This window comes from Lepidochelys kempii, chromosome 4 (genome assembly GCF_965140265.1).
Source record: "Lepidochelys kempii isolate rLepKem1 chromosome 4, rLepKem1.hap2, whole genome shotgun sequence".
NCBI classification, from domain to species: Eukaryota; Metazoa; Chordata; order Testudines; family Cheloniidae; genus Lepidochelys; species Lepidochelys kempii.
In genome coordinates, this window is record NC_133259.1 from 113,641,335 (window position 1) to 113,713,423 (window position 72,089).

Here is a 72,089-nt window from a genome sequence, read left to right on the forward strand (position 1 = left end):
AGCAGGAGAGCGGGGCTGGGAGGGGGAACCTTTTGTAGTGATAATCAAGGTGGGCCATTTCCAGCAGTTGACAAGAACAGTAGGAGGGGAAATAAAATAAGGGGAAATAGTTTTACTTTGTGTAAGGACACATCCACTCCCAGTCTTTATTCAAGCCTAAATTAATTGTATCCGGTTTGCAAATTAATTTCAATTCAGCAGTCTCTCATTGGAGTCTATTTTTGAAGTTTTTTTGTCTAGTTTCTTTCTTCCTCGGCTGGTCACAGTTGAAAAGGACCACCCCACTATGAAAGCATGCCAAGCTTACTGTGTTTGTGAAACCCTGAGTTGACCCTGAGTGTGTCAGACTCTGTGTCTTTTAAGACCCACTATTTATATCTGACTTCTTTGTTCTCCTCTTTGGGGATTTTCCACTCTCCAAATCCCACACCTTCAGACAAACATGGTTGGACTGGTTTCCCTAGTCTTCAGGCATCCAATTGTCCCAAGTCACTTCCTCTTGACTGGGAGTCATCAATGTTAACAACTCTCCATTTTCAGCCCTGATTCACCACACTTTAGAATTTTAGTCCAACACAGAAGTAAAAAGATAACAGAGAAAGCAACAAGCCCACCTTCAAAATGGAATCTGCAGTCTAATAGAGAAACATAGTCTCCAATACCAAACAGAATGCATACGCTGTACATAGGTTCCCCAAATCACCTAAGGGGGTACAAGAGATATTGGAGTACAGATACCCTAAACAGGGTTTCAAATTTCATTGCACCACAACCCCCTTCTGACAACCAAAATTACTACACAACCCCGGGCAGGGGGACCAAAGGCCAAGCCCCACCATCCCAGGCATGGGGACCAAAGCCAAAGCCCCGCTGCCTTGGTGGGGGGGAGGCAAAGCTTGAGGGCTTCAGCCCTGGGCAGACTTTGGCTTCAGCCCTGAGCCCCAGCAAGTCTGCCAGCCCTGGCAACCCCATTAAAATGGGGTCATGACCCACAGTTTGAGAACCACTCCCCTAGAAGGACAAAGGAGTTTGCCAGCCAACTTTCTGCTAGCAGATATCAGAGAGGAGCCAAGGAAAGCAGGTAGAAGGAAGGAAGTGCTATGGCAATGCAGTCAAGGGCAGAAGCTATTAGCCATGGATATTTATTAAAAAAATCTTCATACATATACCTCAGTATAGCTGATGTCAGCTAGTATACAGTGAAACCCTCTTTGAAAGATGGTGCTATGTTCTTTCCTAATGGAACCGACAAAGCAAATAAACAGATACATAAATATAATATTTAACAGTATTAAACACCCACAGTAAAATAAGTATCTGTTGAAAGGATCGAGTCCTTCAATAGATTTGAAGTGCTTATGTTAATATTTCATTTGCAGAAAGTGCTGAAGATCCTTTTAAATCGCTGCCAATCGGACAGTTAAAGATATGTTCTTCTAAAGATTAAATGCACTAAAGGTAAGTAGACATCCCATAGTTACAGCACCAACCTGACTGTTGAAGGGATGTTGTTCTAAAGAGTAAATGCCCTAAAGATAAGTAGACATCCCATAGTTACAGCTCTGTGAAATAAACAATATTATTCTGTTCGACTTGTGTGAATGAATATCAGAGATGAAAGTTAATTTGGCCTTTAAGTAATCTGGTGTCAAATCATTTAAAGGTTTATAAATTATAGTGTCAAGATGTTGCTCATGCCCTCCCGCAAAAAGTAACCAATGTAACCCGTCATACTTTTTACAATACTGTTAATGAAAGTTATTTTCCAGTGCTGTTCTTGCTGTTTGGCTGTAAAGACCATATAAAGGATTTAAAGGATTCTATGAAAGTCCTTGACAACATTATATCTTTTGTCCACATGATGTAGAACAAAAAACTTTACAGCTTTACTTGCAATGCCAGTCACACAATAGTGAATTCTTCATAAGGCAATTTCTGCTAAGTGTAATTTAGGTCATGCATGTATTAATGTTGTCAAGTGAGATACTAAGGTAGATGTAACATAGTCTGGGTTAAAACCAGCAACAAAGGTTTAAGGGAAGTAAAATTGAGGATCTGGGGGGATGGGATTCCCCCAGGTTGTGTATAAACTGATTATTAGTGACAGCTCACCATATCCCTTCCTCCAGAAAGGTTTGGTTAAGAAGATCCTGTCAATTATACTCCTTAAGTAGTTATTCCATCACTCCTATGGTTCCCTGAACTCCCTGCAGGGCCTTTTGAATAATTCAGTTCTGTCTGGGATGTATCATACCCTAGAGCATACACTGGAGTTAATGAGACTTAATAAGGAGGTGCCTGGATGAGAAATAAGTAGGACTTTCCAATTGAGAGACGTCCCAAGATTTTGGTTTATATGATCTGAACCTCCAAATAGTTTATAGCTTGCAGGTTCACATTTACAGCCTGTGGAAGTTCAAAGAAAAGGATATAGTTTCAAAGGACAAAGGGAGTAAGAGGAGCAGCAGTATAAACAAAGCAATTGTTGGCTTAGCAGGGCAACAGCCTTAATAATTTTGAGTCTACTTCCTTCTGGATCAAACAATCTGATATAACATTTATTTCTCCCTTGCTTGCTAGCTCTACTAAATTCTGTCTTCAGATGGATGTGGCTCCCATTGGGGTACAGTCAAGGGCAGGATTGGTCTCATAAAACTTCTGAATAAAGCTGTTCGAATAACGGATTTCTCAGTTTGCTGGCAGGTAAAAAGAAGATTAAAATAGTTTAGCTGAAATGAAATATTTTGTTTCCAAGCATTTTTAAAGAGCTACATTCACAAAAGAGTTAGAGAAAGGGATACCCTGTAACCTTTTTAGCCCAGTGGTTAGGGCATTCACTGGGATGGGGGAGACCCAGGCTCAAATTGCTGCTCTGGAATAGGTATTTGAACCCTGCTCTCCTCCAGTGAGTGCCCTAACCACCGGGATATAGGGCATGCAGCAGTGGTGGGAGGCTCTCTCAATTTCTCCTGTTGAAGCTGTTCCACTTTGGCGCAATGACTATTCAAGTATTTGAGAGAGAAAAAGTGCAAGAATTACTTAATCGCCTGGCAGTTAGGGCACTCAGCTGGGAGACCCACATCCAGTTCCCCTACTCCACTGAATGTTTGATTATTTATACAAGCTTCAAGAGGAGAGACTGAGAGCAACCCATACCAGAATACCCCATAGCTCAGTGGTTAGGACACTCAGCTGAGTTGGAGGAAACCTATGTCCAAATCTGTATTTGTTGGCAAATAAATTGTCAAAAAAAAATTGCCCAGCTCGACTGCTGATACAACCAGCAGTGGATGTAAAAAGAGTGCCAATGGCTCTTTGAGGCATCTATGTTTATTGAGCAGAAAGAGGGTCTAAGTAACAACTTTGTAAGAATACCTTTTTATTTATTATTATTAGGTAACAACTAGTGAAGTAAGAAAAGAATGAATTGTGAAAGAGAAACATTTATATATTGTATTGTATGAATAGCCTTCAAGGCAGTGCAGTGCACCATATCAAACCCTTTTAAAAAAAGAATCAGGTTGATATCCATTCTACTGACCCAGTGCAACCAAAGGTGCGATTCATACGGAGGACTTAGATGCCTAACTGCCATACTAGGAGCTTCAATCCAGGTGCCACTGGCATTCACAAAACCCCTGCCCAGCTGCCACCTAACCCTTTAGGTGCCTAAAATCCCTAGCAGCCTAAATTCCCTCCATTGAAATCCCCAAGGCACTTACATTTCAATGGCTGAGCATGCACACAACTGCCTAAGTCCTTACACTACCCAACAGATCAGCACCTAACTTGTTCATAAACCACACTGGGATTCACAAACCAGGCATTTTCCCACCTCTCGTGCCTTTGAGGCCTGATCTGGTAACCACGCACTGAGCATTTCTGATCCCCCACAAAGCAGTAGAAGGCGGCAGTGGTGCCTTTATAACCTTTAGACCCCGCAGGGGTAGAGTGGTCATGCAGAAAATCCAGGTTCAAATCCCTGCCTATCTGATATGGAGCAGGGATTTGAACACACATATCAAGAGAACTACTGTGCTATGTGCTACTCTGAAGCAAGTCTGTCCACTTGATGCCATTTTGCTTTGTAAAACTGATTTAATGTTCTGTGGAGCAGGGAGACTGAAACCTGAGTTGCCCCTCCCCCCCAGGTGTGTGTCCTAACCACCAGGTTATAGAGTCATTCTCATTGTACTCTGGCCCAATCACTATTCAGATATTTTATACAAAGTGGGTCAGCTTCAAAAGGAGAGATTGAGAGAGACCTACCCTAGTAAATCCCATAGACCAATGTTTAGGGCACTCACCTGATAGGAGGGAGACCCACATTCAAATTCCTGCTCTATATCAGGCAGAGAGGGGACTTGAACCTTAGTCCCCCACATCCTGGCTGAATGCTCTAACCACTGGGCTAAAGATTATAAGGAAACCCTCATTTCTCCTGAAAAAAGAATGTGCTGGTTTAGGCACCAAACTCCAGGAGAGGGTTCATGGCTGTGAATCCAAAATGGAGATAGGTGCTTCCCTGCAGCTCAGAGTTAGGTGACTCAATCCCTTTGAGGAATGGGGTTAAGCCACACCCTTCTCCTTATCACTTCCTATTGGCTATTTTAGGCAGCTCCCCACCTATCATGATGGCTTTTGTGGATCCCACTCTTAGGTACCTAATTCTCCTCATACGTTGTATAAGGAACCCGTGTGTCATATTCAGGATTGTGAATTCCACTTAATGGTGGCAGGATGCCAAAAAGTTAGGCACTGCAATTCCTTATGAATCCTATCCCATGTGAAACATACCCATTTTGGAGTTGTGTTAAAAACAGAAAACTCCGATCAGTTTCCTTGATAGATTCATTAAGGTTCAGTGACATCACAAGCACATTTGGATCATGTATTGAGCAAACTTATTGTATTTATGGTCTTTGCTTCAAAATCGTAATTTCACATGAGTTCAACATGGCAGCAGATGAAACTAAGCACTTACCATCTTGTTTTCACTTAAAGATTTGACCTGACACTCAAAGCAAAAATTGGGGGAGGTGGCTGCAAATGCACATGGATTGGAACCAAAGAAACCATCCTGTGAAAATATTCCCACACACAACCCTATGCAACCCTATGTTTATCTGAGAAACATTAAGTAGGCTGAGCCCAAGACGGCATTTGGCAGATTTTTTTTTCATTTATTTTTCGCTGAAAATTTTTAAAAAAAGCTCTGTTGGCTGAATTTGTAAACCACAAATAAGCCACTCTCTGTAAAACAAATTAGAATGGAGAGAATTTTACTGCTGCTAAACAAACAAGAACCCCCCCCCCCCCCCTTGGTTATTAGCATCTCAAGGAGATTACAGAATCCAAGTTTAAACATTAGATTGGGTGATAAAATGCTCTTTCTTCATAAATATTTAACCTTCTTCAGTACGACAGTAATTATAGCATGGAGCTGTCGCTGCATATTGCATTTAAAGGTCTGTCATGCCACCCATTCTAAATACTTTCTTTCAAAGATTTAGAATGCTAGGATAAAAAGAAAGAAAATTCCCCCAGGGTGGAGACTTGGAATAAAGTCTCAGACTCTAAAAAGGATGTTTTGGTTACTCTCTCTCGGGTTATGGGAGCTTCTGAGAGTTAGGCTGTGTTTGTTATGTCCTGTGTACACGAGCTGAGTTTCTCTGTTTATTTTGTTATTTGCTGTTTCTTTATTTAGGGGTGTTGGTTCCCCTCCTTTTTATTGGGGGTCCCTCCATGGGGTCTACTTCAGATGGGTTTAGCAGTTTGACCCACAAACATGGGGTTCAGTGTGGCCTGCTATCTCCTGCACTGTGGAGAATGTGTTGGTGAATGTAGGTAAGGTGGCTGTGCTAATATAAAATCTGCCTCTGAAAACATGAAATGTTTCCTGTGTGGTGACCCTGGTCATTTGAGGTGCGCCTGCCCAGGCACTGCCAGCTGAGGGGTCCTTGGTAAGAATGTGCAACCCCAGGATAGTGTGGAGGAGGCTGGGACATCAAGGATCTGACAGTGAAGATGCAGGCTCTTACTCCCTCCTTCACTATAGCTGGTCTGCCATTGTCCGGGGAGCAGCTCCCGCAGAGGATTCCTCTATTGTGGCCCCATCACTTGTGCCTCGACAGAAGTGAGTCCGGGAGGCTGAGGAGCATCTGCCTGCAAAGGAAGCAGAAACAGGGTGAAGAACAAACCAATGAGATGGATTTATGCTGGACTACTTCTAAAAGGGCTCAGATTTTGGCAGCTGCTGGCAGTGGCTGAGGATGGAGCTGTGTGCCCGGTAAAGGAGGATAGCATTGCTCTGGGCGGTAGCTCCATGCCTGGACATCCCAGTAGGGTACTGTCTTCCCCTGGCATGATGAGTTCTCAACCCTGATCCTGGATGCTGTAGTGATGATGCTGGGTGCCAGCCTGGGGCTGCGCTGCCTACCACTCCTGGGAAAATAGATATCCCAGCTGATGCTCCCACTGAATTTCTGTCCATGAATAAGGAGAATGTTCCAGTGGTGGCTCAATGTTATTCTGTGCTGGTGGAGCCTGAGGGAGATGAAGAGGAGAAGGATTATTTCTCTGACTCATCCCTGGTTCCTGACATCCCAACCAGTCAGCTATATAGGAAGGGTGGGTACAGTGTGAAGAAGATTAGTGCTATCCAAAAAGTCACTAAAGGGAAGTAGGGAGTTGGGCTTGAGTTCATCTACACTGCTTTGTTCACTCAGCCACCCTTGACTTGAGAGATACAGGGGTTGTTCATAGGAAATTGATGCTCCCACAAGGTTCTTTTCAGAGTTGGAGCAAAAGTCTACAGACCATTGACCCTGCTGAGATGCATAAAGCAGCTGTTTCTTTGTTCAGTACTTTGTACTCACCTAAAGCTTGTGATGTTCTGGCAATGGAGGAGCTCCACCAAGGGTTACCCCATCAGATTGGTGAAGAACAGTAGTGTCGGATACCCTGTTGGCACTGCAGGAGCTCTCTGTTGCAATCCAGCAGCTCCCTACAGGCAAGGACCTAGGTATTGATGGGATACCATCTGAATTTTACAAGCATTTCATCGGTCCTGACTTTTTTCTAGCGGTGTGAGATTGTATCCATGAGAAGAAGCTGTCCCTCAATTGCTGCAAGGCAGCAATCACCCTGCTGCACAAAAAAGGGGACCTCTGCGATGTATTTCTGTTTTCTGTTCTGATTATAAGACTTTATCCAGGCCCTTAGCCAACTGATTGAAGGACTCTAATAAAACATATTATATACCTGACTGCTGTATTTTTGATAATTAGTTTTTTAATTCATGCTGTTTTTACTGTTAGCAAACGTCGTAATCTGGATGTGAGGCTTATTTCCATGGACCAGGAGAAGGCCTTTGATTGAGTCAACCACAGTGATCTTTTAAAAATATTTGAGGCTTTCAGGATTGGCCCTGTGTTCTCTTCATATTTTTTTTTAATTGTACCATAATGTATTTAGTGTCCTAAAGATTAATGGGGTTCTTAGCCACTGCTTCCCAAAAACAGTCGTCATGGTTGTTCTCTGTCTGGGATGCTGTGTGCTCCTAGTTTGGAGACATTTCTGCATCTTCTCAGAAGCTATCTGACTGCCGTTTCTATGACATGGTGCCAGATGCTTTCCCGGTTCATGTGTCAGCCTATGCTGATGACATATCAGTTTTTATTACATCTGACAGTAATGTACAAGCACTTTGTGCTTGTTTACAAGTGTATGAACAGGCATCTTCAGCTTGCATTAACTGGACTAAGAGCATTTTTTCTTACGGCACTCTTGGCAGCATAGCTGTCCCCAACAGTTCCAATGGGGCACCTCATGGATAAAGGTGCTGGGTGTCTTTTTTGGATCTGAATAATATATGATAAGCAACTGGGAGGGGGCTGAGAAGAAGGTGAAAGGCTGGCTGCAGACATGGTGTTGGCTCCTTCCTGGACTCTCTTTTCAGAGACAGATTTTGATTGCCAACAATCTTGTGGCCTCAATGTTGTGGCACCGGCTAGTGCATCTGGACCCTCTCCATGGCCTTTTGAGCTGGATTTAGAGACATATTAAAAATTTTTTGGGCAATAGTTACCATTGGTTGAGCCCTGCTTTGCTGTACCTGCCATTAGAAGGGGGCCAGGGGCTCACTGATTTAGTCAGCAGGGTGGTGGCCTTTCACCTTCCATCTGTTCAGTGCTTGTTATACTCTGACTGCTGGCCTGGAAGTCCCTTGCCTTCTCTCTCCTCCAGCATGCTGGGGGGTGGGGATGGACTTTGCTTTTCACCTATTTTTGTTGTCATCTGGTTAATTACAGAATTTAGATTTGCCTCCATTCTATAACGGTCTTTTTAACACCGGTCGACCTCTGTGAAGTGCGTGCCTAGACCAGCCAATTTCCAGTTTCCAGCTCTTGAAAGAACCACTTTTTTTTTAAACTCATTTTTCCCACTGAAGCTCCCTCCTCCAGAGGCTGTTTTCTGCCTTGATTCAGGCTGGGTTGACCAAGGTGTCCCACCTGATTGTTCCTAGTTGGTAAAGCTGGAAGTCAGCAACAGATCTTGCTGTTCAGAGCAGACTATGGTCTGTGCGGTTTTTTTGGATAAGTTCCTCACTGAATTCTGGGTAGCATTACTCAGTGGGCTGCTCAGTATTTGCTGAAAGTTTCTTCAGGGATTGTTTTTCCAGGGGGAATCCTGTGTCCCCGTCACTGGCTGTCTCCCCTTCTGTGGATAAGGTTCTTGTGCAAGCAGGCAGATTGTTGTCCTGGAAGAGTTTGGTAAATGTTCCTTTTGCAGACAGAACCAAGAAGCAGCTCTATGGCATGTGTGTCAACGGGCCATATAACAATAGGCTCTGCCCTGAGAAAGGGATGGTCCAAAGACTACCCTCTCTGGTCTCCTTTGTACAGCCTGGAGAATGCTCCTGTCCCTAGCTCACTCTATGTCCTGGCTTGGAGGATGTTGTTCAATCCTTTTCTTCCTAAGTATTTCAGTGGAGGGTCATGCATAGCACTGAGAACCTTGCCATTTTGTGCACCGTGACATGTCTGCACAGTGCCCTTTCTGTTCTTGGAGTGAGATATGGTGCCTGCATCTGTCTGGTTTTCTTCCTGGCTAACTTTGCTGGGTTAGGCAAAACTAGCAGTTTTGAAATCTCACCAGAACAGAATGGCTGGGGTAGGGCAGAGGGATTTGCTTGGGCTGTTCCATGTCTGGCTGCAAATCGATTTCACCTTCTATAAAACTGACATGTAATCTGGGCACGTTTCAGTTGACTTGGTATATTATCAATATTTTGAGTGAATTTTTTGATGATGATGTTTCATCATCATCATTTCAGATGTGTTATTTTATTCAGATATTTTGAGTATATATTGTAATTTTATAACATTTGAATAGATTTTAACCTAATTTTATGTGAATAAAGGTGGTTTTCATGTCATGTCTCTCTCTCACACACACACACCCTTTGGTTGGGGTTATGTATCTCTGGACTATGGATTTTGAGCTGCTTTTTGGAACTTAAATTTGAACATTATCAGATCATTGGCATAGGGAACTGATTTGTCTATTTTGAAAGGGGGAAAAAGGGGGAAAATTCAGGTATACTGATTGCCTACCAGAAGTGAGTTTAAAACAAAATATTAAGGGACAAATTACAACAATAGGTTCTGCCCTGAGAAAGGGATGGTGCATAACTGGGCTGCCCCAGGATCACACCATGGGAAAAATTGTGCCTCACAATTTTGACCTTGGCTAACGCCTTGTTCTGATGGAGAGTAACCTAGGCCAGCCCTTTACTAGTACAATTCCTTCTTCCTCTATTTCGACTCAGCTGTTGTGACCTGAGCATTGTGGAGACAGTCAAAGGTTCCAACCACCATGTCCCTACCCACCTCTGCTCAGGAGAGGGGACTAGCAGCCCCCCCAGAGCTTGTTTCCCTGCACTGAGACCCACAAGGTGGGTAAAAATACTGGGCTAGGTTGTGAGGAAATTTTCAAAGGCACAAATTGGAAAGAGGCAGCCAAGTAATCCCAATGGGGATTGGAAGACTAACTGCCCTTTGAGAATCTCCCCATGTCTTTAAGACACAGACTATTATAAAGAACAGCACAGAGGCACACCTGTCCAAACAGAGCCTCAGAGAGGGAAAATGCTTTTCACAGTTCTGTGGCTGTACCATGGAAGATATGCCTTGAAAAGGTGTAACATACTCCCCTTTAGAACTGGCTAAAATTTTTCATCAAAAACTTTAATTGGAAAACTCCTTTTTTTTTTTTTTACACTGAAATCTTGCACGAAAAGTTCTGATTTTTTAATAATTTCCATTTCTTCATTTAAACCAAAATTTTCAAATAGTCGGTTTTCTTCCCTTTTTTTCTGGTTTTGTTTTTTTGACACTGAATGCAATAGAATGAAATTCTGTTTATTTCCCCCCCCCCCCCATCACTTTTTCATTTTTCCCTTTGCTCCTCTGTAAGTTTTCAAAATTTCTCCAACTATAATTATGAATTATATGAATTGAATATGAAATATTCAACATCCAGAATATGAAAATGAAAAATGGATAAAAGAAAAATGAAAAGTGAGGGGAAAGAACCCAAAGACATTATCCATTCTGTTGCATTCAGCAACAAAAAGTTCCTCCCCTTCCAAAAAAAGGGGGGGAATGGGAAATCTAAAATTTTGAAGGTTGAAAATTACAAGTTTTTCAAAAATATAGTTAGCAAAAATTTAAAATTAAAAAAAAAACTGTTCATTTTTTGAACGGCTGCATAATAGAAACAACTTTGACATTTTGAAATCTTCCTGTCACAGTTTATGGCTAACCATATTTTTGCCCCCTTTGAGAATACTGAGCTCTTATATAGCACTTTTAATCAGTAGACCTCCAAGTGCTTTACAACATATCATTACTTCCATTCTGCAGATGGGGAAACTGAGACATAGGTCAACTGCCAAGCTGGTAATAAAACCCATTTCTTCTGAGTCCCACTCCAGTACTTTACCCACTAAGATACACTGCCTCTCCCTTCTGGTCTCACCCACTCAGGTGACCCGACTCTTGCCCTTACCTGTCTAACGGTAGAAACTCCCAAATCTTCCACTCTTTGACCATGTCCCACATACACTACTCAATGTCCCAACCACGTATCGCCCTGAAAGACGGACTGGGTTTTGGGCACCCTCATTTCTTTCCTTCAGGAACCTGTGACCAGTGAGATTGACCAACAGCCTTCTTGGAACAAGGCAATGGAGAAAAAAGGATTTTAAAATAAACACCCTGCACACATATTTAGTCTCCTCTAATTACCCTTTGTTACCAGCTAAACTAGCTAGGTTTTCCTTTTAAGTTACAGGAGCAGAACAAAACCAACTTACATTCTCCTAGCAAAGCCTAGATAAGTCTCAGTAATTGTCCCCCAGTCTGAGGCACCTTGTTCCAACTGTTTGTGGGGTGCTTCCTAAGAAGACTGGGCTAGAGCCATTAAGATTATTTGCTTTTCCTCTTAAGGACTCTTAAGTATAATCTGTTAAGTGACTGTTAGGGAATCTCTTCACAGCAGAGTTAACTCAGGCCATAGGCATCAGGGTCTAAGCACCAAGGTTTTCTTAAGTCACACTGCAAAGCCATACCTGAGTTACAGTATCCTGACTGGTGCTGTTAGTAGGGTGTGTCACTAGGACTTCTGGGTGCAATCTCATGGTTCTTTGTGCTGCAGTGAGCTGAGCCCCTCAATGATTCTTTCCCAGTTAACAGGAGGAGAACTTCTCTGTCCTCCTGGGCACACAGGTGGGATTGTGGGAAGGCATCAGAAGTCTATCCACATTCAAGTGGTTTAGCTTGTGTCCTCACTGCAAAGTGGGCAGATTACCAACCTGAGTGAAAGCAACATCTAGGTTCTAACCCACACAACCCCCAGCTGGATCAGCTAGCCTTGGAAAGGGCCTCCTTCCTCTTTCCCTAGATGGGTGAGTTGAAACTGTCTGATCCCATCTTAGAAACCAAGCACATAAATCAAAGGGCATTTTGTGCTATAGATGCAAATATACAACACCAATATCTATGGATACATCTTTCACAACATTTTTTAAAGGGAAAGGCAAATAGTTTTGCTCCCTTCCCTCCAGCACAGCCAGCCAGAGCATAACCTTTTCAGGTGCTATCACAGTTCTGCCAACTCCCTTCCCACCTCTCCCATTTTAGTGAATCGCTCCTGGAGAAGCAAGTCATCAGTAGCCCCTGCACTCCCCTTATCACAAAGGCTGCTATTCTGGACAGCCCTTAGATACGTCACAAAGGAGTGAGGCTCCATATTCTTTCTCACTTCCTGGAAGGCTGCATGAGTTAAGTAACAGTCATGCCTACTGTAATCAGCACATTATTTAACTTGTTAAAAAGAAACTGCAGTCAACAAAAGTTACATTTTAAGAATTGCGAGGGTTTGGCAGAAAGAGTGAAATGACACCACTTGAGTTGGAATGTACGGCAGCGATGTATCCATGGGCCAGGTGACAACAAAGGTAACAGCTTTCCATGAGCTGATACTCCTACTACAAAGCAGAAACATTCCATTGATTATTTAGGTATCAATGAAATGCCCAGTTACTTTCCATATGTGGGAGTAAAATGCCCTATTTCTGCAGCATATGGAAAGTATATTACACAACTCTAAATGACTAAGGGCTTGAGGAAATACACCATATAAACGTTCAAGTTATTCTGAATGTTTCCTTGGCTAGGAAGGATGCGGGAGGGGAGGGAGGAGGATGGAAACAAAAATGCTTTCAATGACTAGTTGCAATTTTAGATGATAGATATACTGAGAAAGAGTCATACAGTAAGATAATCACTAGAAAGGAGACTCTAATCACAGCGCAGAGAAATACAGAAAACAAGGTTGCTGATAAGTTTCTTGGAAAAGGAATTGGAGGGTAGGAAATAAAGAGAACGGAACATTTAAATAAAAGAAAGAAAAGATTACAAGTGAGACTGAGGGTGGTGAGGTAGGAAGAAAACATGCACAGGTTGAAAACAAAAGATGAGAGAGAGAAATTTCTAAAGAACTTGACTGGTTTTTGAGAAGAGATAGTATTGCAGTGGCATAGAAGCAGAAGGTTAGACTCTTGAAAGGAAGCCATGGAGAAGAATTGAAATAAAAGGTGCAGTGATAAGATAAAAAGCATCCCAGCCTGAACCTGTAGAATTACAGAAACTTCACAAATGGGATTTGTTATTCAGCACAAATGAACTCCAAAAATGCCTGTGTTTGATGAGAAAAATGAAGGGCCAGATTCTCAGCTGGTGTAAATTGATGTAGCTCCATTGACTTTAACAGAACTTTGTTAATTACCACTAGCCGAGGATCTGGCCTAAGGGTCCATTACTTCAGTACCCAGGAGGGAGGGAGTTATTCTATACTAGCTAAGACACATGACCAAGAGAATTCAAAACACTGTAGCTGCGCATATACAACCACATGAAGCAGCAAATATTGTACGGTAATTGGGAAAATATTTACTTTGCAGATACAAAGTGTTCTTTGCTATTCGGATATGAACAATACCCTAGTAAATCGTCACACTATATTATTACACACGGTGTATAGACATCCATTTGGAAGATAATCCTAGATGCCTGAAGGAAAAAAATGAAAAACAAAAACCATACCATAAGATATTTAAGGAGAGTGAAACTCACCTTTGTGTAAAGGGCCAGCACAGCAGCTATATACTACTTAAGTCCCACTTACATCCTACAGGCCTGATTTGCAGAAGTGCTGAGCAGTCCCAGTAGTTGGTGCTTACATCTCTGAAAATTCAGGACTGTGGGCCTTAAGAGGGTACAGGGTGTCCTCTAAAAGAGTTAAGCATATTTCCTTTTGACATGGCCAGAGGAGATTCCATTTTGGCTGACTCAGTACCCAGTTCTGCAAATTGCTGATGATGAGCAGCACTGAAGTTCCTCCACATTCATAGACATCAACATCACCTTCTTCTATGGTCTTCCCATTCCAATAAGAGACTCCAGCTCAGATCCTCAAAAGGTATTTGGGAGATAGGGGCCTAAATACTGTTGAGAATCTGGGGCTAAGGGTCAGATTTTCTTAAAGGTGCCTAAAAATGCAGAAAGGCCCTAGTTAGGTGTCTAGGTGTGTTGAAAATCCCAGTAGGTGCCAATCTCCATCTTTACCTTTAAAAATCTAGTCCTAAAACAGCAGGGGTGGGAGCACATTTGGAGAGAGAATATAAAATTCATAGACAGTACGTGCAGCTGGAGTATTAATCTTCAATATTTAATCAGATGTTTACCTAATCCTATGTTATCCCAAGAATTTAAGGCTTGGGCCCAGAAGTCTGATCATGCAAGATACAGGGCTTCAATCTCTCCCATTATCATCAGTGCCTACTGATGAATAGAGGAAGCATGCCAGCTGAGACACCCTTTCAGAGAAAATAGCTCCCTATTGCAACTGGTCATAGTGCTGGCAGAGGACATGGTTTTGCTTCTTCTCTACTCCCATTTAGGGCAGCCAGCACCTCAGAGGGAACCTGCAGGGTGAAGTCACTGCCTTTGGGAAAATGCAGGAATTGCAAATGTGGTTTGCTCCTGTGTGGAAGGAGGACTGGGATGCCAGATTCTTGTGCACCCGAGCATGGAGGCAACCACAATCTGACCCATGGTATACAGTGCACTTGTACAGTGGAGGCAGCGTGCCCAACAATTAGAGCAGGGTAAGCAGGCAAGTTTCCAGTTCTCCTGCGTGCCTGGCTCCTCAGTAGCCCACTTGGTGGGCTACTGCAGAGCTGGGGTTCCCAGGTTCTATGGCTCCCCAGGATCCCAAGTGGCCTGGCTCCTTGTCCCCCAGGGCTCCATGACACACAGTCTCATGAGAAGTTTGGGAACTGAGACTCCCCTCACTCTGAGGCACTGCTGGCAGCTGGCTCCCTGGGCTACTCAAGTGGCTGGGTCCCTGGACTGCCCAATAGATGGGCAGGCTGCCTGACTTTCTGGACAGCTACCCGGCTCTTCAGGCTACCCAGGGACATAGGCAGCTGACTCCTTGGCTGTCCAGCTCTTCTAGGCCCAATCTGGCTGGCCTGACACCTGTCTGAGTCATTGGGCAGCCAGCTGAGGAAAGAACAGATGCAGGCTGGAGCAGATGCTGGTTAGTGTGGAAACAGGTCGGCTAGAGCAGAAGTAATCTATCGAAAATACTGGCACTAGAACTACTCCTGGCCAGGTCTTGACACTAAACAGACTCGATAAGGAGTCCTTAAAGACTAACCCATTTATTTGGGCATAAGCTTGTGTGGGTAAAACACCACTTCTTCAGATGCAAATAAATCGGTTAGTCTTTAAGGTGCCACCAGACTCCTTGTTGTTTTTGTGCATACAGACTAACACAGCTACCCCCAATACTTGACACTAAACAGACTGCTTCCCTTAGGAGCCTATAGACCTGCCTTGGGGTCACCTGCGTGGGCCCTTGCCTGTGGATTAGCTGAACTCTGCTTGAATGGTGTGGTGCCTATTACAAGACCTGCAGGTAATTGCCTCTGAGGACTCATCACACTCTCTGACTCAGGGATGACTCATCAGGCTCTGAAGTATCACATCAGCTGCCTGGGCTACAAGGTGAGCTGGGAAGCTGGCTAGTTCCCTGGGCTGCCTGTTTGCTTGGCGGGTAGGCTACCAGCTCCCCAGCCAGCTTTCCATCTGGGCAGCCAGGGAGCTGGCCCAAAATATTTGAAGAATTCTGTTTCAGGTTTTCCAAAATGGAACATTTCAGACATTTCCATTCTACAGGAAATGGAAAACTTCTGGCTTTTTGCTTCCATTTGAAAAGGAAATTTTTTCAGAAATGTGAAATTTCCCATGGGATGGAAATTCCAGTTCCCATCCAGCTCAGCTCTTGTTCCAGCTCTGTGACTCACCTGACTATTTACTTGCATGACCTTGAGTAAACCACATAAACTCTCAGGGTGAAATCTTAACCCCACTGAAGTCAACGAGAGTTTTACCATTGACTTCAATGGGCCAGAATTTTACACTCTATTCCTCAGCTTAATCATTTATAAAATAAGAACAACACTTTACTTAGCTCATAGGATTGTTCAGGACTTATTTTATTAATATAAGGAAAGTGCTTTCAAAATCTGAATGTTTGTTTCTTAAGAAGAGTAAATTATTTATTATTACTAAAACTGTGGAATCTTTAAATATATTTTGTGTCTGTTACCTATAGTTTTAAAAGGCTCAAAGGGAGTTAAAAGTTAAAATGTTAAGACAACAAACTGTGCTGCAATCCATTGGTTTGGTTTTTTAAGTCAACACACACTCCACCTAAGGTGTGTGGAACAAACAAACCAAGTGAGAGTAGCAATTGCTGAGCATAGCAAAAACTGCCAACAAATAGTCAGGCTCAGCACACCCAAAAGAACTGAATGAGAAATCTCCCCACAACAGGATGATAGCAAAACAATAGATTTATTACCCTAGTGAAAGAGCAGACAGCACTGCACACACTGATGGTTCAGCTCTAAAGCTCCCTATTATAGTGCTGTTTAGAGAGTTTTGTCCTTGGTCAGTTGTTTTGAGTGTATGTTGCCTGTTTGCCTTGACAACTGTAAATGTTGAAACAAAAGCATTTTTGTGCCTTGCTGAACATTAAAAAAATAATCTAAGTGTCCTTGTTGCATGGTGCTGTTGTGTTAGAGAGCCAGAAGTGTTATGGCAGAGGCTGTGAACTAATTATGTCCCAGGGTGCCATCGTGCCTCAGTGGGTCACAACTGAGAATACCAAATTCAGGACAAGCTGCTGAGAAATAGGACAGACACACCCCAAAACTGGTGGTTATTCTTCCATAAGAAATAACAATCCAGCAATCAAAGTAAACTTCTGTCTCACCACCCTGGCTAACAAGAAGTCAGAAATGCAGCCTCCCTGGGTATTCCAGTCCTGGATTCAACACCCAGACACTAGCTAATGATGAGTGGTTATTTAAAACCAATTTTATCAATCCACAGGAGCAGACACATACCCCAGTCAATATATAACTAAGATCTTAACCAATAATCACACTGTTGCCAATCCTTTAGTATTGAATATCTAAAGGTTGTTTTTTTTAAATAAATAAAGAGGTGAGAGTTAAAGCTGGTTAAATGAATCAAATACATACAATTGCAAAAGTTCTTGGATAAGGATTAAAGCAGCAAAGAAATAAAGTGCTAACTGGTTAAGTCTATGGTTGCTCCCAATTAACTGGAAGGTCCTCAGTCCCTTGTTAGAATGCTCCCATTAATATAAGTCCATAGTTCAGAGCAGGAAAGAGGCAAAACTGAGATTTTCCAGGGCCTTTTATAGCTTCTGCCATGTAGAGGGAAACCCACTGTCCCAAACAAAACCTTCAGCATAGTCAGTGGAAAAGAACAGGCACAAAATGGAGTTTAGGGTCACATGATCTAGACACATGCCCTTGCATGTTTTGATGAGTCAGGGCAGCCGTTACCCATACGCTAGCTAGAACACCCTTATGAAAGTCCATCAGGTGTAGATAGGCTTCTTCCATGGTCCATTGTGTTCGTTGATGAGCCATCAACTTGAATACTCCATTCACAATGTGCTGGCCAGACTGGATGCAAATTCCCCTTGGGTGTTACCACAGGAGCAAACACATTTGAAATACAGATACATAGTCAATATTCATAACTTCAGATACAAAAATGATACATACATACAAACAGAATAATCATATTAAGAAAATCATAACTTTTCCATTGACACCTTACATGTCACTCTTCGAATAAGATTTGTTGCAATTACAGAACTGTGATAGCAACAATGATCTACATGGACATATTTTAATCATATAATATCACACTGGTGTTTGGCTTTGAGAAGGGAACAGAATTAGTGCTCAAAAGGGTTAAGGGTCTCCAAGGTGGTTGGAGACTAAGAGGGACAGAGGCAGCAGTTCTTGGGTAGCAATGTGGTAGTGACTGAACTGAGGGTTCTAGAGTTGTCTGTTTGCCATTGTGGCCATCTCTATTTAAGATATTGACTTTTGGAAATAGTAAGTTACACTACACTTGGCTCCATATCAGTGATTTCTCTAACTGACCTGTTGCGAGGCCCCCAAATCAACCACAACTTGACCAAGAGGCAACAATTCCAAATCTAATGTGCAACTGTTGCACTGATGTTAGTCACCATGCAGCTCTTCATGTCAACTTTACATGCTCCTCTTATGAGACTTTTCTTTGCATCCAGTTGTAACTTTACTTGTAATTGCTAGTTCTCAAGCAGAGAACAGACTGGTAGAGTGGAAATAGAGAAGGAAGAGTCATTGCAGAAATTCCATTCTATCATGGCCCTCTTGACTAGCAAAAAATCAGAAAAAAAGAGAGAGACTATTACAGTATCTCTTAGTAAGTTTGAGGAGTGATAATCTGACACCATGTCATATCATTACATCACTTTGGAATGTTGAATCATATGTTGTGTTTGTCCCACCCTAACCTAACTGGGCCTTGGTCCTAGTTTAGTCTTCAGTCACTAGTGAAATACAAATACATAAATAAAATAATAAACAATAATGCAATTTCATTGCACATTGATGCAACATCATGGTACAATTATTTTTGGTCTTCTGTAACTCCATTTGATGATGAAAAGTCCCTCCCGATGTTACAGATTCAATACCACTGAATGAGACCATCCTAATGCAAGCACAAGGGATTTTAAATAATATTTGTACTAAGGTTTCAGCCACAACATAACAAGGGAAAAAAAGAACATTATAAGCAATCTGCAGTTTGATAATGATTCTATATCAAAGTATATCATGAAAGTGAAAAGATATCATAGCAAAAGCAAAAAAGAGAGATAAAGAAAGATTATCTTCTAACACCATGGCAACTCTCTATAAGCAGCACTTGCATTTTATCAAGCCATTGATAATGTCAACCTTTACTTGTAAAGATTTTGAGTCTCTGAACTATATTTGAGTATTTCTATATGTACAGATACATTCCTGGTCACATGGTGTAACAGTTTGGGGGGTGGGGGTTGGGTGCAATCGAGATCAGTGAGGAGTTGTGTCACTGCCTGCCCTGTAACCTTGCATGCCTCACAATGCTTTGGAGTTGTAGCTCCCAACCTGGACTGCTCCTAACCATCCTGCCAGCATGCAGGTCACACCCTCAGTGTCTGTGTGCTAGACAGCCCTGGTTCAGCAACGCTGTCCCCAGCAGCCTGTCCTCAGCCCCACTCTGGCTTCCCCCAGCCTGGGTTACTAATTGCAGGGTTATCCCAAGGCACCCCCAGTCCTAAATTTTCCCAAAACTGTGTGGTATGCAAGGGTCCAGCCTTCTCCTGGACAGTGCAGAGAAATAATATTGTTGGTTTGTTCCTATAAAGACACAAAAACATATCAGAGCGTATTAACTTAACTGGAGATAAATACACCCTGTCCTTTAAACACAGCACTGAGTTGGTTTATGGTAAAAATGAAACAAAATATACAGAGGATGAAATGAGTTTCAGGTATAAGGAATGAAGACAGAATTACAAGTAAAATAAAATGCAATGCCCTTCTAAAAGTCTAAAACTTATTTTAACAAGATACAGCCTTGTTCAAGATGGTTTCTCTCACCAGTCATTCTTCTTCCCAGCCTTGACTGACCTTTCCTCAGTCAGCATTTTTCACAAGTACACCATTCTGGCTTCCCTTGTTTTCTGAGATGAAAGATCTTTGCCCAAGCAGCTTTCTCACCTATATTCACTTCCAGAGACTTCAACCCCTTCCCCTTGTTTTTCGGACCCATATTTCTCAGCTTGCAAGAGCTCTGACCTCTTGTGTCTGTCCACTAATGAATGCCATAGATGGCTTCTGTCTTTGCTTATATCTTTTAAAGTCCAGTGAACTGGTTTCAAGAGGCATGATGACCTCATGCTGTTCTTCCCTTCCTGTGGGCTTCCCATCCCTCTGTATAATTTCTATGTAAATAGGGTTTCCATTGTTACTGATTGATTCCATCATGTTTAATTTACATAGGAGACAGGTTGATATCTATGAGATTCCCTCCTCTCTCAGCAAATTGTACAGCCTAATAACACTATATATAAATTATGGATACTCATTGATAATACATGCATTTCATAATATTAACCACCAGAGTGTCATTAGCTTTCAGAAAAGACCTCACTTTATACACTTTAATACCACAGCATTATTATATACAAATCAGTTGATTCAATTGCTTATGGCTTGAGGTTCAGCCCCGTCTTTACAGACCAGTAAACCTTTGAGATGGATTCTTCTGAACAGTAAAACCCAGACCAAGCATCTTTCTCCTGCTGGGTATAGACCCCATGCTGTCTTCTCCCCCATTTGTTAGTGTGAGGTTTCCCTGCATACCTTGTTACACTGAGAAGTCTGTTTCCCGCTTATATGTAAAATGAGGTAAACACACATTCCTTTGTTTAAGATAGATCTGTTAACAACTCCCCAACATACCTGGTTCACACACACTTTAGTTATAATCCATCATGCAGTTCTGGTCTCCCATGTTTAAGAAGGATGAATTCAAACTGGAACAGGTACAGAGAAGGGCTACTAGGATGATCCGAGGAATGGAAAACTTGTCTTATGAAAGGAGACTCAGGGAGCTTGGCTTGTTTAGCCTAACTAAAAGAAGGTTGAGGGGAGATATGATTGCTCTCTATAAATATATCAGAGGGATAAATACCAGAGAGGGAGAGGAATTATTTAAACTCAGTACCAATGTGGACACAAGAACAAATGGATATAAACTGGCCACTAGGAAATTTAGATTAGAAATTAGACGAAGGTTTCTAACCATCAGAGGAGTGGAGTTTTGGAATAGCCTTCCGAGGGAAGTAGTGGGGGCAAAAGATCTATCTTGCTTTAAGATTAAACTCGATAAGTTTACGGAGGAGATGGTATGATGGGATAACATGGTTTTGGTAATTAAATATTCATGGTAAATAGGCCCAATGGCCTGTGATGGGTTTTTAGATGGGGTAAGATCCAAGTTACCCGGGAAAGAGTTTTCTGTAGTATCTGGCTGATGAATCTTGCCCATATGCTCAGGGTTTAGCTGATCGCCATATTTGGGGTCAGGAAGGAATTTTCCTCCAGGGCAGATTGGAAGGCCCTGGAGGTTTTTCGCCTTCCTCTGTAGCATGGGGCACGGGTCACTTGCTGGAGGATTCTCTGCTCCTTGAGGTCTTCAAACTACAATTTGAGGACTTCAATAGCACAGATATAGGTGTGAGGTCTTTTTTAGGAGTGGTGGGTGAAATTCTGTGGCCTGCATTGTGCAGGAGGTCAGACTAGATGATCATAATGGTCCCTTCTGACCTAAATATCTATGAATCTATATATTCATAACTCTTAATACCCATTGTATATATGCATCATGCAAGAATATTAACAGTGAGTTATTAGTTTTCAACTGATACCTCACAAGGCATAATTTGTACAAAGATTATTACAATAGTGTGTAGGGTATGAATACAGGGATGCGTAGGGTCACAATTTCACATTAAAGTTAGTATCTTGAATTAAGAAGCATCCATTTTATTCATTTAGGCCTGGATTCAAAAAAATTACTTAAGCATATGCCTAACTTTGAGCAGGATAGTCCCTTTGAACTCAGTGGGACTGCTCATGTTTTCAAAGTTTGGAATGTGCTTACGTTTCTTATGGAAGTGTGATCTTTAGTAATCTTGCTGATATAATGTGTAAATATTAACATTCAGTGCAGAAGAAAAGGGTAGGTACACAAATGTCCTTTGCTACAAAGAATGGCAAAGTTATTACCTCCATCATTTCTGAATGTATAAATTCCAAACTTCACAGAATTAAAAATGAAGCATGCTGATCTGCTAACAAAAATATGCACTCTTCAAAATCAGTTACCATATCATAGTTCAGGCTGGTAGCCAGAGCTGTACTTATCTTTTAAAATGTCACAAAGGTTGATTCTGAGACTAAAAAAGAGCTGATTTATTTCAGTACCATGTAAATAATCTTACATGATATTTAAAGATAAAATATGTAGATCAACCTGATATTTTGGAGGAAATTAGCTTGGCTTTTGTAATGAAAATATATACATCTCTACCATTTTAGAATTTTTTTGAGGGTCATCAGGATAGACAAAGAAGAAGAACAGGCCAGAATTTATTTGGACTTCCAAAAAGTTTTTGATCCACAACAGATAGATATAGTAAAATTTAATATATTTATTAATGATCTGGAATAGGGGATGTGCAGTAAGGTGTCAAAATCGGCAGAGGACACAAATTTACATTATTTAAGAAGTAAATGCAGTGAGAAACTGCAAAAGGACCTATAATCTAGGTGAGTGGGCAGCATCTTGGCAAATGAGCTGTAAGACCAGATTCACCACATAGTTACAGCCTTTTTGTGCCACTCAGGTACCATAGGAACCTTAGGTTCCTGCCTGAGATTAGGAAGAAACTTTGCCCATAATCATGGTGCTACATAACTGTTCAATAAAGCAGCTGATACTGGCCATTGTCAGAGACGGGTTACTGGGTTACACGGACGGTTGGTCTGGTCTGGGAAAGAATTCCTCAAGTTCTAAATTTATTTGGTGGCTCCTAAAGAGCATTCATAAGGTTAACTAAACATCTAGATCCTGTTTCATGTGTCTATACTAGGTCTGAAGCTTGTTAGCCAGAGATTTTGAATATTAGGGGAAATGTCAACAGGCATAGAGGGAATTCTATTTATATTGTCTCACTAGTGAGCTCTTTAAAAAAAAAATTGATCGGATAATCAGGGACCAAAAGTATATTGTCATAGACTGACCGTTAAACAGTGGAAAGGAGAAGCCTTTGGTAGGTATTTGGGATAAGAAGCTGGTAAATAATTCCAAGTGTTTTTTCCTGTGGCTGTTGAGCAAAAAATTTGAGGGTTGATAAAAGATTGCATTTGAATATATTAAAGTACACAGTATCTTTCTGGATGTATTGCTTGATACCAAATTCACTGAGTCACATCATGCTCCAGATCTCCACTTCCACAAGTCTTGACTTGGTTCTTGACACTTTTAGTATCATAGCTGTGTGAAAAGTTTAATACAATACAGAGATACAGTGTTTAGGTCTTGTAGGAATTCATAGAATCATAGAATCATAGAATATCAGGGTTGGAAGGGACCCCAGAAGGTCATCTAGTCCAACCCCCTGCTCAAAGCAGGACCAATTCCCAGTTAAATCATTCTCTACTTACTATTTGTGGGTCTCAGAAGTGAACTAGAAAATACTTTGGTTAGAAATACATTTAATTGGAAGTATCATAGAATCATAGAATATCAGGGTTGGAAGGGACCCCAGAAGGTCATCTAGTCCAACCCCCTGCTCAAAGCAGGACCAATTCCCAGTTAAATCATGGGAATTAAGTACATGGAATATTTTCTCTTTTCTGTTCCATGAATGAACTAGAGTTTGCTCAAATGAGCACAAGGTTTTATCTTAAAACAATCACTAATACACTTTGGACCTTTGCCCAAACATAAGGACAAGTTTAAATTCATTAAGTTGAAATCATTACCTGGCAAGTTCGGCTAGGTTGTACTTGTGTTCTACAGTAAGTTGTGTCAACTAAGGATGGGGTATTTTAGGCTATGAGGGGAAGTTTGTTTCTAACACATGTAGAGAGGTTGTTGGGTTCCACCACATGAACCATATATTATCTACGAAACAGCACGTGGGATTGAAATTAACCTGTGGATTTTGATATAGCCATTCACAAATACTGCATAAACAAAGAGGCTAAATTATATGTTTACCTACTTGGAGAAAGAGAGACCTCCACTTGCTTTGGGCAACTGTTCCTTAATTAGATCAAATCTTGTTTTAAATTTTCTAAATAAATACTTTACAGATTTATTTTTCCCCATTTGCAGATAGAAAGCCTAGGAGATGAAAAAGTACCTGCTTCCTTTCAATTTGCCTTCATAGATCCCTCACAAAGATACCAGAATACCTAGTTTATACAGCATTTTTCAAAGCAGGTCAGTATCATTATCCCCATTTTAAAGCTGGAGAAACAGAGGCACAGGGAAGTGAAGTGACTGGCCCAAGATCATCAAGTAAGCCAGTAGCACAGCTGAGACTAGAACCCATCTCGCATGAGTCCTATTCCAGTACATTATCCTCTAGGCCACATGTCTCACTTGTACTTTGGCCACTCTAGCTCCTCTGACAACTAAAGTCAGTTAACTTGTGTCCTGAATATGTCATTGTTAGGGTTATAGTAGAGCTTTGTAGGGTTGCCAGAGTCTTCAGGCCTCCTCCCTTTCCCATCTTCTCTAAGACTGTGGTTGCTCCCAGCCTAAGGCAAGAGCATGTTACTGGTGCAGTGATAGAGTAACTATAAACTACTGCCAGAGGAATGTCTGTTTGTCTCTATCTGCAATGTGTAACATAGGTGATCCGTTGAGTCAAAACTGGTTAGCTAATGTAGGATGTTCGCTTGGCAGAAATGTTACTGAGTGCAATTTGTGGCATAAATTCCTGGGCCTGCAGTTGTTACCAACACCTAAGTGCAACCTTTTAGAAATTCCGTAATGGGTAAGTTTTTCAGGCCCTGACTCAGATGTTCCCCTCCAGCTAGGCATACATGTTGGCAACTCACTACTAGTGTCATTCTTTGAAAATGTTTAGTGAGTGCAAAATACAAAAGAATCCTAATCTGCTATTGCAAATGCACATGCATGATTTATTAGGACACTACTGGAGGAAGGATGGTCTAGTGGGGTAGGGCCCTAGCCTACAGTTTGAGAGGCCTAGATTCTAGCCCCTGCTCTACCATCAACTTCCTGTATGACCTTGGAAAAGTCAGTTACTCTGTGCCTCAGTTTCCCATGTGTAAAATGGGGATAATAGCAGTACTTCCCTACTTCAGAGGGGCATTGCAAGTTGTTCAGCAAATGTGTGGGGAAGCTTACCTTTGACTGATACCTTCAAAAAACAGTCCTGTGTCTGAATTGGTGGTTAGTTGATTGTTTTTTTAAAACAAAAAATCGTCATGGAATAGCTTGTTGCTTTTCCAGCATGGGAGTCTTTCATAGATCTCACAACATGAAATTAAGAGAGGTATCTTTCTAAGTTTATCCCAGCAATCAATGGATAATCTTTAATGATTGTTAAACAGCATGAACAGATAAATGGGAAGAAAAGATTTGGTAGCATCTATACCCAGCAGTCGACAGAAACTCTTTGTGATAAGCAACTGAATCAATTGATTATATACAATATTACTGTGTATAGAGTGAGGTCTTTTCTGAAAACTAGTTGCGCACTGGTGATTAATATTACCATGAAATATTATGCATTAACATTATATAAGGAATTATGGATAATCATGCTATTAGACTACAGACTACACAGTCTGCCTAGACAGGAGGAAATGTCACAGCTATCCACCTGTCTCCAGTGAGATTAAGCAAGGGCAGCCCCATTTACATAGAAATCAGCAAGAGGATGGGAAGTCCACAGGAAGGGAAGAACAGCACAAGGTCATCTTGCCTCTTAAAACAAGTTCACTGGACTTTAGAAGATATAAGCAAAGACAGAAGCCATCTATGGCATTCATTAGTGGACAGACACAAGAGGTCAGAGCTCTTGCAAGATGAGAAATATGGGTCCAAAAAACAAAGAGGGGACCAGGGACGGGTGGGAGGTTTGAAGTCTCTGAAACTGAATAAAGGTGAGAAATCTGGTTAGGCACATATCTTTCACCAAAGATGACAATGGAAGCCAGCACCTTTTATTTCTTGTGGAAGGTCGTGACTGAGGGAAAGACAGCTATGGCTGGGAATAAGAACAACTGGTGTGAGAAACCATCTTGAACAAAGCCTGTATCTTGCTAAATTAAGTTGTTGACTTTTAGAAACATATTTTGTTTTACTTACAATTCTTTCCATATTCATGCCTTATACTTGAACTCACTTAATCCTATGTGTATTTTGTTAATAGCTTCATTTCATTTTTACCATAAACTACTTCAGTGCTGTGTTTAAAGTGAAGAGATATATATCCTGAGTTAAGTTAATAAGCTGTGATGTAGTTTTGTCTCTTTACAAGAGCAACATACCTTATTATAAAAAGAAAAGGAGTACTTTTGGCACCTTAGAGACTAACAAATTTATTTCAGCATAAGCTTTTGTGAGCTACAGCTCGCTTCATTGGATGCATGCAGTGGAAAATACAGTGGGGAGATTTTATATACACAGAGAACATGAAACAATGGGTGTTACCATACACACTGTAAGGAGAGTGATAAGGTAAGGTGAGCTATTACCAGCAGGAGAGAAAAAAAACCTTTTGTAGTGATAATCAAGGTGGGTTATTTCCAGCAGTTGACAAGAACATGTGAGGAACAGTGGGGGGAGGCAGGTAGAATAAATATGGAGAAATAGTTTTACTTTGTGTAATGACACATCTACTCCCAGTCTTTATTCAAGCCTAAATTAATGGTGTCCAGTTTGCAAATTAATTCCAATTCAGCAGTCTCTCGTTGGAGTCTGTTTTTGAAGTTTTTTTTGTTGAAGAATTGCCACGTTTAGGTCTGTAATTGAGTAGCCAGAGAGATTGAAGTGTTCTCCGACTGGTTTTTGAATGTTATAATTCTTGACGTCTGATTTGTGTCCATTTATTCTTTTACATAGAGACTGTTCAGTTTGGCCAATGTACATGGCAGAGGGGCATTGCTGGCACGTGATGGCATATATCACATTGGTAAATGTGCAGGTGAACGAGCCTCTGATAGTGGGGCTGATATGATTAGCTCTATGATTGTGTCCCCTGAATAGATATGTGGGCACAGTTGGCAATTGGCTTTGTTGCAAGGATAGGTTCCTGGGTTAGTGGTTCTGTTGTGTGGTCTGTGGTTGCTGGTGAGTATTTGCTTCAGGTTGGGGGGCTGTCTGTAAGCAAGGACTGGCCTGTCTCCCAAGATCTGTGTGAGTGATGGGTCGTCCTTCAGGATAGGTTGTAGATCCTTGATGATGCGCTGGAGAGGTTTTAGTTGGGGGCTGAAGATGATGGCTAGTGGCGTTCTGTTATTTTCTTTGTTGGGCCTGTCCTGTAGTAGGTAACTTCTGGGTACTTTTCTGGCTCTGTCAATCTGTTTCTTCACTTCAGCAGGTGGGTATTGTACTTGTAAGAATGCTTGATAGAGATCTTGTAGGTGTTTGTCTCTGTCTGAGGGGTTGGAGCAAATGCGGTTGTATCGTAGAGCTTGGCTGTAGACAATGGATCATGTGGTTTGGTCTGGATGAAAGCTGGAGGCATGTAGGTAGGAATAGCAGTCAGTAGGTTTCCGGTATAGGGTGGTGTTTATGTGACCATTGTTTATTAGCACCGTAGTGTCCAGAAAGTGGATCTCTTGTGTGGACTGGTCCAGGCTGAGGTTGATGGTGGGATGGAAATTGTTGAAATCATGGTGAAATTCCTCAAAGGCTTCTTTTCCATGGGTTAAGATGATGAAGATGTCATCAATGTAGTGCACGTAGAGTAGGGGCATTAGGGGACGAGAGCTGAGGAAGCATTGTTCTAAGTCAGCCATAAAAACGTTGGCATACTGTGGGGCCATGCGGGTATCCATAGCAGTGCCGCTGATTTGAAGGTATACATTGTCCCCAAATATGAAATAGTTATGGGTAAGGACAAAGTCACAAAGTTCAGCCACCAGGTTTGCAGTGACATTATCGGGGATACTGTTCCTGATGGCTTGTAGTCCATCTTTGTGTGGAATGTTGGTGCAGAGGGCTTCTACATCCATAGTGGCCAGGATGGTGTTTTCAGGAAGATCACCAATGGATTGTAGTTTTCTCAGGAAGTCAGTGGTGTCTCAAAGATAGCTGGGAGTGCTGGTAGCATAGGGCCTGAGGAGGGAGTCTACATAGCAGACAATCCTGCTGTCAGAGTGCCAATGCCTGAGATGATGGGGTGTCCAGGATTTCCAGGTTTATGGATCTTGAGTAACAGATAGAATACCCCTGGTCAAGGTTCCAGGGTTGTGTCTGTGCGGATTTGTTCTTGTGCTTTTTCAGGGAGTTTCTTGAGCAAATGCTGCAGTTTCTTTTGGTAACCCTCAGTGGGATCAGAGGGTAATGGCTTGTAGAAAGTGGTGTTGGAAAGCTGCCGAGCAGCCTCTAGTTCATATTCCGACCTATTGATGATGACGATAGCACCTCCTTTGTCAGCCTTTTTGATTATGATGTCAGAGTTATTTCTGAGGTTGTGGATGGCATTGTGTTCTGCACGGTTGAGGTTATAGGGGAATTGATGCTGCTTTTCCACAATTTCAGCCCGTGCCCATTGGTGGAAGCACTCTATGTAGAAGTCCTGTGTGTTGATTTGACCTTCAGGAGGAGTCCACCCAGAATCCTTTTTTTAGTCTTGGTAGGAAGGTCTCTGTGGGTTAATATGTTGTTCAGATGTGTGTTGGAAATATTCCTTGAGTCAGAGACGTCGAAAATAGGATTTTAGGTCACCACAGAACTGTATCATGTTTGTAGGGGTGGAGGAGCAGAAGGAGAGGCCCTGAGATAGGACAGATTCTTCTGCTGAGCTAAAAGTATAGTTGGATAGATTGACAATATTGCTGGGTGAGTTAAGGGAACCACTGCTGTGGCCCCTTGTGGCATGTAGTAGTTTAGATAGTTTAGTGTCCTTTTTCTTTTGTAGAGAAGCAAAGTCTGTGTTCTAAATGGCTTGTCTAGTTTTTGTAAAGTCCAGCCACGAGGAAGTTTGTGTGGAAGGGTGTTTTTTTATGAGAGTATCCAGTTTTGAGAGCTCATTCTTAATCGTTCCCTGTTTGCTGTAGAGGACGTTGATCAGGTGATTCCACAGTTTCTTTGAGAGTGTGTGGCACAAGCTGTCAGCATAGTCTGTGTGGTATGTAGATTGTAATGGATTTTTTTATCTTCAATCCTTTTGGTATGATGTCCATCTGTTTGCATTTGGAAGGGAAGATAATGTCTGTCTGTATCTGTATGAGTTTTTTTCATGAAGTTGATAGATTTCCACTCCATACAGCTAAATTCAGTGCCTTGCATAATGACAGGTTTCAGAGTAGCAGCCATGTTAGTCTGTATCCTCAAAAAGAAAAGGAGGACTTGTGGCACCTTAGAGACTAACAAATGTATTTAAGCATAAGCTTTCATGAGCTACAGCTCATTTCATTGGATGCATGCAGTGGAAAATACAGTGGGGAGATTTATATACATAGAGAACATGAAACAATGGGTGTTACCATACACACTGTAAGGAGAGTGATCAGGTAAGGTGAGCTACTACCAGCAGGAGAGTGGGGGGCGGAAAAAACCTTTTGTAGTGATAATAAAGGTGGGCCATTTCCAGCTGTTGACAAGAATGTCTGAGGAACAGTGTGGGGGGGGGGGAGGAAGAGTGGGGAATAAACGTGGGGAAATAGTTTTACTTTGTGTAATGACCCATCCACTCCCAGTCTTTATTCAAGCCTAAGTTAATTGTATCCAATTTGCAAATTAATTCCAATTCAGCAGTCTCTCGTTGGAGTCTGTTTTTGACGTATTTTTTGTTGAAGTTTGCCACTTTTAGGTCTGTAATCAAGTGACCAGAGAGATTGAAGTGTTTTAATTAAGATACATTATAGCTCAATGATATCTCATCATGGAATAGGGATTATATATTCAAATTCTATCGTATGAGACAATATATTCACATAATGTTTAAGGAAAGTTTTGTAAATGAGTTCCAATAGTTTATGGATTAGGGACGCAATCTTATGGGGATCCACAGGCTTCTGTATAAATTATTTAGGTTAATCTTTCTATCTACCCAATGGGACTCAGTGCTTAGTCTAGAAGATACCATCAGAGATGCTTAGTTTTGCAGTTCTCAAACTGTAGATTTGTGTCTCCAGAGGTAACATGCTTGTTAACAGCAAAAATGTTTATAAATAAAATAAATAAATAAATAGAGGTGAGAAATAACAGACATCAACTCTAGTGTCCCTCTGCAAATTTGTGTTCACAGAGTCAATTCCTTACTTCTGTCTAAAAGTGCAAAGTTTCAAAAAGTTCAATGAATAGAAGCTTGTTGCGGGGGGAGAAATAGATCTGGACAAGGAGAAGAAGTCTGGAGATAAATGTGAGAAGCGAGGGACATATGCTTCTTTTGTTAAAATATTGTGTGTTTGCTGTTGAAGAAAAAAATTCAGAATACTTAACGTTGTTGTTTTAGTTAAATAAAACCATTTAAATGTCTGTCTGGTGATGTTCTCCTCTAATACAAGGATGGCAAGAAAATCCTCCAAATGTTAATGATTAACCTGTTGAATTGGAGATATTTATGAAGTCATGGGGCGGTAAACCATCTGCTTCAATTACCTTTGGTAATGAAATAACCAAACAATCATTCATTTTCTGATATAGCTGTAACGCTAATCTGAAAAGTTTTCAAAATATATCACTGTTTAAAAATGTATAGTGGGTACCTTCTAAAAATGAAACCTACATCTATTTCTGAGTTGTGAAGAATATGTATTAGTGTTATAACAACCAACAAGAATGTACTTTTACGTACAAAACCATGATTATATTGAGTCTTCCTGACTAGTGATTTAAATCATGATTTAAATCAATTTGATTTAAATCAAATCCACTCTGATTTTGACAGATAGGGAAGAATTGGGCAAAAAATTGAAAGTGGAAGGCACCTTAGGTGAAAGTGATCATGAAATGATGAGTTCATGATTCTAAAGAATGGTAGAACTGAAAACAGAGAATGGATTTCAAGAAGGCAGACTTCAGCAAACTCAGGGAGGTGGTAGGTAAGGACCAATGGGAAGCAAGTCTAAGGGGAAAAACAGTTCTAGAGGCTTGACAGTTTTTCAAAGAGAGACATTATTAAAGGCACAAGAGCAAACTATCCCACTTCACAGGAAAGACAGAAAGTGTGGCAAGAGTCCATGCTGCTTAACCAGGAGATCTTCAATGATCTGAAACTCAAAAAAAAAAGAGTCCTACAAAAGGTGGAAATTAGGTCAAATTACAAAGGATAAATATAAACAAATAACACAAGTATGTACAGAAAAAATTAGAAAGGCCGAGGCACAAAATGACATTAAACTAGCTAGAGACAAAGGATAACAAGAAAATATTCTACAGATACATTAGAAGCAATTGGGACGATTTAGTTGGGGATTGGTCCTGCTTTGAGCAGGGGGTTGGACTAGATGACCTCCTGAGGTCCCTTCCAACCCTGATATTCTATGATTCTATGAAGCAGGAGGGAAACCAAGGACAGGGTAAACCCACTACTCAATGAGGAGGAAAAGACAACAAACAGAAAACTTTGAAATGGCAGAAGTGCTAAATGCCTTTTTTGTTTCATTTTTCACCAAAAAGATTAGTAGCGATCGGATATCTATCATTGTGAATGCCAGTGGAAATGGAATAGGATCTGAAGATAAAATAGGGAAAGAACAAGTAAAAAATTACTTAGATAAGTTATAGATCTTCAACTCACCAGCATCTGATGCTGTACATCCTAGAATACTCAAGAAGCTGACTGAGGAGATATATGATCCATTAGCAATTATCTTCAAAAACTCATGGAAGACTGGAGAAATTCCAGAGGACTGGAAAAGGGCAAATATAAAGACAATCTAAAAAAAGGAAAATAAGGACAACCTGGGCAATTATAGCCGGTCAATTTAACTTCAGTACCCAGAAAGATAATGGAGCAAATAATTAAGCAATCAATTTGCAAATACCTAGAAGATAATAAAGGTGATGAGTAATAGCATGGATTTGTCAAGAACAAATCCTGTCAAACCAACCTAATAGCTTTCTTTGACTGGGTAACAAACCTTGTGGGTAGGGGGTAAGAGAGGTAGATGTGGTTGATTTTGATCTTATTATGGCTTTTGTTACTATCTCACATGACCTTCTAAGAAACAAACTAGGGAAATATAGCCTAGATGGAGCCACTATATGGTAGGTGCATAACTGTTTGGAAAACCATTCCCAGAGAGTAGTTATCAGTGGTTCACAGTCAAGCTGGAAGGGCATATTGAGTGGGGTCCCAAAGGGATCAGTTCTGGGTATGTTCAATATCTTCATCCATGATTTAGATAATGGCAGAGAGAGTACACTTATCAAGTTTGCAGATGATACCAAACTGAGACGGGTTGCAAGTACTTTGGAGGATAGGATAAAAATTCAAAATGATCTGGACAAACTGGAGAAATGGTGGCTGTAAATAGAATGAAATTCAATAAGAACAAATGCAAAGCATTCTTAGGAAGGAACAATCAATTGTACACATACAAAATGGGAAATGACTGACTAGGAAGGAGATTTGCGGAAAGCAATCTGAGTGTTATAGTGGATCACAAGCTAAATGAGCCAACAATGTAACACCATTTCAAAAATACAAATAAACACACAAACATCATTCTGGAATGTATTAGCAGAAGTGTTCTAAGCAAGACACTCTACTCTGCACTGATAAGGCCTCAACTGGAGTACTGTGTCCATTTCAGGAAAGATGTAGATGAATTGTAGAAAGTCCAGAGGAGAGCAACAAAAATGATTAAAGATCTAAAAAAAGATGATCTATGAGGAAAGAATGAAAATATTGGGTTTGTTTAGTCTGGAGAAGAATGAAGGTGGGATATGATAACAGTTTTCAAGTACACAAAAGGTTATTACAAGGGAGAGGGTGAAAAATGTTCTTCTTAACCTCTGATGATAGGACAAGAAGCAGTGGGCTTAAATTGTAGCAAGGGTGGTTTAGGTTGGACAGTAGTAAAAATGTCCTAATTGTCTGTGTGGTTAAGCACTGGAACAAATTGCCTAGGGAGGTTGTGGAATCTCTGTCATTAGAGGTTTTTAAGAATAGCTTAGACAAACACCTATCAGGACGGGCCTACTTATTACTTAGTCTTGGCTTGAGTGCAGGTGACTGGACTATCTATTGGAGTCCCTTTCAGTCCTATATTTCTATGATTCTATGTTGGTCAGCACTGGTCCCAATACAGATCCTTGGGGAACGCCACTAGTTACCTCTCTCTATTGTTAAAATTGAACATTTATTCCTACCCTTTGTTTCCTGTATTTTCACCAGTTAGTGATGACCTCCTCTCTTATCTCTGGATTGCTTACTTTACTTAAGAGCCTTTTGTGTGGAACATTGTGAAAGGCTTTCAGAAAGTCCAAGTGCACAGTATCAACTGGATCACCCTTGTGCACATGCTTGTCAATACCCTGAAAAAAATTCTAATAGATTGGTGAGGCATGATTTCCCCTTACAAGCACCATGTTGACTCTTCCCCAACATATCGTGTTCATCTAGATGTCTGATCATTTTGTTCTTTAGTATAGTTTCCACCAATATGCCTTGTACTGAAGTTAGGCTTACTGGCCTGTAACTCCCAGGACTGTCTCTGGAGCCTTAAAAAATGCATTATATTATCTATTCTCCTGTCATTTAGAAATGAAGAGACTTGTTAAGATCTGTGAAAAACAGAGATCTGGAGAATAAAGTTCCATGGGAGACCAGTCTGCTGCTAACAACAACCAATTTTTGTTATTTGAGTCTCAAGGAATATAAAATCCACAGCCCTTTGCTTTAGAAGAGATAACTCAGAGAGCATTTTCTCAAGCTGTGCTGGATAATAGGGTAAGGAATTAAGAACAATTGCTTGCAAAGACCTAGTGCAAATCTACATTTGTTTAATGCATGATAGTATGTTGTGAGAACTCCTGGGAAGCATATTTGCATACATTTTTAAAATCTATAAACTGGCAATGACTGCTATTGTTTCTAAGAAGACATGCTTATTGAGTCTCCATGAGAAAACAATTATTTCAGGATGTGGTCAGACTGTGTTGTAAAGTGTATGCACATTGGCTTGCTATGTATTTGCTAAATCTCTAATATTCAAATAATTACCTAGGAAGTCCTTGTTCTTGCACAAACTCTTTAATTAAACAGCCAGAAGATTTTTCCATTTAGATGAGCATTCACAGTTTGTCCAAACACCTTCCATGAGGCCTGATACAGAACTTTGCAGGATATATTATTTTCCCCAAAGGATTCAACAGATACTTTTACAAACCATTCTGCCACTGCAATGAAGGAAAGCCTTCATATATATGGGCTGCATATCTTCACTGTAAATAGGGTTGTGTGTGTCCTTCTTGGTGATTTAAAAAAGAAAAATGAATCTGCAAAATTATACAAACTGCATAGTGTCTCATGCCTTCATTTAACAGTGTTTGCTATAGGAGTACCGAATATAAAATTAGTTTGTCTCTTCAGAAAATGAAGGCCATGTTAGGATGCCACCTCAGTGTTTGTATTAACTATCTTTGAATCAAGAGAATACACTGTATTAGTATTCAGTTTTAACATCATTTTATGCCCAACTGAGTAACTTATTATTGCAATCACGTAATTAGATGCAGCTTGAAAGAACACTAGAGCCGCCACTCTGGGGAAAAAGTTGTGTGTTAACTAGTTCTCTTTATTTTGTCATTGCATATGTGAAGGTTAACATTCAGGCCCAGATCTTCAAAAGCTGTTTAGGTGCCTAGCTCCAACTGATTGCAATGGGAGGTAGGTGCTATCACACTTAGGGTACAGTACAGACCAGTGACAGATTGGGTCACCGCCTGCCTTGTAACCAGGTGTGCCTTATAATGCTTAGTTGCTGTAGCTCCCTTGTCTGGACATTCCCAGCCAATATACAAATATGCATTGCAACTGTGTGATAAGCAGCTCTGGTTCAGTAACTCTGACTCCAGCAGCCTACTTGTTATACTCACAGCAACACTCTGGTCTCCACCAAACTTGAGTACTTCTAGCCAGTGACCTCACCGTACCCCAGTCCCAAATTTCCCCAACATCATCTTTCCTGAAGTGTCCAACTCTCGTGGATCATGGAGAGTAATAATAAGGTTTGCTCCTGTCATAAATATAAAGAGAAGGGTAAACACCTTTAAAATCCCTCCTGGCCAGAGGAAAAACCCTTTCACCTGCAAAGGGTTAAGAAGCTAGGATAACCTCGCTGGCACCTGACCAAAATTACCAATGAGGAAACAAGATACTTTCAAAACCGGGGGGGGGGGAGATAAACAAAGGCTCTCTCGCTTTCTGTGTGATGCTTTTGCCGGGGACAGAACAGGAATGGAGTCTTAGAACTTAGTAAGTAATCTAGCTAGAGATGTGTTAGATTATGTTTTCTTTAAATGGCTGAGAAAATAAGCTGTGCTGAATGGAATGTAGATTCCTGTTTTTGTGTCTTTTTGTAACTTGCCTAGAGGGATTCTCTATGTTTTGAATCTAATTACCCTGTAAGGTATTTACCATCCTGATTTTACAGAGGTGATTCTTTTTACTTTTTCTTCTATTAAAATTCTTCTTTGAAGAATCTGATTGCTTTTTCATTGTTCTTAAGATCCAAGGGATTGGGTCTGTGTTCACCTATGCAAATTGGTGAGGATTTTTATCAAGCCTTCCCCAAGAAAGGGGGTGTAGGGTTTGGGGAGGATTTTGGGGGAAAGACGTTTCCAAGCGGGCTCTTTCCCAATTATATATTTGTTAGACGCTTGGTGGTGGCAGCAAAAAAAGTCCAAGGGCAAAAGGTAAAATAGTTTGTACCTTGGGGAAGTTTTAACTTAAGTTGGTAAAAATAAGCTTAGGGGGTTTTCATGCAGGTCCCCACATCTATACCCTAGAGTTCAGAGTGGGGAAGGAATCTTGACAGGTCCTTTAAAGACACAATACCCAGAAGCTTGCCATATTAATTGGAGTTAAATACTTCAGTCCAAACACAGCACTGGATTCGTTCAGATTAAAATAAAAGTAGGTCACATCTACATTACAAAATTATGTTGACCTAAGTTATGTCAGCATACAGTTGCCATGGTAATTAAATTGCTTTTGCATATCCACACTATGCTCCTTGTGTTAGCAGTGCACCTCCTCACCAAGACCACTTTTACCAATTGAACGGTCAGTGTGGGGTATCATGGGACAGCTTCTGAAAGCCAGCAACAGTCAATGTAAGAAACAGTGCCTACACTGACATTGCATCAACCTAACTACATTGTCATTGACTCTAAGCCTTTCATGGAGGTGGAGTTAAGTTGGCATAGCGTGGCAGTTATGACAGTGGGAGTGAAATTTTAGCGTAGACACTTACAGAGTTAGGTTGACATAAGCTGCCTTGCTTTGACCTAACTGTAGTGTAGATCAGGACCAGGTTTATTAACAACAGGTCATCGGTTAAGTGATACCAAGTAAAAGAAATAAAGTAGAGATGGTTACAAGCAAATAAAAGTGAAAACACGCATCTAAAAGTCTGAAACTTAATCTAGCAAGACACAAACTTATTTTAATATGATTTTGCTCTCCAGTTACTCTTGTCCAGCATAGCTGATGGTCTTTCAGTCCGGATGTCCCACAGAAGTACAAGGTGCTGGTTTCCTTTGTCCTCTTCAGTATCTTAGGGGTTCACTGTCCCTATCTTAATAGTTCAGTAAACTGTCGAGAAGCATATCTCTAAAGTTCACTGACCCTGCTTCAAGAAGCAGGAAAGCTTCCTGGGGGTGGAGTCTCCTTCGTTCCAGTTGACAGATGAGTCATTACCTTGTTCCCCTGTTAGCTTGATGGCTTTGTTGTAAGTGTTATTTTGTGTAAGTTTTATGTAAATATACCTTCATTGTCTCTGCCCAATTACTAGGTTGGTTAGACAAGCAAATACACAATTCTTTATGATCCAGATATGTTGACTCACTAACCACTTTGTGAGCTTTGATGGCTCTGTTTGTGTTCAAGTCTTGGGCAGACCTGTTTCTACTTTGTTAAAATAGAGACTTTAAAATGTAGTATCAGAGGACATCCATAAGTTCACATGCTGCATTGTCACATGTATTCCACAATGGTATTATTGACCAGTGTGTTATTAGTTTTCAAATGATGCCCCGCAAGGCATAGTTTGTTCAAATGTCATTGCACCGGTGAGTAGGGTGTGACTACAGGACGCTTAGGATCACAGGTGCCTAAGTACCTTTGAAGATCTGAACCTCAGTGTGACTGGAACTAAGTTCAGTGTCCCAAAAGTTTTATGTCAAATAAAGAAGATTAATGGGTGCCACCTTTGACCTCATCAGGTTGATAGTAATTCGGTCAAGTTGCGCTTTAAAAAAATGTATCCAAATATGAACTAGTTAGTAAAGTATGCAGCTTCACTACAATCCAAATACTATGTTAAAATATGCTAAAGGTTACATGTCTTTCTAGTGGGAGATCCAAAGGTCCAATGTAGGTTTTCAGAGCAACTTTCTACAAGAAAAGACCTGCTGTTATACATAAATGATGTAAGCTGAGGACTTACCTATTATAAGTGGTTACCAGTTATGATGAGGAAGTGATGCAATCTATTGTATACAGTTTGCACAGGAATTACTTGTATCTATTTATCAGCTCAGAACAAGTCCTATTTAAGTCCCCCAGAAGCCCAAAAGACTTTGTTCTCTTTCTGACAAAAAAGTAATGAAGATACAGCTTTACGAACATGTAGTCTATCCCAATGAATTGATGTGGCCCAGATGGTGGGAAGCAGGGGAAGCATCCCACAACGTTAATTGTGACAATTGCTTTGAAATGCCTAAAAGACTCAGCTGAGATATTAAAGTCTCATTGAAAATTTAGTTTTTTCCACTGCCAATTTCTCAAGTACCGAGAACAGGCAGTATCTAGCTACTTATGCACATGCTCAGAACAATTAACTATGTGTACACATAGATTACTTTTTGCTTGAAAACTGTTTGTGATTAAGTTTTTGCCATTATTTTAATATTGGGGTTGGTCCTGCAGTCCTGACTCAAGCTGAAGTCCCATTGAATTCAGTAAGAGTTTTGCCATAGAACCGCAGAATTGGGCCCATACTGACTTTGAACCAAACTGCCCCTTGATCTTGTGCAGGCATGAAGGCTAGAGAACCTAAAAGGACCCCTCCCTGTGCCCATTCCCTGCCTTTAAGGGAGCAGAGGGCCAGGTCCCTTTGAGCCCCCAAAGGTTATAAATCACTGCAAAGGGGAGTAGGGTGGAGGTGAAATGGGGGCTCCACGCATGGAGCTGGACAGCTACAGAGAGGGGAGCCTATTGCATGATCCAAAAAATTGTGCAGTATTCATGCTTCCCTTTGCTGCCTAGAGAGTTTCAGGAGAGATTGCACCCTTCTGGAGCTCCCCATAGGGTAGTATTGCTCTGCCTTGCCCACTGCTCAGTAATCTGGTTCCATACCACAATATAGCAAGTGGGGTTCATCAACTGCTAATGTTGTTCTATTAAAACAACCTCCTAGAACCAAGAGTAATGAAATTAATAGAAAGCTAACTATATTGACACTGTTTATTAGGACTTGATTTGTATTAGGGGTTTGACCCTCATACTAGGGGTTTTCTCATCCAGTCAGTTCATGTATCTGCTGACTCAGTTTCCCCTTTTGTGAATGCATACACATCCACATGTGTTTAAGCAACATCCCTTCTTAGCATCTGGTTTCTTAGACAGACAGTAAACAAGCAATTGCTCCTCCTGGGCAGCAGGAAGTTCACAAATAGTCCTTCCCCATTTGTGCTTAGACCTTTCTGCCTCTTGGTCTCAGGAGCCCCTTACACACAATAAACAAGCAGTCCCCTCACTCTTCCCTGCACCACGGTCTCACGGGCCTCCATCTGTTATCCATCAGCCTTCTGCTTGGCTCCACTAGACTCATTGCTTGGTGCAGTGTTCTCTGCAGACTTCATTCTAGGCCTTGAAGTACAGTCCTTCTGGGTTCTATAATCCATCAGACCTCTATCTGGCTACTGTGTTGAAGGTCATACTAGGATTTCTCCAGCCCCTTGACCTCTCTCCCTGGTCCATGTAGAGTGACCTCTCCCAGTTTTTTCCCACAACCCAGGGTCTCCCTTTTCTGCTGGCCTTGTCTAAGAGTCAAGAGCCTAATATCTGGTTTCCTGAACTCACATAGAATCATAGAAGATTAGAGTTGGAAGAGACCTCAGGTCATCATCTAGTCCAGCCCCCTACCCAAAGCAGGACCAACGCCAGCTAAATCATTCCCGCTAGGGCTTTGTCAAGATTCCACCATCTCCCTAGGTAACCCAGTGCAGTGCCTCTTAGTGAAATAGCTTTCCCTAATGTCCAACCTAGACCTCCCTCACTGCAACTTGAGACCATTGCTCCTTGTTCTGTCATCTGCAGAACATCTGTCATGCTTATTCCTAGTTATGTACTCTCTAACAAGCTCCTTGTTTCAAGGACCAGGGGCTGTAAACAGAAGCACTGAGTGTCCACTGAGTGAGGAACAGTGTTTTCTTTGTAGCGAAGCCTCACCATTGCATTGCCTCCTGCTGGTTATCTTGGGAATTAGCTCTTTCAGGACTCCCTGAGCGCCCTCTGCTAGCTGGTGTCTCACCTGCCTCAGGCCCTGTGTCCCTCCCAGACCCTGGTGCCCCTTACCCTGAGGTTCTGCTTACCACAGTACCCCCACACACTGGGTTTCCCCTCCCAGGGGAACCCCCAACCCTCTACACCCCCCTTGCCTCAGTGGCTACTGCCAGTCATCATCTAGCCCCCTCTCACTGGGGCAAACTTCAGTCTGTAATGGCCACTCATCATTGGCAAGGGGGTTGGACCAGCTGCCTCTGCATATTCCCAGACTGCCCCTCTGCAGCCCCAGTACCTTCTTAGGCCTTACCCAAGGCCTCAGCCTGGGGAGTTGCCAGGCTGGAGCTCCCCAGCACTGCTCAGCCTCATGTACCCTTGCTCCTTCAGGTAGCTAGGTCCTTCTTTCACCAAAGAGAGAAACTCTGACCCACCTTTGCCCTCAGCCCTTATAACAGGGCTAGGTGTGGCCTGATTGGGTCGTGGCCCCAGCTGTGGTTGCTTCCCCAGTTAGCCTAGCCTTTTTCTACCAGAGCAGGGTAATTGCCCCGCTACACATTTACATTTAGTTTTCAGATTAGCTATTTTCTGAGTTCAGATTTATTTTGTCTTTCATTCTGTAGTCATATCAGACCTGTACTACTTCTATCCAAATACCACTAACTCATCCCTCCACATAAAGTGTGGGGGGAAGCCTTTTCCACAATGTTAATAAAATAGTTTAAATTGATAACACCAAACAGATAGTATTTCTGCATGAGACATATAGCGGATGACTGAATTTCATGACCAAGAAAAACAATTAGCGGTCAAGTACAACATGTTACCAGAAATGCTGAGAGGTTGTAATGCCAAAACTGAACAACTCTGGGAAATGTTTCACTAAATTAATCTGTTGGATATGATTTATTAGGTTTCCAACTTCTGAAAGTTCTATCAGTTTAATCCTAGCAATTTTTAAAGTTATATTGAAACAGTAGTCTTCATTGCTCTGCAGTCTGAAGTTCTACCACTGCACTGTATTAATGATTTGTCTTCTTGGAGCATGATCCTAAATCCACTGACATGAATGGGAATCTTTCCTTTGATTTCCTCAGGCTTTCAGTCAGAGCTACAGTTGGTTTGCAAAAAGTCTTTCTATGTTTCACAAATCTGTGAAGTCTTGTAGTCAAAACTGTGGCCTAAACTTTGGTTGATGAACGTATCTTGGGTCTTTTTGGATCAGGGTCTGAAATCAAACTATTTGAGGCAGTTATCTTGTATGATTTTACATTCCTGGTCAGTAACTGGATGGGACAAATCTAAAGAAAACCTGGTTTGTTGTAAAAAGTGACTTGGGTATTCAATAGTTGGCATTTTTGTCTCAGAGTATGTATTGACTGAGCAAATGCCCCAACAGAAGTGGGGAAACTGTGTTGTTAAAGGTATGGTACCATCTTTAAATGGAAAAAAAAAAGAGAAACCAAGCACAGTAAAGGTTAAATTTTCAAGAGTATTTGTCTACCAGAGGTACTCAAATGCTATAATGAAGAGGGTCATAAGACAGACACATATACAGAAATGCATGCACAATTGTACATTTAGTTTGTGCAAACCATAACCTTGATTGCAATGCAAATGCTAAATTAAATTATTGCTCATCTGCTCATGCAATATTATTTTCCCATGCAATGGCATTAAGTGTTTTTGTAAACTGGATAGTGATCTGATTTGGTAGAGCTTTTTACTCACTTTGCACTGCTGTAAATGACTGCAAGATGCAAGGGAATGGAAAATCATGTCCAGCATCACTTATGGTGACATTGTGTACCCCGATAATGTCACGGCTAACCTGGTGGCTGAACTTTGTGACTTTGTCCTTACCCATAACTACTTCACATTTGGGGACAATGTATACCTTCAGATCAGCGGCACTGCTATGGGTACCCGCATGGCCCCACAGTATGCCAACATTTTTATGGCTGATTTAGAACAACGCTTCCTCAGCTCTCGTCCCCTAAAGCCCCTACTCTACTTGCGCTATATTGATGACATCTTCATCATCTGGACCCATGGAAAAGAAGCCCTTGAGGAATTCCACCATGATTTCAACAATTTCCATCCCACCACCAACCTCAGCCTGGTCCAGTCCACACAAGAGATCCACTTCCTGGACACTACAGTGCTAATAAACAATGGTCACATAAACACCACCCTATACCGGAAACCTACTGACCGCTATTCCTACCTGCATGCCTCCAGCTTTCACCCTGACCACACCACACGATCCATCGTCTACAGCCAAGCTCTGCGATACAACCGCATTTGCTCCAACCCCTCAGACAGAGACAAACACCTACAAGATCTCTGTCAAGCTTTCTTACAACTACAATACCCACCTGCAGAAGTAAAGAAACAGATTGATAGAGCCAGAAGAGTTCCCAGAAGTTACCTACTACAGGACAGGCCTAACAAAGAAAATAACAGAACGCCACTAGCCGTCACCTTCAGCCCCCAACTAAAACCCCTCCAACGCATTATTAAGGATCTACAACCTATCCTAAAGGATGACCCAACACTCTCACAAATCTTGGGAGACAGACCAGTCCTTGCCTACAGACAGCCCCGCAACCTGAAGCAAATACTCACCAACAACCACATACCACACAACAGAACCACTAACCCACGAACTTATCCTTGCAACAAAGCCCGTTGCCAATTGTGCCCACATATCTATTCAGGGGACACCATCACAGGGCCTAATAACATCAGCCACACTATCAGAGGCTCGTTCACCTGCACATCCACCAATGTGATATATGCCATCATGTGCCAGCAATGCCCCTCTGCCATGTACATTGGTCAAACTGGACAGTCTCTACGTAAAAGAATAAATGGACACAAATCAGATGTCAAGAATTATAACATTCATAAACCAGTCGGAGAACACTTCAATCTCTCTGGTCACGCAATCACAGACATGAAGGTCGCTATCTTAAAACAAAAAAACTTCAAATCCAGACTCCAGCGAGAAACTGCTGAATTGGAATTCATTTGCAAATTGGATACTATTAATTTAGGCTTAAATAGAGACTTGGAGTGGCTAAGTCATTATGCAAGGTAGCCTGTTTCCTCTTGTTTTTTCCTACCACCCCCCCAGATGTTCTGGTTTAACTTGGATTTTAACTTGAAGAGTGGTCAGTTTGGATGAGCTATTACCAGCAGGAGAGTGAGTTTGTGTGTGTATGGGGGTGGGGGGGATGTGAGAAAACCTGGATTTGTGCAGGAAATAGCCCAACTTGATTGTCATGCACATTGTGTAAAGAGTTGTCACTTTGGATGGGCTATCACCAGCAGGAGAGTGAATTTGTGTGGGGGGGTGGAGGGTGAGAAAACCTGGATTTGTGCTGGAAATGGCCCACCTGATGATCACTTTAGATAAGCTATTACCAGCAGGACAGTGGGGTGGGAGGAGGTATTGGTTCATATTCTCTGTGTATATATAAAGTCTGCTGCAGTTTCCACGATATGCATCTGATGAAGTGAGCTGTAGCTCACGAAAGCTTATGCTCTAATAAATTGGTTAGTCTCTAAGGTGCCACAAGTACTCCTTTTCTTATTGTTGCCCATAATATCTCCAGTCTCCCCCAAATTAAATGTGCATTTAGTAGGAAGCATGACAACATCTGAGCGGCTTCTGGGAGGAAGATAAAGTATTCACTGCCATTGTCTGGAATCTCTCAGAGATAAAGCCCTCTGCATGAGTATAAATTACACTGTGCTGAATTACTTTCGAATATTTTTCTGTAGGAACATAAGGATGCATACTTATACATCCTATTATTTTTAGCAAGGGATTGCAAGTGAGACAAAAGCATTTTGTAGCCAACAGGAACAAAGGCAGAGATGCCTTTCAGGCATCATCACTATGAGTATACTAATATTCATGCCATGCCACAATCCAAAAATCCAAGTGATAAGAATAAAAGAATTGTATATGGAAACTATAAAAATGGGAAGAAGAAAAGGAGGACTTGTGGCATTTTAGAGACTAACAAATTTATTTGAGCATAAGCTTTCGTGAGCTACTGCTCACTTCATCGGGGTTACCATATTCCTGCTTCCTACCCACATTTCATCTTCCTTTATACCCCTCTCGTTTGGGACACGTTAGCTATCTGACTCTCTTCTAATTAATTTCAGGCTACTACATCAGCTTCTTTTTTATATTGTTATTATTCAGATTGTACTCTCTTTGGGGACAGGGACCATCTCTTTGTTCCGTGTTTCTACAGAGCCTAGCTCAATGGTGTTATGCTCCATGACTAGGGCTCCTAGGTGGTATGGTGATGCAAATAAATCATCATCCTGCTCGTAGTGCCTAAGGACCAAATCAAGAATGTGGTCCCACTATTTTAGGCACTATACAAAGGGTAGAAGCTCTCTGCCCCAGAGAGCTTAAAATCTAAACAGACAAGCCAGACCCAGGGTGGGGGAAGGGGTAGAACACACAATGTGATGGCAAATATCATATTAGTGCCACCATTTTTGGGAGGTGTATTTAGTTAGGAAGGGATCAATTAAATGAAAAGAACAGGGAAGGAGAGCGAGGAGGACAGGGCAGAGGAGGAGTGGGTAGGATGGATAGCTGTGGAGTGCAGCTGAGGTGAAGAGACTGAGGGAGCAGGAGGGTTGGAGTAAACAGCCAGCACAGGGCAGATAAAGTCCAGGCAAAACCATAGAAACCTGGGAGAAGGGTGTCTATAGCTGGGCCCCATTTTACCTCCTTCCCTCCAAATTATAGCAAGCCCTACTCTAGCTGCTTCTGAAGCGGCTTTCTCTCTTCAAATGTCACAGTGTATGTTTCCTTGTACCATACTGGACAAACAACAAGATGGAAGATTAACTACTGACGGTATCAATTATTCTATGGGTTGAAGGACCTGACTGTCTCACAGGCCTGGGGCTAGGTGTGCATGAGGGGGAGAATCACAGAAGTTGGAAAACAAAACCATGAGGTCCCATCTCATCCATTCTTTAGCTCGTGCAGGGCAAAACTGCACAGTGAGTTCTTAAGGGCTGAATAGAACAAGGACCTGGAAATTGAAGTAGCTGTTGCCAATGTTGTACGTGAGTCTGCAGGTTTCAGAGTAGCAGCCGTGTTAGTTTGTATTCGCAAAAAGAAAAGGAGTACTTGTGGCACCTTAAAGACTAACAAATTTATTTGAGCATAAGCTTTTGTGAGCTACAGCTCACTTGATCGGATGCATTCAGCGGCCTGCAGAGTGTCTGCAGAGTGTCTTCTCTGCCAATTACTTTTTTTATCCTGCCTGTGTAACATAAGTTTCCAAAGTATCACGCTACAATCTGTGAGAAGGATCCCTTCACGTGGTAAGCACTAGACCTGGGTGAATCCTGCAAATATATTTGTGGGAATTTTCATCTGGATTAGGAAATTAATTTGCATCAGCTGTGCTTACGCCCACTTTTCCATCATGTGGCTAATTTTATAGGAATAGTTATGTTCATGGAGAGAATGCATTTTAAACTCACACTGAGTACAGTACTTGTGGCAGAATTGGTTGCAGAATTATCCAATTAGAAGACAGAAATAATACTCTGAATTATCTGACAACTAACTTACTCGGAATCGTGACACATAAGATAGGGTGCTATGTTACAAATTGGTAAAGCATATGAGTCTGATTCCCTAATAACAATAAAGCACTTAAATATGTTCTTAAGTATTGTAGGTTTATAGGGGTCTATTATATTCATTTTACAGAAGGGGAAACTGAGGCAAAGAAGTTCAGCAACTTGCCCAAGGTCACAGTAGGTCAATGACAAAACAGAGAGCAGAACTCCAGAATCATAAAAACTGGATTGGTTTGAGGTAGAGGCAGGTCAGTAGTTTCTTTGAAGTGGATGAAGAATAAGAAAAATTCTGAATCTAATAGCCCCAGGGTACTGTTGTTTCTTTTGATATCATACAATGTACATCATACAAATGAACTCATTCTTGTTGGCAAAATCCTTTCAGAACTTACTACTTTTGTTGTTCTCCCTTGATGCAGCTCTCTGCTGTCTGCCCACTGAGCAGAGAAAAAGTAAAATTTACTAAAATTCCCCATCACTGAAGCATCAGCTCAGCTATCAGGAATTTAGTAAATTTCATTGTGAGGCTGCAAGAATGGAGCTTCTGGAGAGAACAATACATTTGGGAATGAGAGAAAGTAGAGATAGCCAGAGGCTAGGCAAGAAATTGGTTACAGGGTGGAGGGAAGGAAGGAAACCAGAGGTAGACAGGACACTAAACATGAGAGACAGACAGACAGGACATGACATAAGAATGGAAGAGAATATGGAAGACCCTCAGGCTTTTTCAAATCAAATACTGCAATAGAGATACACTGATTATAGGGCTGGATACTTAGCTCATGTTAAACTTGGAAGATGGAAACAATAAAAGAAAGTGAAGAGAAAGTGTGGATAGTGGGTTCACAGATTCTTTGTTTGATATACTGAGACATCACCCCCCCTCCCACGCTTCTTTTCTGTTTCTTTTTATAAATGAAGATACTTCTTAAAACCCTAGTAGCCTTGGGCTGGTTGGTAGATTAAAAAAAAAAAAAGACTTCTCATTGGAAATGAATTCTCACAGTTTACTCCAACTTCCTAAAATTATCTTTGTAGGAAAGGAATGTTTAAAGTCACATACATATGTAACCCTTCTGCTAGGCTGAGTTGATAGCAGCAAGGGCCGGGTTCAGTACACAGGGGTTCCCTCTCCTCAAAGCAAATGCAAAACTGGCTCGAGCCCCAACCCAGTGACCTGGGAAAATCTTACAGACACCCCTGGGTGCCTCAAAGAGGCAATACTTCCCCTCTAGCAAGGACAGAGTCTCGGTGTAGCAGATAATCTTTAATAACATGAGGTAAACGACATCAGCATTAAATTGGGAGAACTAGGTTTCATCAACCAAACCATGAGCAAAGACCCACCCCAGCAAATTGGGCCAGGTCCTTTCCCTTGGGTTCTTGAGTCCAACAACCCAAACGTCTCGAGTCCAGCAACCTCAAAACCACCCAAAGTCCAAAAAGTCCAACAACCCAAAAGTCTAGCCCCAGAGTTCAAGAGTGCAGAGTGTTACTCCCCAGTCTGGGTGAAAATGAGTGTGTGGGGGGGGAAGAGGTAAGGGGCACCTTACATGATCTGAAGCTGACTGCCCTGCAGCTCCGCTCTGCTCCACCAGCTCTCCCACAAACGGCTCCGCAAGCAGCTCCCGCCATCCCACGAACTGCTCCACCAGCCGGTCCACGAGCCTCTCTAGCCGTCCCACAAACTGCTCCGCTCCGCGTCACACAAGCCGCTCCCGTGAACTGCTCCACCAGCCAGTCCACAAGCTGCTCCAGCTGTCCCCACAAACTGTTCCACTCTGCGATAGATCTTCAGGCTCCCCCCTACTTAACAGAGTGCTCAGTGATTTCAGCTCTTAGTAATTTTAGCCCTTTAATGATTTCAGCTTGTAGTAGTATGAGCCTCAGTGCTGGTACACCATAAGGCCAAAGTGAATTCAGCTCAGCACCGATAGCTAGACTCCTGATAGACCCAAAATTAGCACTGATATTCCACAATGGAGAGAGACAGATGCAATTGATGTTTCAGGCCCTCAGAAAAGAGCCCACACCCCCAGGTACTAATGCCTCTCTCCAGTCACAGAGTTTTGGAACCATGCCTAGCGAGTGCTACTTAGTTGATGGTGAGTCCCTCCATCATAGCAAAAGGCCAAGTACAGTTCCACTGTCCTTGATTCCCATAATCAGGGTAATAGCAATTTATTCTTCCCAGTAACAGAGACACTGGGGATCCCACAGCAGCCAAAGTGACCATTTGGGCAGCTATGGGCTCATTCTAGGCGGAGTGGGTGTGCCTATGCAAATGAGATCAGCCCCTGAAGTTCTTTTCCACAACTTGCCACACCTCACCACCAGATGTCAGGGTGGAACTCATCCTGACTCTGCTTACACATCCATAGTAGAGCTGATCAGAACTTTTTATATTAACTGTATTTTGGTCAAAATATGCCATTTCACTGAAGCTAAAACATTGTGCAGTGACATATTGGTTTTGATGAAGTTTTTGACAGGAAGATTTCTGAGTTGCAGGGCTCCCTGCTCACTTAGAGACACTAGTAAAAAAAACCCTACCTTTTCCCTCTCTGAAAATGGACGTACAACACAATTCCATTTTGCTAAACTGATCTAAATGTTTTGCTATTGTTCCAGTGCATAACTAAACAAATTTCAAAATCTCAAGAGTTGTTGCAAAATGCAATGGCTGTCCTCTGGCCAGTTCCAATACACTGCATTAGTGTTAGTCACAAAAACATTTTGGCTTTAGCAGGTTCTCCTTAGACCTTTCCTAGGATCTGTTGAGAGAAATGCTCTGTCCCATGAAACTTGCAGTTACCTTCTTTTAACACACAGGGGCTTTCAGTGTAGAAAATTGATTGATTGCTGACATGCACCTAAATCCAAATATTTGTGTAACAAATTCATCACCATGTTCTGCTGTGTCACCAAGCTTTATTCAATGTTAATGGAATAGTTGATTAAAATGATGTGCATATTTTCATCCCACATTCAAATTTCTCACCAGAACTATTGCATTCAGCAAACAGAATATTGCATGCAACATTACAAATTTAGATATACTTGCTTATGAAACTAGAGGGAAGAAAATTAAAGAGATAATGACTTCAATAAAACTCTGCCTGAAAGAAATTCTCCGGCTTGTTAAATTTACAAGATGGGGAAAAAAGGAAAGATGAGAGATAATGTAGATACAAGGTTTATACCAAAAGCATGTATTGAAAAGGCATGTCTAACTGGCTGTCCACTGCTATCCTTAGTCTGTTTCACCATTACTATTTCCCTGATTTCTCCTTCCTACTAAACATATATTTTTGGTTTATTTTCCCCAGTTGTAAAGTGTTCCCTCTAATTTTTCCCACCCATATGTGGAATGAATTTTGTTATGTGCACCAGTATGGAGGTGATGTGTCACACATCACCTTTGTATTGGTGCACATAATAAAATCCATGTGGTGGGGGTGGGGCTGAGGGGTTCGGAGCCTGGGAAAGGGCTCAGGACTAGGGAAGAGGGATGGGGTGCAGGGTTATGAGGGCTCTGGCTGGAGATGTGGGCTCTGAGGTGGGGCTGGGGATGAGGGGTTTGGGGTGCAGGAAGATGCTCTGGGGCTGTGGAGGGGAGAGAAAGGACGCTTCCCAGCTTTCTCTCCCCACAGCAGCACCTGGGCTGGGGGTGAGGGGCTCCTCTCCCTGCCGTGGCAGCTCCAGGTCTGGGGCCGCAGGATAGGTGCCTTTCCCTCAGCCCCTGCATGTCCAGCCAGGGCTGGGTTCAGGGAGGGGCACCCCACCTGCAACAGCTGTACCACAACGGGGTTCAGGGAGAGGCACCCGGCCACAAGTCTGGGCTGGGCCGCCCCAGCCTCAGCCTCAGCTGGGTCTGGGCCGGGCTGCAACGCCCCAGCCAGGTCTGGGCCCCTGCATAGTTGGGGGCAGGGGGCCACCACAACTGTGGCAGGTTGGGGGCTGGGCTAGGTGGGGCCGCGGGAGGGGCTCCCTCCCCCAGCCACATCAGGTCCCTGGGCAGGTTCCCTGAGTGCCTGTGCAGCGCTAAATAGGCTGCTGTGTGGCCATGCAGCTTACGGGGAATTTAGGTTGTAATAGTTTGCATTGTCCCAAGCGATTCACATTTTAAAGAGATATCTGTATTTCTAATCTGTCTGCCCGCACTGCTATCTGCAACCATTCCAACTTCTTAACCCTTGGGATTTTCATTAAGATGTTGTTAATTTCAAGAACATTCATGGAGCTGTTAAATAAACCCAGTCTTAACACTGATCCCTGAAGTATAACCCACTAGATATTTCTTCCCAACTTGATACACTGTTTACTTTTACCTACAGCTGTCAATTAATTGCAGTTAACTCACACAATTAACTCAAAAAATTAATCATGATTAATCAATTTTAATCGCACTGTTAAATAGAATACCAATTGAAATTTATTAAAAATTTTGGATTTTTTCTACATTTTCAAATATATTGATTTCAATTGCAAGAAAGTACAAAATGTACAGTGCTCACTTTATATTATTTTTATTACAAATATTTGCACTGTAACAATGATAAAAGAAATAGTATTTTTCAATTCACCTCATACAAGTACCATACTGCAATGTTTTTATCATGAAAGTGCAACTTACAAATGTAGATTTTTTTTGTTACATAACTGCACTCAGAAATAAAACAATGCAAAACTTTAGCACCTACAAGTCCACTCAGTCCTACTTCTTGTGCAGCCAATCGCTCAAAGAAACGAGTTTGTTTACATTTACCGGAGATAATGCTGCCCACTTCTTATTTACAAAGTCACCTGAAAGTGAAAACAGATGTTCGCATAGCACTTTTGTAGCCGGCATTGCAAGGTATTTACGTACCAGAGATGCTAAACATGCATATGCCCCTTCACGCTTTGGCCACCATTCCCAATGACATGCTTTCATGCTGATGAAGCTCGTTAAAAAAAAGTGTTAATTAAATTTGTGACTGTACTCCTTGGGGGGGAAGAAGTCTCTTGCCAATGTAGGTACTTTGTTAAACAAAACAGATTGAGCTTCTCTAGTCTCCGATTGTAAGGCAGGTGACCACTCTCCTTACTTACTTTACTTACTTTAGATAAGCTATTACCAGCAGGAGAGTGGGTTTGTGTGGGAGAGGGGGGTGAGAAAACCTGGATTTGTGCTGGAAATGGCCCAACTTGATTATCATACACATTGTAAGGAGAGTGATCACTTTAGATAAGCTATTACCAGCAGGAGAGTGGGGTGGGAAGAGGTATTTTTTCATGATTTGTGTGTATATAAAAAGATCTTCTACACTTTCCACAGTATGCATCTGATGAAGTGAGCTGTAGCTCACGAAAGCTTATGCTCAGATAAATTGGTTAGTCTCTAAGGTGCCACAAGTACTCATTTTCTTTCTAAAAAGAAAAGGAGTACTTGTGGCACCTTAGAGACTAACCAATTTATTAGAGCATAAGCTTTCGTGAGCTACAGCTCACTTCCTCAGATGCATATCGTGGAAACTGCAGCAGGCTTTATATATACACAGAGAATATGAACCAATACCTCCTCCCACCCCACTGTCCTGCTGGTAATAGCTTATCTAAAGTGATCATCAGGTGGGCCATTTCCAGCACAAATCCAGGTTTTCTCACCCTCCACCCCCCCACACAAATTCACTCTCCTGCTGGTGATAGCCCATCCAAAGTGACAACTCTTTACACAATGTGCATGACAATCAAGTTGGGCTATTTCCTGCACAAATCCAGGTTTTCTCACATCCCCCCCCACCCCCATACACACACAAACTCACTCTCCTGCTGGTAATAGCTCATCCAAACTGACCACTCTTCAAGTTAAAATCCAAGTTAAACCAGAACATCTGGGGGAGGGGGTAGGAAAAAACAAGAGGAAACAGGCTACCTTGCATAATGACTTAGCCACTCCCAGTCTCTATTTAAGCCTAAATTAATAGTATCCAATTTGCAAATGAATTCCAATTCAGCAGTTTCTCGCTGGAGTCTGGATTTGAAGTTTTTTTGTTTTAAGATAGCGACCTTCATGTCTGTGATTGCGTGACCAGAGAGATTGAAGTGTTCTCCGACTGGTTTATGAATGTTATAATTCCTGAGGAAACTTCAATCCATCGGTGATCTTCCTGATAACACCATCCTGGCCACTATGGATGTAGAAGCCCTCTACACCAACATTCCACACAAAGATGGACTACAAGCCGTCAAGAACACTATCCCCGATAATGTCACGGCTAACCTGGTAGCTGAACTTTGTGACTTTGTCCTTACCCATAACTACTTCACATTTGGGGACAATGTATACCTTCAGATCAGCGGCACTGCTATGGGTACCCGCATGGCCCCACAGTATGCCAACATTTTTATGGCTGATTTAGAACAACGCTTCCTCAGCTCTCGTCCCCTAAAGCCCCTACTCTACTTGCGCTATATTGATGACATCTTCATCATCTGGACCCATGGAAAAGAAGCCCTTGAGGAATTCCACCATGATTTCAACAATTTCCATCCCACCACCAACCTCAGCCTGGTCCAGTCCACACAAGAGATCCACTTCCTGGACACTACAGTGCTAATAAACAATGGTCACATAAACACCACCCTATACCGGAAACCTACTGACCGCTATTCCTACCTGCATGCCTCCAGCTTTCACCCTGACCACACCACACGATCCATCGTCTACAGCCAAGCTCTGCGATACAACCGCATTTGCTCCAACCCCTCAGACAGAGACAAACACCTACAAGATCTCTGTCAAGCTTTCTTACAACTACAATACCCACCTGCAGAAGTAAAGAAACAGATTGATAGAGCCAGAAGAGTTCCCAGAAGTTACCTACTACAGGACAGGCCTAACAAAGAAAATAACAGAACGCCACTAGCCGTCACCTTCAGCCCCCAACTAAAACCCCTCCAACGCATTATTAAGGATCTACAACCTATCCTAAAGGATGACCCAACACTCTCACAAATCTTGGGAGACAGGCCAGTCCTTGCCTACAGACAGCCCCGCGACCTGAAGCAAATACTCACCAACAACCACATACCACACAACAGAACCACTAACCCAGGAACTTATCCTTGCAACAAGGCCCGTTGCCAATTGTGCCCACATATCTATTCAGGGGACACCATCACAGGGCCTAATAACATCAGCCACACTATCAGAGGCTCGTTCACCTGCACATCCACCAATGTGATATATGCCATCATGTGCCAGCAATGCCCCTCTGCCATATACATTGGTCAAACTGGACAGTCTCTACGTAAAAGAATAAATGGACACAAATCAGATGTCAAGAATTATAACATTCATAAACCAGTCGGAGAACACTTCAATCTCTCTGGTCACGCAATCACAGACATGAAGGTCGCTATCTTAAAACAAAAAAACTTCAAATCCAGACTCCAGCGAGAAACTGCTGAATTGGAATTCATTTGCAAATTGGATACTATTAATTTAGGCTTAAATAGAGACTGGGAGTGGCTAAGTCATTATGCAAGGTAGCCTGTTTCCTCTTGTTTTTTCCTACCCCCTCCCCCAGATGTTCTGGTTTAACTTGGATTTTAACTTGAAGAGTGGTCAGTTTGGATGAGCTATTACCAGCAGGAGAGTGAGTTTGTGTGTGTATGGGGGTGGGGGGGATGTGAGAAAACCTGGATTTGTGCAGGAAATAGCCCAACTTGATTGTCATGCACATTGTGTAAAGAGTTGTCACTTTGGATGGGCTATCACCAGCAGGAGAGTGAATTTGTGTGGGGGGGTGGAGGGTGAGAAAACCTGGATTTGTGCTGGAAATGGCCCACCTGATGATCACTTTAGATAAGCTATTACCAGCAGGACAGTGGGGTGGGAGGAGGTATTGGTTCATATTCTCTGTGTATATATAAAGCCTGCTGCAGTTTCCACGATATGCATCTGAGGAAGTGAGCTGTAGCTCACGAAAGCTTATGCTCTAATAAATTGGTTAGTCTCTAAGGTGCCACAAGTACTCCTTTTCTTTTTGCGAATACAGACTAACACGGCTGTTACTCTGAAACCTGTCATTTTCTTTCTGTTAAGCTTGAAATTCTACCCACCAGAGCTGAACCCATGGTGGTGTAATACAACATTACTAAATCCACTTTAAATAAAATAAAAGGCTATACATCCCAGGATTTCATTTGCTCTCTTAGCCACTGCATTGCAAGCTCATTCAGCTGTTTGTCTAGTATAACCACAAAGTCTCTTTCTGAGTCACTGTTTTCCAAAATACAGTTTCCTCCATAACTGTGATCTCTTAATCTCTTTCACAGATGTATGGACTTACATTTAGTTGTATTACAATGCATATTTTTCAAATGAGTCCATCTTACCATGCAATCCAGGTTGTTCTTGAGAACTGAACCATTATTTACCACTACCATTTTTGTTTTATCTGCAAATTATACCAGCTATCCTGTTTGTATAATAAAGACACAGGCTGAGTGAGTTAGGAGGCTCTTTGTTAGCACAGCTCTCTCTAAACAAGTGCTTGGTGTCTAGGCCACACAAGCCAAGACAATAGATCTGTCATGTTACTGTCAACTAGACTCAGGCCTTGTCTACATTAAACTATACTACACTACACCGGATATAGGGGCAGGCGCAGATGATAAAGCTACTGGATGGCCAGACAGAGATGCTCAAGTCCCTCATTATGCTGCAGTCTGAGCACATCCACACATGACTCCCCCTGCAGTAAATACAGAATTACATTCCATGCCCTCCCCAAACTATTTCACCACATTCCTCGCATGTTCCTGGTTCCTCGCCATACCCCGTGCACTCCACCCCTAAAGTCTGGTTTCACAATGAAAGCTGGAGTTACATGTAGCTATGAGGGCCATAACCAAGAGACTGTTCCTCATTTCCATGTCCTGTTTGACAAAATTTTTGTGTTTTGTCCTGTTATTAAACTTTAGTCTTTGAAATAAAATGAGTCTTTGTGACATACACACATTAGTTGTTGCTAATAGCAAAACACAGTAGATATAGGCAAAAATATTTGCTCAGTACAATTAACACTCATCAGGAAGCAAGCAATACCGGGGTCATTCAAGGCAGCAAGTGAACATTGCCTGGCCAACTGCATCACATAAAGACACGTTGCTAGGGTTCATTGTCAAAATGCTCCTTCAAAGCCACCCTAATTCAAATAGCCCCCTCTCCTCCCGCTGTGCCTCTGTAATAGCCCTGGTATCTGGCTTCTCAAAATCAGCAGCCAGAAAATCTACCTTAGCATTCCACCCTTGGGAACGTTTTCTCCCTTCACTCCACAAATGTTATGCGGAGCACAGTAGGCTGCAATGACCACCAGAATATTTTCCTCATGGAGGTCTAATATGCCAAAAAGTCAGCACCAGCAACCTTTTAATCAGCCAAAGGCACATTCAAAGGTCATTCGGCACCTGCTGAGCCTATTGTTGAAGCACCTCTTGCTGGCGTCTAGGATCCCAGTGTAAAGCTTCATGAACCACGTAAGCAAGGCTTAGGCAGGGTCTTCCAGGATCACTATAAGCATTTCCACATCCCCAATTTGAATCTTCTGGTCTGGAAAGAAAATCCCAGTGCACAGCTTTCACACAGTCCATAAAGATGTGTGCATCCCCAGAGCTCCTAGCAGCAGAGGGTGTCAAGTTGCACAGTGGGATAGCTACCCACAATGCAACACTCCGTCAGTGCAAGAGCACCTACTGTGGGTGCAATCCTCTGACAGATGGGGCATTGTGTGGACGTGCACACCCATGTAATTAAAGTGGCTTATGATCATTGACTTAACTCTGTAACATAAACAGGGCCTTAGAGAGACAGGAGGTCCTTTGTTCCAAAGGTGGGGTCATTGGAGTCTGTATCTTGCAAATGTATACAGGATGGTGTTAAATTGGGAACAGTAACAGTATAAAAAGTTTGTCCTGCTGCACTTTAGAACTCCCTTCTCAGTTAATTCAGTTCTTGCCATTTCTGGCTTTTGATAGACACCAGGTTTATTGAATTAACTAACTTCAAATCCATGCAGCTGACAGCATCCCTGTTAGTTCAAGACATTGTGACCGCCATAAGAACTATCTTCCTATCCCAGGTTATTTCAGACTCTAAATATACATTACTTACTTCCTGCTCTACAGATAATAAGATTCTTGGCCCATCTCACTATCTGCCCCCCCCACACACACACACACCTTTTTCTATCAAGCACATTTTTTCCCCATTTGGTAATTCACTTCAAGAGCTCTTAGATCTTGCTCAGTATTATTTCTCCCCCTTCTCCTTGGTCAGCCATGAGATTGGACACAATAAGGATGCCATTCCAAGAGACACTTGGCTGTTCTGTGTTCTATTATCCTAACTACTTGTCCAGCATACTGAAGTCATTGGTATTTCAGTACATTTACTGCATTTTTGATTCTCCATAGACCTCCTGCAGTTCCCCATTAGATCTTCTTTTGTATGGATATGGGACTTGGGCATTTACTAAGGAAGAAAGAAAGGCAGCTGAACACCTTTATCTTCAAAGTTTTGAGATGAATTTTGGGGCCAGTAATGGAGAATCATGTGTGGAGAAGAAGATCTAAATATATATTGGATCTTGTCTTCTGATATTGGATAGTTTTGAGCAGAGTTTTGTGAACAAATGGTTGAAGACTGTGCCTTTGTCACCACCCTGCACTTGAGGTCTGAGCTCCTTTTTGTTTTCATTGGAGGAGAGTACTGATTTTATCAATCTTCCTTCTGAAAGTGATAGATCCACTGTAGCATTCCAGACTTCCCTGGGAAAGAATATCTTGATACTGCCGAGCTACTAAAATAATGGCCTGGTAGCATGTCATAGCCCTCTTTTGTCCTCAACTATTTGATACATTGACTCTTAAGTGTCCTGGTTGGATGTATCTTTTACAGATCTGGTTAGTCATCAACAGATGCAATGCATGGTGTATAAGCTGGGAATCTGAATGCAGTGGCAAGTCCTGAGTGTAGACAATGGAAGAGAGAAGTGAGAGTAGGATTGCAGGAGATCGAGAATTATACATTGGAACAGGCCAGCAACATATTCAAGAAGGAGAATGTGCAGCAGCTGTAGGCAAAAGTGGGCTGATGGAAGAGGGAAGAGAAAGTGCAGAATTGACAGGGAGAGTAGTCCAGAAGTGCTGTTGGTTACAGACCTGATAATTTTGATAACAGAGCGTCAGGAATTGTATTCATATCTATCCAATAGGATTAATAAACATTTCCTGCTTTTATTTGAGAGTAATTCTGATGTAAGCAGAGTCAGGATGAGCTCCACCCTTATATCTGGTGGTGAGGTTTGGCAAGTTGTGGAAAAGAACTTCAGGGGCTGATCTCATTTGCATAGGCACACCCACCCCGCCTAGAATGAGGCCATAGCTGCCCAAATGATCACTTTGGCTGCTGTGGGATCCCCAGTGTCTCTGTTATTGGGGCAGGAAGAATAAATTGCTATTACCCTGATTATGGGAATCAAGGACAGTGGAACTGTACTTGGCCTTTTGTTATGATGGAAGGACTCACCATCAACTAAGTAGCACTCGCTAGGCAAGGGACATGGGTTCTAAAACTCTGTGAATGGAGAGGGGCTGGGAACAGGCATTAATACCTGGTGGTATGTCCCCCTGCCCCCGAGGGCCTTACATGCTAATTGCACTTCCTCCTCTCTCCACTGTGGAATATCAGAGCTAATTTTGATTCTATTAGGAGTCTAGTTACAGGCTGCTGAGCTGAATTCACTTTGGGCTAATGGTGCACCAGCACTGAGGCTATCATACTACAAGCTGAAATCACTGAGTGTTGTGTTAAGTAGTGGGGGAGCCTGAAGCTATATGGTAGAGCCGTTTGCAGCATAGTGAGTGGAGCGGCTGGCAGAGCAGAGCGGCTGGTGGAGCAGAGCCCCATGGAGAGGTGGGGCTATCAGTGTTGGACCACGTAAAGGTGCCCCTTAACACCCCCCCCCCATCTCCACCCAGGTTGGGAGGTAAAAACTCTGCAGATAAACTTTTGAACTCTGGGGCTGCCCTGACCAAGGACAGAGACTTTTGGGGCATTGGACTTTTGGGACTTTGGGTGATTTTGGGTTGCTGGACTCAAGAACCAAAGGGAAAGGGCACGTCCCAATGTGCTTGGGGTGGGTTTTGCTCGTGGGTTGTGTTATGAATCCCGTTGGTGGTGTTTCCCCAACATAATGCCACATTGTTTCTCTCTGTTTTTAAAAGGCTTTTTGCTACACTCAGACTATGTGCTTGCGAGAGGGGAAGTATTGCCTCTTGGAGGCGCCCAGCGGGGGTGGTATATATTTGTCCCAGGTCACTGGGTGGGGGCTCGAGCCGGTTTTGCATTGTGTTATTGGAATGGATCCCCTAGATACTGAACCCAGCCCTTGTTGCTGCCAACTCTGATAGGCAGAAGGGTTACACTTAAATTGTTGAGAGAAACCAAACCTTAAATTACCCAGAAGGAAGAGGTCTTACATTTCTACTCAACTGTTTGGCACTGATTGTATCAGTAACGAATGAGGGAGAAATGTATTGTTTTCAAATGACAGTGCTAAGGATAGAACAGTAATCAAACAAATCCATGCTGCTGCAGGGGACAGTTTGTGTCTGCAAATGAGGTCCCTTTTTTCCCTTTCTATGCAGTTCCCAATTCATCCTCCTTTCCCAAAGTTAGTGTCACACAAATCTGATAAGCTCAGTTAAAGCTATAGATTTTGCCAGAGCACTGACAGTACTCTCCTGTAATAACCTTCTCTTTTAGGCACAATCTGAAGTCTTATTACTGTTGACACATCATAACTATGCGCTTTAAAAAAAATCAGCCAATTTCTTGTTTTTCTTGATCCTGCTTTCTTTTAGTTACATTTTTTCTTCTAATATGAAGAGTCTGTTAGAAGTTCCTAGCAGTCAAAGTTGTCAGAACAGAGGGGGCAACTTCTTTAACTGCAGGAGCACGCAGCTTAATGTGTCACTGCCCAGCCTCTTGGATAAATTTAGTTCACACTGGGCATGCTCAGAGCTTGACACTAGTTATTGGTATAGGGAGTCAGCATGGGAGTGACTATCTTATCTAGGTCCCAGGACAGCAAAGCACATGCATAACTTTGACTTCAGTGGACGTTCTCAGGGTTTTGCTAGATTGGAGCCATATATAGATAACATTTCACTGGAGAGAGACTATTTATAAATTGTACCAGTGTCTGACATTTTGGTGTTAGGAATTAGTCTACGTGGTTAATCTGCTAATTCTGGAAGGCTCTCAGACACCAAAATAAGTGTATAGGTAATTAATAAAACAGACCATTTAGTTTGAGCTCCTGTCTATAGCTTTAACTAGTCAAGGTCTTCATGGTGAGTGGCTCAAACTCAACGTTTTTCAGAGTCTGGGGGTTGGGTTCCCTTTGTTTAAGGCTAGATGGATGATAACTTTTTCTGCTAACAAACCTGGCACTAGCAGCCTAAGTAGAAATTGATTTGGGACTCAAATACTGATATCACAATCTTAGGCCTAATCCTGCAGGGAATCTAATAAATATTGAATAGCCTGAGATTGTGCCAGGTGAGCTGAATGGCTTGTATCCAATACAGTATTGTTTTGTTTCTTTTAATCCTCCAAGGTTGGTGTTTCATGTGGAGCACAAGGTGTAGGATACTGAAGTTACTAATTTTCACTTTGTTTCCACCTATTAAAGACATTTCCTGATTAGATTCATTATAGGAGCACCACAACTTGACCTCCTAAGGAGTTTGACAGAAGGGGAGTCCCTCCTGCAGAGTTTCTAAGGTACACAGAAAGGAATAAGAACGAGGAGTACTTGTGACACCTTAGAGACTAACAAATTTGTGCAGAAGCTTTTGTGGGCTAAAACCCACTTCATTGGATGCATGCAGTGGAAAATACAGTAGGAAGATATATATAGATATAGATATTCACACACACAAAATGAAAAAATGGCTGTTGTCATACCCACTATAATGAGAGTGATCAGTTAAGGTGAGCTATTATCAGCAGGAGAAAAAAAAAATCTTTTTGTAGTGATAATCAGGATGGCCCATTTCCAACAGTTGACGAGAAGGTGTGCGTGCATCCGATGAAGTGGGCTTTAGCCCACAAAAGTTTATGCTCAAATAAATTTGTTAGGCTCTAAGGTGCCACAAGTACTCCTCATTCTTTTTGCTTATACAGACTAACATGGCTACCACTCTGAAACTTGTCACAGAAGGGAATGTCATTCGGTTGCAACCTGGCAATTCTACAGGGGAGGAAGGTGATGTAAGTGCTTGTGTGTCACACCGTGCTATTTAGGGGCTGAACTAATGTGTGTTGAAGTTAGTGGCAGGGTTCCTTTTAATTTAAATGTGCACTGGATTTGGACCTTTGGTCTTGATCCTACAAGGATCTCAGCAGCCTCAACTCCACTGGAAGTCCATGGGAATGAAAAGTACGTAACACTTGAAGGCCCCTTGCAGAATCAAGCCCTCATTGGCATACTGCTTCTTTATTATTCTATATGTGTGAGCTCCTATGCAATTAATAATTACTGTAACATTGAATACAAAATAAACTAATGTTGTTCATATTTTCTGTTTATTCCTTATAAACTACCAGTATATTTGATGGTTTCATAACCAGTGCTTGGATTGCAAAACATTCAATTAAACAACCTCAACATTTAATAACAACCTGCATGTAATGCAAAAAAAAAAACAAAAAAAAAAAACCAAGCAATCAGGCACAGATTGTTTTCTTCCTGCGCATTTGATTTAGCATCACCCTCTCTGACATGTGCATAATTTTTCATGAAATTTTGAGGAGATGCAAGAACAATGTACCTGATAGCTAATAATCCAAAGGAAAAAAAAAGAAAAGAATTATAGATAAGAACAAGCTGTTCCCATGGAAAGTGAAACATTTTACATTTTTGTGCTAGAAAAAGATAAGGCAAGGCCTAAAGAAACATTAAACATACTTTTACTGGGTATCTATTGCTCATTCCTACTTACACAAGGTAGCTCATTCCCCATGCCTGGTGGACAAGTAGAGTTCAGCAGCATCCTTCAATACCCTCATTTAAGCAAAGTTTGGGGGGGGGGGTTAAGTTAAATGTATCACCTGTGGCTGTCATCAGGAGCTGCAGAAAAATCAGATGGTGATGAGCTCCAAGTTTGCAACTAACTAGAAGTATTCTACATGACACCCCATTAGCCAATCAGCTGTTCATTATTTGTAGAAATAGTGGTGGGCAGCAGCAAACTGAACTGTAGCCAGTGCAGGTCTTCTCACCTGTGGGAGCTGACAAATTAGTTAGCACTTACACCATTCCATTAGTTTGCAAATGGTTTTATTTTTCATCATTTATTCACCTTGGTCTCTCTGCACATCTAACACACATCTCCTCTCTGTTTTCAGTTCTCTCGGTAAGGAGTCTTCTGCTCTATTATTTGTATTGCAGTAGCTCCCCCATCCACCACTCAGAATTAGGGCTCCATTACACACATCGAGAAGATCCTTCCTATGTTTTCACTTCACTATCTGTCCAACTGTTTCCAAATCTCATCTAAAAATAAACCTTTTCTCCCATAAATCTTCATTCTTCTTTCTGCTTTTACATTTTTATCTCAATGTAAAGTACATATGTTCTTATGTTACTTCAGGACATAGTTTATATGTAAGATGCTGTAAAAATAAAAGCCTGATCCCATAAACCACTATTCATGGAAAAAAGTCATTACTCACACAAATAGTCCCAATGGGTCTACATTTGTGACTAAGGATTTGCGATCAGTGGATTGGACTGCTTGCAAAAACCCTAAGGGTCCATACACTGACCTAATTTATGCTGAGTCAGTGGAGAGACACTGCTGTAAAACTGGTGAAATCAAAATCCAGTCTTCATGCTAATCTGCCTATCCTGCACAAGCTTAAGATTCTTTTTCATGATTATTCCTTACAAAATTTTTTAAAATCACTGTCCTAAAAATCACTTACCCTTTGGAAACGTTGCTGCAGTTATGCCGCATTGCCATGCCAGTGCACACAACAGAGACTTTCCCCCACTGCAGTTCCCAGTGCCATTCAGCTGTAACTTTTCATTATCATTTTTTTTTATTAACAAACCTGGCCCTGAGTGCCCTCAGTCAGCCGGAGTGTATGTGTGCAAGGCAAGACAATGCGCTGTGTGGTGCTCCACAGACAAAAGCAGCAGAATAAGAATTTTAAATGAGCTATTGCAGAAATGTTTACCATCCAGAGCTCTTCTCCCTCAAGTGGCACCAAGGATGTTTCAAGTGCATCTACCCATCTGATTTCCTACTTGGGACGAATCTCCACTGTTCATCTCTCCAATGGTGATACACAATCTTTTCATTCATTTCTGTACGTTCCTTATTCAGACCAACTTGGAATTTTTGTCATCAGTTTGGAACATGGTTTGACTGAAAAGTTTTGTTCAGCGGAACCACTAGCCATCTGTTCAAGGTTGTCATTCCCAGTTCCCATCTATTAGAAATTCTATGCTCACTTCATTGGAAAGTTTATAAAAATTTTACATTAGGGCTGTCAACTAATCACAGTTAATGTGATTAACTCAAAAAAATTAATCATGATTAATCACACTTATAACAATAGAATACCAATTGAAATGTATTAAATATTTTTGGATGTTTTTCTACATTTTCAATGTCGATTTCAGTTACAACACAGAATACAAAGTGCATAGTGTTCACTTTATATTATTTTTTATTACAAATATATGCACTGTAAAAATGATAAACAAAAGAAATAGTATTTTTCAGTTCACCTCATACAAGTATGGTAGTGCAATCTCTTTATTGTGAAAGTGTAATTTACAAATGCAAATTTTTTTTGGTTACATAACTGCACTCAAAAACAAAACAGTGTAAAACTTGAGCCTACAAGTCCACTCAGTCCTACTTCTTATTCTGCTGATCGCAAAGACAAACAAGCTTGTTTACATTGATGGAAGATACTGCTGCCTGCTTCTTATTTACAATGTCACCTGAAAGTGAGAACAGGCATTTGCACGGTACTTTTGTAGCCAGCATTGCAAGGTATTTACTTGCCAGATATGCTATACATTCATATCCCCTTCATGCTTCGGCCACCATTCCAAAGGAGATGCTTCCATGCTGATGATGCTCGTTAAAAAAATAACGCATCAATTAAATTTGTGACTGTACTCCTTGGGGGGAAAACTGTATGTCTCTTGCTCTGTTTTACCCACATTCTGCATATATTTCATGTTATAGCAGTCTTGGATGATGATGATCCAGCACATGTTTGTTTTAAGAACACTTTCACGGCAGATTTAACAAAATGCAAAGAAGGTACCAATATGAGATTTCTAAAAATAGCTACAGCACTTGACCCAAGGTTTAAGAATCTGAAATGCTGTCCAAAATCTGAGAGGGATGAGGTGTGGAGCATGCTTTTAGAAGTCATAAAAGAGCAACACTCTGATGCGGAAACTATAGAACCCAAACCACCAAAAAAGAAAATCAACCTTCTGCTGGTGGCATCTGACTCAGATGATGAAAATGAACATGCATCAGTCCGCACTGCTTTGGATCGTTACCAAGCAGAACCCATCATCATCATCATGAAAGCATATCCTCTGGAATGGTGGTTGAAGCATGAAGGGACATATGAATCTTTAGCGCATCTGGCACGTAAATATCTTGCAATGCCAGCTACAACAATGCTACACAAACACCTGTTCTCACTTTCAGCTGACATTGTAAACAAGAAGCAGGCAGCATTATCTCCTGCAAATTGTAACCAACCTTGTTCGCCTGAGTGATTGGCTGCACAAGAAGTAGGACTGAGTGGACTTGTAGGCTCTAAAGTTTCACATTGTTTTATTTTTGAATGCAGGGGTTTTTTTGTACATAATTCTATATTTGCAAGATCAAATTTCATGGTAAAGAGATTGCACTACAGTACCTGTATGAGGTGAATTGAAAAATACATTTTTTTTTGTTTTTTTACAGAGCAAATATTTGTAATCCAAAATATAAAGTGAGCACTGTACACTTTGTATTCTATGTTGTATCTGAAAATTAATATCTTTGAAAATGTAGTAAACATCCACAAATATTTAAAATAAATGGCATTCTATTGTTGTTTAACAGCATGATTAATCACGGTTAATTTTTTTAATTACGATGAATGACTTGACAGCCCTAGTTTACACTGATCTAGAATCTCCCCCCTCCCAGAATGAATTCAGCTCTGTACAAAGGGACCAGCACAAGGTCTACACTACTTAAATCCCACTTAAGTCCCCCATACAGGGCTTAAGAGGGACATAAATGATGCAGAGGTTTGTACTGGCCCTCAATACAGTGGTGAATGTCACACTTAATGAAGATTTCTCTTGATCAAGAGTCTGTGAAGAGACAGGAATAGGTCAAATAATCCCTAAAGCAGTACGAGTAGTGCAACAGGATGCATTCCAATTATGCTTCAGTAGAAATGCTTTATACATTCTTTATAAAAGTTTATACAACACAGTGGAGTCCAGTACTCTCTCAGCTGGAGCAATCTGCTAGCAGACTTGGATGCATGGGGTACAGCATTTATCAAAACAGGGAATAAAATAATTCATGGAGTTAGGGCTGAGATGGTAACATCAAAGAGCACTTCTGAGAAAAAGCTCATAACAAGTGGTTAGCCATTTGGACCTCTGATAAAAACATATCAGTTCTTATTCAGGACACCTTCTCTTTTCTTCGTAACTTTAAAATGCTTCACAAAAAAAAACAGTTTTACTTCTAGTGGTACCCTTATTCCATTCTATTTGAATTGGGAAAAATCAGATTTTCTTTAAATTAAGTTAAATTTAAAACATGAAACATTTCATTTTGAAAAAGATCCCAATTTTTTTTCCAAGTGGAGAAATTAATTTAAACTGACCATTTGCTTTTGTCCATAGCCTATTTTAAAAGTATTATTCATTATCATATTAATAAATTATATTTTATAAAAAACACCAATGGTTACATGCTAGAATGGCTATCACAGAACGAAGCCATAATGACTGAACAAGGTAAATCTAATAAACCATTCATGGTTCTCATGGTATATTTGTGAAATAGGCTACTGCCTTTTATTTACTGTTCCTATAAAAGTGTGATAGGATTTGTTCCTTTTGCAGCGTTACTTCTCACCCAAAGATTTTCAGTATCCATGCCTGGTATTTGCTATCTGTCAGGTCATGGGGACAAAGAATAGGTTTTAAATGCTGAACTGCTATGGTGAGTTTGTTTGAAGTTTGATTCACATTAGGCTATGAATACAAAAAAGATAATCTACCCATGTTTTCCTCTACATATGAACTCAGTTTTCCCAGCAACTTCACTAGACTTTACTTGTTATAAATCTGGCGGAATTATGGGGGAGATTTTCAAGGGCCTAAATGGGAAATGGGCTAATTGTCCTTTGTTCCTTTGAATATCAACCTGAAAATTAACCTGAAGCATCTCCTAATCCACTTTGATGTAACTGAGATCAGCATCAGGACTTTTATTTGAGGGAATATTGACAAATTTGGGATATGTTGGCCAGGGAATACAAGAGCTAGTAGTTATGGGACAAAAACTACAAGGAAGATCTAGAAAAAGGATGGTTTGAGAGGCTGAAAGAGGATATGAAGAAGGTATGTGTCATCTTGGAAGATGCACTTGGCAAGAACACTTGGAGACGAAGAACAAGAGCCACCAGTTCCATGGACAGGACAAGACTCAATGGTGGTCTTTCACTTGTGACCTTCCTGCAACTCCCAAAAGCCCACCAAATAATTCTCAGGCCTCCCCAATCTCTCTGCCCCTTATCTTGAATCCACATGTATGCCACATCTCCCCAGCTGGTTCCCAGCCTGAGATAATTGTGACCTGCAGTGGGCACTGGTGGCACAGAGTGGGAAAAGGAAGTTTCCTGGTGAAGGAAAGATGGGGTCATTCAGACCTACTCTAGGCAGGAACCAACCCCCAAGACCAGAACCCCTCCCTCCAGCTGATAATGCCACACTATTCAGCCCCAGAAAAATGGCTAGCCTTTGTGGTGGTGAACACCTTAGGACTTGTTGTTGTCAAAAGGATGAAATACAGGATCACAAACAGAGGTGTATCCTAACAGAGGTGCCACTCAGTAGGCATACATAGTCCTGAGTTGTCCCCTAAGGTTAAATATTTTTTCACTTGGCTACAAAGTTCAGCAAGGTGAGATGGTCACTTGAATAAGGTATTGTACTTATGCACTTGTCAGCAAGCCAAAAGTAAGGGCCATCATTTTTCTAATAGAAAAGAAGATGACGACGAAAGTCCTAGCAGTACAATGCCAGGATAAAAGAACGTGTGTGGGGGAGGGAGGGCGGGTATTATTTTTTTTAAACAGCTAAGAAAAATAGAAAACATAATGGAAGTTTCCAGATAAAAGCTATTTCTTGTTACATTGTTAGTCTGACAGTGATAGTATCTGAAAATAATTCACAGCTGCTTCACATTCACACTGTGCTGTCATTAGCCACTGTTACCGGGCTTCTGGGGACTCTTTGGAGATAATGACACATGCTTTCATTTTAGATAGAATAATCTGCATGTTCTTGAAATCCACAAGAGAGTACATCAATTAACATATCCCAGATATTAATCCATAAAACATGTATATGTTTTCTTTTGGTTGATTTATTATTTTTAAACGTTTTTATTCTTTCTGTTTGCATTAAATCATTGCTTATTTAGTGAAAGATCTGCTGGTTTATTCAAAATAAAAATGACAAATGGAGGATTTTGAAAACTTCTGAGGAACCACAGGCATTTTATTGCCATCAGAGAGAGGTTTACATAGCTTTTATTTAAATATGTTACATAGAACTAGGAATAATGACAAATCCACTTTTTTCACTTTAATCAGATATGAAATACTTTTGATATAAATTTTGTCAGATACCAAATATGATTTTGAGCCGTGGATCATCACACAGGTTATATAAAAAGGTGATTCTATTATGGGGGGATGGAGATGGGGGAAACTGAATTCAAAGCGATATCTGCTACATCACTGTATGAGGGTTAGATTACATTTAGTCCTGCAGGGTGCCTAAAGAGAATGGGAGATGAAGGACCTTACCTCTGCCCCTTATACCTCTGTTCAAGGGTCACACAATCCCAGACCATTTACTCTGGATGTACAAGAATCACTTCAAAACTAGTGCTGCTTGTGGTATTACCCTTGCCCAGTACAGTGGTACGAGGGCAGATTCCTAACCCCACCCACTCAGTGGCCAGCAGAGAGCACTTCACATAGAAGGAAGCATGCTGCACCTTGGTGTGAACAGGGGCTGCTCTGGCACACACCCCATACAGGTCCCCAAGCCATGGGGCCTGATCCTGTGAACTACTGCACACCCTCAAATTTTATTCAAGTCAATGAGAACTGATGGTGCTGAGCCCCATTCAGACTTGGAGCCCTGGTGCATCCATGAAACACTCCCTTCACCCCACAAGACTATATCTTGAAGTCAGTCTATCCCACAGCAGTTAGTTTTGTTTGAGTGAACAAGGTCAATACAAATTTTATTGTAAAAATAGTGCTACCATTTATAGTGCGCACTGATCATTTAAAACAACTGCATGACATTTCTGGTAAGTACTTAAGAATGTGCAATAAAAACTCTTGTGAGAGTTACAAATAGCCATTAGTACATATAATCAAATCTGGGCAAAAACCAAAGCGTTCCTGCATTATCTGGAAGCAGCTTCTCGGACATCATATTCTCAACACACTTAAAGGGGCTTTCAGAAGAAACACTGCTGGTTGAAACTTTGGGAGCAGACAGTCAGGTTAATGATATAGGACATCCTTATTGTATTATGCTTCTACTTATCAGTGGTCTCTCATGGGTGTGTTGGATCATGGGCCAAAGTACAGCTGGTCAAAAAAACTTCAAAGTGACCCAAAAAAAAACCCCAAACAAACATTGGGCCTAATTGTCTTCTCGCAGCTCTTTCATTTTGGTGAAACTCCATTGACTTTTGCTGTGAATGATGAAAATGTATAAAACTTGGAGAGCCACGTGGCTTTCGCCCCATGATATTCAAGTTAATCGGTCTCAATAGCTGGGGGAGGGGGAGTGTTTCACCTTCCTCTGCAGAATGGGGCATGGGTCAGGTGCAGGTTTAAACTCGCAAAAATGGCAGATTCTCTGTAGCTTGAAGTCTTTAAATCATGATTTGAGGACTTCAGTAACTCAGCCAGAGGTTATGAGTCTATTATAGGCATGGTTGGGTGAAGTTCTGTGGCCTGCAATGTGCAGGTGGTCAGACTAGATGATCATGATGGTCCCTTCTGACCTTAAAGTTTGAGTCTATGTGTTTGTACAGCACCTAGCTCAATGGGGTCCTGGTCTATAACTGGGGCTCCTATACATTACTGCATTAATGTAAGTCTTGAATGGTTGATTTTAAACATTGACTGACCAGGCTGCTCATGGACACCATTTTGGATTTCATTGAGAAGAATGAGTAAGAAAAAGAACCTCATGGGAGATTCTTGGAGAGTGAAAGCCACCCTGATCTAGCTGAAAAACTTGTATAGGGAATGACTGTAAAACTGTATCCATCTATGACCCCAGTCACCATTGCATGTGAGAACCTCACAATGTTTATTGTATTTATCCTCACAATATCCCTGTAAGGCAGAATAGTACCCTACGGCCATTTTACAAATGGGAACTGAAGCACAGAGTAACTTGCTTAAGGTCTCACAGGAAGATCTTTGGTGTAGCAGGGAGCTGAACCTAGGTCTCCAAAGGGAACTGGCAAAAGAGCAATCAGGTGCCAACAACATTAAATGGCTCCACCCTTTAAATGGTTTGCTGACAATAGGGGCCGGTGACTTTGAACAACTCTCTACCCAGAAGGTGACCAGGGAAGGCTGGAAGTTTCCCAGCAGAAGCTTATGGGCAAGAAAGGTGACAGCCTGTTTTAAAAGAAAACTCTTTCTCTAAGCAAGGGGCCTATTTCATCACCAGATGCAGAAGACTTGGCCAGAAAGGCAGGAAGACCTGCCTATTCTAAAGACTCAGACCCGGATCTTCCAAGGTATTTAGACCCCTAATTTCCATAGAACTAATGGAAGTTAGAAGCCTAAATACCTTGGAAGATCTGGGCAACAAACCACATCCAGGACTCACAGGAGCAGTGAGGTTGGACGTAGGGGTATTGCATTCAAGTGTTTGTTGTTTACCATAGATCTGTAACCTTTTTTCCCTCTAGAGTAAGAAGTGTTTGTGGATGAAAGTTCCGTTGCTAAGCCTGTGTTTCCTGGCTTTACTACCACGTGGTTCCTGGAAGGTGTAACTAGAAAACCAAAGCTCTCACAGCCAGGTTGAACCTGGAGGAACGTATCTAAGCAATGGAGGCTTGGAAGGGTTGAGCCACTAGTTCTGGGTTCTAGCAGCCAGACTGTGGTGTCCCACTGCCCAACAAGGGGATTGGCACTTGACAGACACAGAGGAAGGAACAGTGATCTGTTACTACCCAGAACTAGGGAACGTAGAAGCACAGGGGATTCAGCAATTGGATCCAATCACAATATACTGGTGACCCTCCAGAGAGCAGGACAGACCCCCTAAACAGGCCCAGATGAAATATAAACAGATTGAAAAATCTAGCATGACCTCAGTTACACTGAAACACGGACAGACATGAGATAGAGATCGTGCTAACTGTGTCTCTGACCCCTCCTGGTCTTCTCGAGCACACCCCCCTCAGTCTCAAGCCTCAGACCCTCATCTCTCCCAGGGTGGTATCACACAATTTTCCACTCAGCTCAGGCCCTAGCTGCAATCCCCTGTATATCAACTATGATTACCTCAGCATGGCTTGGGCATGCCATGGTGAGAACCCCTTGCTCCTGACATAGAATCATAGAATATCAGGGTTGGAAGGGACCTCAGGAGGTCATCTAGTCCAACCCCCTGCTCAAAGCAGGACCAATCCCCAATTTTTGCCCCAGATCCCAAACAGCTCCCTCAAGGATTGAACTCACAACCCTGGGTTTAGCAGGCCAATGCTCAAACCACTGAGCTATCCCTCCCCCCATCTTAGTATGTCCTCAGTCACAGCTCTGTGTGGAACATTCTTTTGGGCCTGCTGCTGTGAGACTCACTATCTTCTGTAGCCTTTTCCTTGTGACATCCAGACCAAGGCTTTTTTCTGCCTCTAGCTGCCTTCCTTGCCACCTTCAGCTCCCTGGGCTTCCTTTCCAGGTCCCACACCTTCCTTCCTAAGAGCTTCTTCCTGGGGCACAGCCAAATGGCAGCAAAGTTATTTCTTGCTCTTATTTCAGAGCACTGCCTCCCAGCGGCGTATTAATGCCTAGGCCGATAAGGCCTTGGCCTAGGGAAGCGTATTTGCAGGGGCGGCAAATTTATAATAGCAGCCAGAGGCTGCTTCCCCCGGAGCTGGTTCGCGCCCTCTGCCCCCAGCTCCACCCATTCCCCGCCCCTTCCCTGTCCCTATTGGTCCCCTTCCCCAAATCCCCGCCCCGGCCCCGCCTCCTCTCCTGAGCGTGCCGCGTTCCCCCCTCTTCCCCCTCCTTCGCGAAGCTGTTTTGCGCACAAGCACTAGCAGGGAGCAGGGAGAAGCAGGACCCAGTGGCCCGCTCAGGGGAGGAGGCGGAGGCGGAGCAGAGGTGAGCTGGGGTGGGGGCAGCAATTATTTCAGGGCCTAGGGGTGGCAAAATCTTTAATCCACCACTGCTGTCTCCCAGGGCTTCCCCCATGGAATCATCCCTCCTCAGGGGCTGCCATAGGAGCCTATCCCCTCCTGAAGCTCTTCTCCACAGTCCCCCAAACTTCAGTCCAAGCATTCCTTAAGCTTTAACCTCACTGCCATTTGCACTTCATTGCCGCCAGTTTCCTCCTGGCTTAGGACAATGCACCTCTTATTCCAGGTTGCACTGCCCCGGCCTTCCAAGCTTCCCCCTGACTCAGATCCCTCAAGTTCTGGCTCTAAACTGCAGGCCTCCCAACCCTTAGCCCAAGAGAAGTAACTCCTGGCTGTCTCTCCCCTGGGTCTCCTCAGCCCCCTTTTTACTGCCCTGTGCTCCTTCTTTTATGAAGGCCCAGCGCCTCCACAACTGGGTTTGATCATCAAGTAATACCTACCTACCACCTCTCCAGTTGCCACCCAGTGGCCTAACTGGGCTCAGGCCCTGTTAGCCCCTGACTAACTAGCAAGAGGTTTATACACCCCATCACATATGGCATTCTTTCATTGTTCCTAGATGTAGGACTTTACATTTAAAATGTGTATTGTTTACTTGTGCCAAGGTTACCAACTGGCCCAGTTTGCTCTGCATCAGTGAGCTGTCCTCTTCATTATCTGAAAATTGTGTCAGACGATTTTATGTTTTATTTCAGATCATTGAAAAAGTGTTAACTACACTACACTAACAACAACAAATTCCTGTGCAACTCTACTACGAACTTGCCCACTTGATGATTATTCCCCTTTTACAATTACATTTTGAGAACAGTTAGCCAGTTTTTAATCTATTCAATAGAGGCTATATTGATTTTGTATCATTCCAGTTTTTTAATAAAAATGTCATGCTGTACCAAGTAGGGCTGGCTCCAGGCACCAGCTTTCCAAGCAGGTGCTTAGGGCAGCATTCAGAATGGGGTGGCAGTCCGTGTCCCACGGCGGCATTTTGGCGGCAACTGCTTGGGGTGGCAAAATTGGTAGAGCTGCCCCTGGTACCAAGTCAACTGCCTTATAGAAGTATAAGTACATTACATCCACACTATCACCTTTATCAGTCAAGTTTGTAATCTCATAGTACTTTACAAAGGAGGTCAATATCAATATCCCCATTTTAAAGATGGGCAAACTGACAGCCTTAATCACTGAAGTCATCAACTGACCAGCTAGAGCATGGATGGGGGTAATATTTTCCTGTTTGGCTAGCCATTGTGTCTCTCTGTTCTTGGAGTATGACAGAAGCTCACTTTTCATAATCCTCAGATTCTACTGAGACTGCCCGAAAGGCTGTTACTTCTAGTGACTTTTCAGAGGACTTTTGTCCAGCAGGACAGGAAATGGGACCACACTATTTTAAAGAAGCCATCAGACAGCCATAAGTTGGGATAGACTTTCAGTTTTTGAAACTCAGCTCCGCTATCAGGCTCAGATTTCCTTTTGACTTGTTGGCATTGCTTTTAGCATGTGTTTTAATGCCTGTAGCCCAACTGAAGGGTACTGAGTTTGAAGAGACTTGTTCACCACCACCGAGAGACGAATTGGAGGAATCTCTGAATAAAATTGCTTATATGTGCAGAGCAAATGCTTTTCTTTTTTCGTCTCTGCAGAAAAGTTTCTGGACAACACTAAAATGGCCTTCAGATTTGGGTGTGAAGGATTGGGCCTACCTTATAGCACCCTCTTCTGGCCAGACCCAGGCTGGTGCCTGCAGGGCCAGCTCCCTCGCTGGGGAAATCCAGGCAGGGTAGTCTCCAGTCCAATTAATTTCTTTATTTCAAGCCTTCTTAACAAGAACAGGATCAAAGCTTCACAGCCTTTCCCCACAAAGGTTAGTCCCTTTCCTCCAAATCTGCCCTCACCCCATGAGTTCATCAACTCCAAAGTTCCTGGCTCTTACCTCAAAGCCCTTATAGGACTTCCCCGCCCCATCTCCCCCTGTTTCTTGGGACTGCTCCCCCCAGCATTGGCTCTAACCTTTCACAGATATTAAAGCCCCCTGCCTCATTTCCTGTTCCTCCTTTTATAAGGATCAACCAGTTAAATTTCTGGTCTTTTCCCAGGTGCAGAGAGAGGGGCTAGCCAGCCAGCCAGCCGTC